The sequence below is a fragment of the Crotalus tigris genome, unplaced genomic scaffold, assembly GCF_016545835.1.
Source record: "Crotalus tigris isolate CLP2741 ecotype Arizona unplaced genomic scaffold, ASM1654583v1 scf7180000024286.1529876, whole genome shotgun sequence".
Taxonomy (NCBI): domain Eukaryota; kingdom Metazoa; phylum Chordata; class Lepidosauria; order Squamata; family Viperidae; genus Crotalus; species Crotalus tigris.
In genome coordinates, this window is record NW_024100459.1 from 991707 (window position 1) to 1045475 (window position 53769).

The 53769-nt window shown below is 38.7% G+C and overlaps 2 protein-coding genes across 3 annotated transcripts; one reads left to right on the forward strand and one right to left on the reverse strand.

Annotated features, from left to right (window-relative positions):
• Window positions 1-4058: 4058 nt before the first annotated feature.
• RTF1 (RTF1 homolog, Paf1/RNA polymerase II complex component) lies at window positions 4059-42248 on the reverse strand. The gene is made up of 18 exons (XM_039323894.1): window positions 42026-42248; window positions 32433-32543; window positions 31477-31624; window positions 29462-29663; window positions 27445-27565; window positions 22685-22796; window positions 17895-18030; window positions 17319-17496; window positions 14954-15036; window positions 14499-14586; window positions 14293-14400; window positions 12353-12430; window positions 10904-11025; window positions 10556-10613; window positions 9118-9195; window positions 8357-8452; window positions 7510-7621; window positions 4059-6727 (listed from the first exon to the last, which is right to left on the reverse strand). Exons 1-18 carry the CDS (start codon window positions 42101-42103, stop codon window positions 6621-6623), a joined length of 2016 nt encoding a protein of 671 aa, XP_039179828.1. The 5' UTR covers window positions 42104-42248; the 3' UTR covers window positions 4059-6620.
• Window positions 42249-42363: 115 nt separating this feature from the next.
• On the forward strand, window positions 42364-53393 carry NDUFAF1 (NADH:ubiquinone oxidoreductase complex assembly factor 1). Of its 2 annotated transcripts, XM_039323904.1 has the most exons (6): window positions 42408-42441; window positions 42772-42858; window positions 43885-44462; window positions 47274-47459; window positions 48081-48155; window positions 51280-53393. In XM_039323904.1, the coding sequence occupies exons 3-6, from the start codon at window positions 43965-43967 to the stop codon at window positions 51427-51429; spliced, it is 909 nt and encodes a 302-aa protein (XP_039179838.1). In that variant the 5' UTR covers window positions 42408-42441; window positions 42772-42858; window positions 43885-43964; the 3' UTR covers window positions 51430-53393. The 2 variants fall into 2 exon arrangements, with proteins under 2 accessions (XP_039179836.1, XP_039179838.1); XM_039323902.1 differs by having other exon boundaries at window positions 42364-42858.
• The last annotated feature ends 376 nt before the right edge of the window (window positions 53394-53769 follow it).

Consider the following 53769-nt stretch of genomic DNA (forward strand, 5'->3'; position numbering starts at 1 on the left):
GAAACTGCTTGGGTCGCACTGATGGATGATCTCTGGCGGGCCCGAGACAGAGGTTATTCCTCTGTCTTGGTGCTACTTGACCTCTCAGCGGCTTTCGATACCATCGATCATGGTATCCTTTTGCGACGACTCAAAGGGGTGGGAGTGGGAGGCACCGTTTTACGGTGATTCTCCTCCTACCTCTCTGGCCGGTCGCAATCGGTATTGGTGGGAGGGCAGAGGTCAACCCCGAGGCCCCTTGAATGCGGCGTGCCACAGGGGTCGGTCCTCTCTCCCCTCCTATTTAACATTTATATGAAGCCGCTGGGTGAGATCATCAGACAGCACGGGGTGAGGTTTCATCAGTATGCTGATGATACCCAGTTATATATCTCCTCCCCGAGCTCTCTCAGTGAAGCGGCCGATGTGATGGGCCGTTGCCTCGAAGCCGTGAGGGTCTGGATGGGGATTAACAGACTCAGGCTCAATCCTGACAAGACCGAGTGGCTTTGGATGTTGCCTCCCAAGGATCATGTCGACTGTCCAGTGTTGACTCTTGCGGGGGAAAATATACCCCCTTCGGAGCGGGTTCGCAACTTGGGTGTCCTCCTTGATCCACAGCTGAATTTGGAACATCAATTGACGGCTGTGGCTGGGAGGACCTTTGCACAAGTTCGCCTGTTGCACCAGTTGCGACCCTACCTGGACCGGGGGGTTCTCCTTACAGTCACTCACGCCCTTGTCACCTCACGTTTGGACTACTGCAACGCGCTCTATATGGGGCTACCCTTGAAAAGTATTCGGAGACTACAGTTGGTCCAGAATGCAGCCGCGAGAGTGATAGTGGGTGCTCCTCGATACACCCACGTTACACCTATCCTCCGTGAGCTGCACTGGTTGCCTATTGGTCTCCGGGTCCAATTCAAGGTGTTGGTCATTACCTTTAAAGCCCTATATGGCTCAGGGCCGTGTGCAAATGATGACTCACCTATAAAAGGACTCTCCCATAGACCAGCATGTGTTTGTATGTAGGTCTTTGGTTATTCGGGTTTTCTCCCATGTCAAATTGGAAGTGTCTTGGCGACGTTTCGGTGAAGTCTCATTCGTCATCTTCAGGCTGGTGTTTTCAGCTTCGTGCTTCTAGGAGCAATGTGTGATCATAGCTGTTTCTTCCTTTTAACTGCCAGTGGGGGTATGAACTGATTGGGTGAGAGCTTGGCTGTGTTCTGATTGGGTGGAGGTGTGTTCTGATTGGTTAGGAGCTTGGCTGTGCTCTGATTGGATGGGGGTTGGCTGTGCTCTGATTGGCTAGGGGAGTGTTCTGTTTGGGTGGGGGCTCTGTTCTCAGGTTAGTCTGAGTTGCAGGGGGATGTGAGATGCTGAGCTGCATTGCTATTGTTTGGCTTCGCATTCGTGGTCGTGCCTCATCTTCATGGTGGGTGTCAGTTTGCTTCATGTATGGACTGGAGGGGTTTAAAGTGGCTAATGATGCAGCTGTGGTTTGGCTTCTGGTTTGTGGACGTGCCTCATCATCACTTAGAAAATCAAGGAGTATATGAAATCCCATGCACCACTTGTCCCACCACATACATCGGACAAACCAACAGAAGAATAAGTGCACGCACTGAAGAACATAAGAACTCAGTCATAAAAGAGGAACCAACTTCTTCCCTGGTCTAACACCTTAAAGCCACAGGACATGAAATTGACTTTAAAAAGACCAGAACTATCGCCAAAACTGAACACTTTAATAACAGAATAATCAGAGAAGCCATCGAGATAGAAAAATACCCACACAGCATGAACAAACGAGATGATACCTCCCGCCTACCAGCCATTTGGAAACCTGCCCTTATTGACAAACGAGTCCCCAACACAAAGAATGACACCAGACCCACACTCACAAAAACCACACAGGATGTCACCACCACACATCCAGGCAAAAAGCAAACCCAAACCCACACCGATGATGAGGCACGTCCACAAACCAGAAGCCAGACCACAGCTGCATCATTAGCCACTTTAAAACCCTCCAATCCATACATGAAATAAACTGATACCCACCATGAAAATGAGGCATGACCACGAACACGAAGCCAAACAATAGCGATGCTCACCATCTCACATCCCCCTACAACTCAGATTAACCTGAGCACAACAAAGCCCCCACCCAAACAGAACACTCCCCCAACCAATCAGAGCACAGCCAACACCCCATCCAATCAGAGCACAGCCAAGCTCCTAACCAATCAGAACACACCTCCATCCAATCAGAACACAGCCAAGCTCTCATCCAATTAGTTCATACCCCCACAGGCAGTGAAAAGGAAGAAACAGCTACGATCACACATTGCTCCTAGAAGCACGAAGCCGAAAACACCAGCCTGAAGATAACGAATGAGACTTCGTCTAAACATCGCCAAGACACTTCCAATTTGACGCAGGAGAAAACCCGAATAACCAAAGACCTACATATATATATATATATATATATATATATATATATACATACATACATACATACATATACATATACATACATACATACATACATACATACATACATACATATATATATATATACATACATATATACATACACACACACACACATTGGAATTAATTTTCTACCTTTAATTTTGCAGTTATTTTTGAATTCAAGCATTCCTTGATTTGCTTCTTTATATTTTATATACTTATGGTTTTTTTTACATCAAAATCTGATCTGCAGTTTGCTTAATTCTTACCATTATTTGTTCTTCTCCGATGTCCCAGATTTACTGAATCACGCTATTGTTTCATTTGGCTTACTACCTTTTGAGAATAAACTTAGGAACATAATTTCAATATTGTGTGGCATAATCAGATACCCGATTATTTTCAGTACCATAGCCTAAATAATAGTTTTCGGTTTTGAGGACCATGATTATTATAGTCAAACCAAGAATTGGAATTATTTGGAGGAAGCTGTTAATAGTTCAATTCCTTATTCTATTTTTATAATAAATTGTTGTAGTTTGGGATCCTTAAGTAATGGCTAAATACCATTCAGCATTGGCCATTAATATGTATATTTATGATATCTAAACCTATTGTCATATAACATTCAAGGAATTATTTCTGTGGTACTGATTCCTCTTCTCAAACTTTATTCCGTATAATACATTATTTTCACTAGTATTATAATTCTCATAGCATATAGCAACCAATGTTGCTTGTTATTCTTTAATTATATATTTCTATCTTTATTTTGGAGTTTTAAATAGCAGCAGTTCATGACTAAACATAACATGTTAACCAAGGAGCTTTTCTCTTTTCTCTGCTATTTCCCACTTCAAAAGTAATTATTATTTATTGCTGAAATTGCTTAACATTTTTGCTTGCACCTGATTTTATATTCCGCTGCAGAGATGTGTAACTAATGGTATATGCGACTTGAAGAATCTATCTAAAAATGGAATGAAACTAACATTTTTTTTAATATGATAGAAGCAAAACACTGTCAATTACATGGAGAGTAATCATATTAAACATGTATAATTAATGTATTTCAATTAAGATAACTTTATTTATTTTTATCTACCCACTTCTGCCTAGTTTTTAGAGCAGAGGTCCCCAATATTTTGGGCCACAGGGACCGGTTCCGTGGAGGTTTTTCCGCGGACCGGAGGGCACATGGTTTTGGGTGCTGCCTGCATCCCGCATATGGTGCTTTGCTTGTTTGTGCGGCCTGGTACTGGCCATGGACTGGGGGTTGGGGACCCATTTTAGAGGACTACCACCTAATATGTCCTCAAAGCTGAAGACCATCTTTCAAACTCAGAAAAATTACATGTTTGTTCTCCTGATTTTAAGTGACTGCTGTTATTTCAAAATGTAAAGAGGTTCCTAACATATCTTCCAGCTAATTTTGATCTACCCAGAATTGCCACAGTCATAAAGCATTAGAAACAATAATGTCTGATAAGTTAACTGAAGAATAACTTTGAAACACTGGGCACAGTTAGATTTAACCTTTGAGAGTTGTACAAACATATGAATTGTGTTTTTGTGTATTCAAAGGATTGAACATGAGCATCTTTATTAAAACCAACCAGTTTATTTATAGAAGTCTATACATTGTAACGAATGCTGCCGAGACAACAGTGAATTAAAGCAAATAAACCCATCCCTCCAAATGAGACTGTGGTGTCATCACTCACTGTCACATGCACTTAAGAGGAGAAAACATTACACCTTCATACACAATTAGTTTCATAGCTATCTGAGAAAAAATACTCCCTCGATGTATTATTCTCACTGAAAAAGATAGTGTACAAGGACTCAACTATTACCTCTGTGAAAAACAGAAACTCATCTCTGAGTTTAGTACATAGGGGATACACTGGGACAGCTCCCTCATTCGTGTCTTTAAATTCCCCACTTATTTGAGTGCTTCATCTAATTCAGTATTTACAACCTCAGTGACATTAAGATGTTTGGATTTCAATTCCTAGAATTCCTCAGCCAGCATTCAATTCTGGAATTTGGTCCCTACATCTTACCATTGCTGAGGTTGAGAAATATTGCTCTAACCCAATTGGAGGGGAGGAAACCAATGCTTTATTTACAACTTAAAGAGAAAAAATCTTCTGCACTTTGATTATGAGGCCAATGTCATAAAGTCTACCTCTGGGTGCAAAAGTCTGTCATGGACTGCCATGATATAATTAGGTAGAAACATAAGAAGCTAAATCTTTGCTTGCTCTTTTCTCTCTCTCGTGTCACAGCTTTATAGAAATTGGTGGGCAATCAAAAAACCTGTAAAAGTATTGCAAATCTATTTTTCTACATCAGAAATATTAGTACTGGGGATTGGCTACTACGGATGATATTGGCAGGGGGAAAATAATCAAGTGATAATATTGCTTATTTACACAGTATATCATGATGACTCCCAGTTATACACTGGCATATTCCAAAAATCCATTTAAAAAAATAACAGCCCACAAAAGCTTGAGAAACATAGCTTGAAAAAAAGAAAAACAAAGCAAATCAGAATGATTACATATTTACACAACAGTCTGTAAAGCTGTGGACAATCTAGTAAATAAAGCCACACACTTCACACAATGTGACAAAACAATCTACGGAGGAGTTTCCCCTCCCCTTTCATTTCATAGGTTTTACACAGATATGTGTGCCTCTTGCATTAAATAAGCAATTAAAGAAAAATCAAATTAAAGCATCAAGAAGGATACTCACAGATCACGGCCACGAGATTCAAATCTCCACTTAGATGTAACCATAGATATTCTGGGCTTAAAAATGCTTCATGTAAGGTCTCCTTCTGATTCTTGAGCCAGGAAAGTATCCACTAGTGAAACCTCTCATCATTCATGTACTAAATTCAGTATAACCCACGGTAGTTCATTCTGAATTTTTTTGATAAAATGTCTTTTATTTACACATTGATCTTTACCCCTGAGTGATTATCAAGCAGTCGTGTTTCTTATTCAAGCACTTTGCATGAACAAACCTTTGTTAAGGTTCTCAACCTCACGGGTTGTACCTACCAATGTTATATAGGTCAAATAACTGCAGTTTAAAATAATCTCCCATTTCTACCATATCCTTCCCATTCAGCATTTCTCCCCAAAAAATATGCAAATGAAAAGATATCCAGCCTAGCCTAGAAAAGATGAGGCTGAGCAACAAACGGGATGACCACACATATTTCTGTTGGGGGGGGGGGAAATGAAGAGAAGATCCAAGTAGCAGTCAGAGAAGACATCGTGCTCTACCTTCCTATAACAGGTCATTCAAGAGCACATATATTACTGTACTATGAAACCTGATATGGGAGGGACAGATGAGAGGGATTTTTTACAAAAAGAAACAGAAAAGTGTGAACTTGCACAGTTATTGTTACCCAGGCCTTTTTTGTTTGTTTGTTTGTTTTTTTTAAAAAAATCACATTTACTAAATTGCCCCTGCTGTGTCAGATGCTCAAATGTAGCTGGTAGAAATTCCAGACATCTTTAAAGAACTGTGACAAATACAAATTTACTGCAGGTTAAAAATGATAAAAAAAACATCTGGAAAAAAGTTCACACAGCTCAGCCCAGCCCCACAAAAATGTACACTTTCACGCGAAATCTGTTTGTAAATATGCCCCTCTCCAAAGCTAGGAGCAAGGGGAAAGAAGAAGAGGGAAAAGTGCAGGCGACCTTCACAAGAGGTCTTGTGCCACTCGCGGGTAAATTCTCCTTGCCTGGGATGGTGGAAAAGCAAAGTGCTAACACTGCTCAGCCACCAACAGATTCCTGCAGAAATCCAGATTCCAAGTTAACACTGAATACATACAGCCAATTCCAAACAGCTGTACTTCCAAAAGGAAAAAAAAAAAATCCTTCCTCTCCCTAAAAATAGCACGGATCCATATTTGTGTATCGTAGGAGGAAAGAGCAATAAGGGAAGTCTATACAGCAAAAAGTCAATGATTTATATTACAGATGGCTGGCAATTGTAAAGAGTCTCTTCCTAGCTCTGTAGCTGCTGCTCCAACCCAAAAGGGTCAACTGAAGTAGAAGGGAAGAAAATAAAGGGCGAGAGGAGACCTTGTAGCATGCAGGATCAGAAGCAGCAGAGAGAGGGAATGCTCAAATCAGCCCCCGCCTTTTCTTGTAGTCCTCTAGGTTCAGTGATCGCCGAGGGGCACCATCTTTTGCTGGGGGAGCCTTGGAGGTGATGGCCAGTGTTTTGGACTCTGTGGGAAGACAAGGTGCACACAGACAAATAACTCAGCTGACTGAAGAAAGCAGATAGCTGCTGAGTTACAGGCAGCCAAGCCAACATACAAGTAGTCCTTGGCCTATAACAGTTCTATAGTGACCCAAGTTACCATGTCCCTGAAAAAAGTGAGTTATGGCCATTTTTCACACTTACAACCATTGCAGCAACCCCATGGTCACGTGACCAAAATTCAGACACTTGGCAACCGACTCATATTTACGATGGCTGCAGTGTCCTGAGGTCATGTCATCCCTTTTTGTGACCTTCTGACCAGCAAAGTTAATGGGACAGCCAGATTCACTTAACAACTGTGTTACTAACTTAAACACAGTGGCAAGAAAGGTAGTAAAATGGGGGCAAATTAACAAATCTTTCACTTAACAACATAAATTTTCGGCTTAACTGTGGTCATAACTGAAGGATTACCTGTAATTCTCTTTTCAAGTGCTTTAGAAAGCAGTTTTTCCTACCATAATGCCCCTAGATATGTTGGAGTATAATTCCCAGAGTTCCCCTTCCTGTGTCCTTCTTCATTACAATTATTAATTAGTGCGAAATAAGCAGCATGTAAGTTTGATAAATAAATAAATAAGCAAGCAAGCAAATAAATTACAAACAACTACTAATCGCATTAGCAGATGGTGGTTGCTACCCACAGCATTAGGTTTTTGCTCAAATACTGCAATTTTGCGAGAGCGTCAATTCCTCTTTTTCTCCCCGTTTACTTTTCATCCCTTCAGAAGCAGTAGTACCTACCTGAGCTAGGAACCTGAAGGTCAATTTTCACATCAAAATCATGCACTTTGAAAAGATCCTCTGAGAGATCACTGGCTGATTTTGAATTCATATCTTTGTCTTTTCCCTGGCTCTGAAAGAGAAATAAGTTTTTAATTTTATGACACAGAACTTAAATCAGGTAGAATTTATAATAAAGAACAGGTGATGTATCTAAATATTTCTGGAACGGAATCATCTTCTCGTGCTCCCAAAGAAATCTTGTTCTATTCCTACAGAGAAAATGCCATTTTCTTGCAGGGCTGGGGAATCTTTTTAAGTCAGAGACAGATATGGAATGCTGCAAGCACATCAGTATTCTCTCACAAAACAGCAGAAGACCAACAGGCAAACTGATGAACCTGTTCCAGCTGTCCCGTTTAGCCTTCCAATCAAAGCACTGGCTCATTTATCATCGTTATGTTCTAAGAAAACATAAGCGTACAAATTAAGGTGGTCCTAATGGCTGGGCATACTTTGTAGTATGCCAGCTTTTCATTTGGTATTTTAAATAGAAAGAATTTAAAAGCAATTAAAGCAGATGGGCCAGTAACCCTGGCAGTCTCCGGGAAAAGTACTGGTGGACAAATTTATGTTCATCAGTTCACATTTGCCCATTCTTGATCTAAGATCGAAACTGCTATTACCTTATATCCGGGGTGGGGAACTATGGCCCATGCTGGCTCAGGAATTCTGGGAGCTGGACCGTAAGTCATACAAGGGCCATAGTTCACCACTTCTGCCTTATATGATTAGAATTAATTAAGATTAATTAAGATTATTTCTTTAAAACTACAGGCAGGATATAATGAATACTTGGAGGACTTGCCTTGGTCATGTCCTTTGGAGCATCAGGCAACACACCAGATCCATATTTTGCATTTAGCTGAGCAAGTATAGCAGCCTGTACAGCAGGATCCCTGGACTGTGGAAAAGAAGATTTATTATTGGTTGGATTACCATTCCCCTTTAAAATGTTATCTTCATTTGGTGCATTCAATAGCTATGTATAATTAAAACATAATGTACTGTCTTTTCAAATACAATTAATTTTCAATAATTTTCAAAAGGTTGACCTACTCTAAAAACAGGAATTTGCATATTATTATAATCTCTACCACTTTACTGTCACTTAGAAAGATGGTAAAAACGGTGCTCTGCCTCAGTGACAGTAGTGAATGGGACTAAAGGACATTGGTATTTATATTGTGTTTTTCTGCTTTTATAATTTTAAGCCACCTAGAATATGACGTGTAAGCAATATACAAATAATTCTATATACTGTGCCGTAGTGGCACTGTTGTTAGAATGCAGTATTGCAAGCTAAATCTGAATTCCCACTTCCAGAAGTTCGATCCCTATACCCTATATAAGTCTAAGTGCTATTGCTATTACATGGAATTAATTCTGCTGAAAAATCTACGCTTTTTTGCATCTGATAATAGACCAAAACATTATATTAATCTTAATTCATATTAGCTTATGCTTAGTGTTATGTGTGGGATATCTGAATAGCGACTGATAACTAGCATCTCAGATATAAATACCTAATCATATTCTTCACTATATTCAACTTTGCTCTTTACTTACATTTGAGACTATTGTAGGTTTACATTGCCGTCTTGTAAAAGGATCCATTTGCTGGTTTTTCATACTGTGGCTTTCAGCCTTCAAAAACATAGTACAAAGACACATGTTTATGTTAAGCTTCCCTTTCTCAGCATTGCTTCAATAACATATAGAGAGCAGCACTAGCATTAGAATCAGGCAGCCTGCTTCATTCCAATTAAGTTCTTGCTTATGTTGGATTCTTAACTTCCTAGATGCCTCTAATAAGTCAATGTAGGAAAAAGAACCACCAAAGAAGCATTTGGACCATTTATCAAAGGTGAACTATGGTTCTTGGTGACAAAAAAAAATCATGTCTGCAAGGTATTAGAACGGGGGTCCCAACCCTCGGTCCATGAACCGGTACTGGGCCGCAGCATGCCAGCAACTCGGCCGCACAAACAAGCAAAGCCCCATCTGCAGGATGCAGGCAGCACACAAAACCACACCCTGTCCAGTCCACAGAAAAACCTCTCTCCACGTAACCAGTTCCTGGTGCCCAAAAGGTTGAGGACCTTTGTATTAGAAAGTTAACACTAATATCTTGTATTTCTTTCTTCTCAACTCAAAGAATAGGCTCTAGCCATTCTACATGTTAATTAGCATATCTTAAATGGTTGAAATGAATTCAACATAGATTCAATGAATTCTGAGAAAGTAGCCCTACTTTTGTTCTGCAAATTTTGTGGAACATGCAGTGCTGTAACAGATGGGACTGAGTACATTTCTTATGCTTCACACAATTAGTTTGCAAACAGATTTTTGTGCCTATATAAAAAGTAGTTTTGCCTCCTACTCCTGCATATATGAAGGCACTTTTTTAAATGCTTGCCCAAATTTTGTAAAAACTCACTTTTTTGCCCATCCCAATATTTATTTACAGCATTACCACTACTAATTAAATCGTCTAGTTGAGATTTAAACAGCTTTCTGTGCAAGATCATTTTAGATCTAACCACTACTATCCCCCATCATTTACTAAGTGTAATACTCAGAATTAGCAACCTCTAATTTCAGGGTTATTTTCTCTTCTAAAACAGTTTCTCAACCTCATCAACTTTAAATTGTATAGACTTCAACTCCCAAAGTTCCCCAAACAGCATGCTGGGTTCATTATCCACAAAAGCATATTTTACTTTTTAATCCTAATTTTATAATTGGACCAGGTATTTTTTTTTTTTTTGCAGACCGCCACTTTTTTTCAATACAAATAGTGTTGTCACTTTCTGTCACCAAACATGAGTACTTTTTAATCAGTTTATGGCTTAAAACTCAAAAAATATTTTGGTATGGCTGTCCAGAAAATCATATACAAATGAAAAAAGCAGTAGTTTCCCCATATATATTTGTTAAATTCAGAAAGCCACTTTTTCAATAAAAATGTGTTTTGTTTTTTCTTTGCTCCATGAACATTACTTACCACTAAAGCTTTTTCAGATTCCACAATATTCCATTCTCTATTTCTCTGGTTGATATAACTGAGAAAAGAAAGATAAATATTTATCCCTGCATTTTAATGATTAAACTTTCTCAATCTGCGGTCATAAAGAATCTTCTTCTAGAAGTCATATCTGAAGATGTATTCCTGTTTTCAATAATGGAAAGAAAGCATCGTTTCTAAACATGTAAAAAGTTGCTGCCTTATTAAAAACCATTAGCATGATTACTCTGAAATAATATCACCATCATCCTTACCCCAAGTTAAGAAGGGGAGCATAGAAATGGCGTATTGATTTAATTTTCTCTCCAGGTTCTGTTAGATACCAACCTGATGGCCGAAATGTTTTTTGTTCTCTGGCGATCTAAGGCTTCTGCTCTTTCTTCTAACTCATTAAGCTGGTCTTGAATCTGTTTTGCTCTGTCCTGATCTCCCAGGTCTTCTGCCATGGCCTTTAACAAAGAATTATTTATTAATATTGCACTCTCTCCATTTTACCAGCTGTACTGGTGAGAACTGATTACAAGTTATAATCATGTTTTATTATGTCAAGTAGACCTTGATTTAAGATATGTTTCAATCAACATATTCTTTGAATATGTTATGTCTACGAATCAACCTAAATCAGATCCATAGGAATCTAACTGAAACATTTTTGCATGTTATAGGTAATAATTTTAGCTATTCCCTCACAATGTAAGATGTAACATGATGAAGATTTACACATAGTCCTCAACCTACGACACAATTGGGACCAGAATTCTGGTCCCTAAGCAATAAGGTTGTTAAGGAAGTCATTGTGTGACTGAACCCAATTTCATGATCATTTTTACTGCAGTCATTAAGTGAATCATGAGGGTTGTTAAGTGAATCACACAGTTGTTAATCAACTGGCTTTCCCAATTGATTTTGCTTGGCAGAACCTGGCTCGGAAAGTCACAACCATGTTCCACAATTATCATATACTGTATGTGAGCAACATATACAACACAACACAACAACGCCAGTTGCCCGAATTGGGATCACATGGCGGTGTGATAATTGTAACTTTGTTGATGGGTCGTAAGCCATTTTTCTAAGGCTGTTCTATCTTTAAACCGTTGTTAAAGAAACAGTCGTGAGATGAGGACTATTTATATAGAAAAATGAAGGGAACTGTTTTCTTTCTTCATTTTCTGCAAAAATGAACCTCATAAAGTAGTAAATGTTAAGGAAAATGTTAATGTACAAGATTTTGAAGGCGAAAGCATAGAAGTTACTAGCGGTATACACATAATAAAAATATTTTGTTTTGAACAGTTTCTGATGACTCATAGTTTGGCAGAAACAAAACACGCCCCCTTTCTGTTGCCCCAAGGTTTCAGTTGCAATAAAGCCTGGAGCGATATTAAGAGTGATTTCATGGGGTGTGTAGAGAAAAGTTAATTAACATGCCCCCCCCCAATGACTTCCAGAAAGAAGAGGGCATTTATTCTCCAGAGTTCTAGGACTTAACCCTTTTGCATGGACCATGGACCTGTTTCTTATAGCAATCATGACAACAGCTCCCAGCATGGTATATCTGCTTGGAACAATTCTGTTTGGTTTGACACTGGAACAAAACAATCCAGTTTCATTCTGAACCCGAAGCAAAACATCCAAAACATGCATTTTGGTTTATGTATGAACCAGCTGAAAACAGCTATTCCATGCACAGTACTGTTTTAGATACAAGGCAATTTTCTCTCAAGAAGCCCAAGAATTTATTGAAAATCTAGTACTTTAAGCAATACTATTTACTTTTTCTTTTAGTAGCTGAGTTTTCTTCATGGCATAGTTTGGTGGTGCTTTTCGGAATCTTTCCTTCTCCTTTACTATCTAAAAATGGAAAATGAGAAACTCAATATTATATTTAACACAAATTTCTTGATGGTTGGCCAACAATCTCTGCAGACAACCCTTGTGGCAATTTTTATTTTATTAAACCCTTTACAAGACACATTATATTGCTAACTGCATGGTCCTCTTAACTCTGTATACCTTATTTATATTTATATAGTACAATAATAATAAAAAGATTTTAGAACATAATCCATTATATTACATAGTAGCTAAAAGTCTACTGATAGACAAAAACTATTAAGAGTAAGCTCAGTTTAGGAATAATAGAAAAAATTGGTTATATCAATTAGCATAATATATATGCTAACATATACACCTTTGTGTGAAGAATCTCATAGTTACAAAAAAATAAAAATGTATACTTTGGGAAATCTACATGAACATTTTACAAATTTTCATGCAGATCTTTCTTTAAAAAAAATCATAAATGAGACGAAACAAACTAAATATCCAAACAAGATCATTTTAAGCAATTTGGGATCTGACAAGAGTTGATAATCCTGACTGAGGAACATCCTTAATAAAGTTTTATTAAAATTGGAAATTAACTTATGCAGAAGTGATCACACAAATATCTCCTACTACTTCAAATCTCATCTATATTGTGTGTGTGTGTGTGTGTGTGTGTGAGAGAGAGAGAGAGAGAGAGAGAGAGAGAGAGAGAGAGAGAGGGAGGGAGGGAGGGAGGGAGGGGAGGGAGGGAGGGAGGGAGGGAGGGAGGGAGAGAGAGAGAGAGGGAGAGCGCCTTTGAGTGCCTTGACCCTTGTGACTGCCTGGACAAAGTTTTCTTGTTTTTTTCAAGTGGTTTGCTATTGCCTCCTTTGTTAGGCTGAGTGTGTGTGACTGGCCCAAGGTCATCCTGGTGGCTTTGTGTCTAAGATGGGAATAGAATTCATGATCTCCCATTTTCTAACCTGATGTCTTAATCCAGAGGTCCCCAAACCCTGGTCCGTGGACCAGCACCGGTCCATGACATGCAAGAAACCAGTCTGTACAAACAAGTAAACCCCCATCCATAAGGATGCAGGCAGCACACAAAACCATGCCTCCTCCGGTCCGTGGAACTGGTCCGAACCTCTGTCCACAGAACTGGTCCGATACCCAAAAGGTTGGGGGCCGCTGTCTTAATGAATACATCAAAAAGGCTCTCTAAATACAGAATCTTTTTTTATTGTGATGCTCAAATCTGAAAGGAAAAATAATATCCGGGGGAAAAACAGTGCAGCGGTGGCGAACCTATGGCACGGGTGCCAGAGGCGGCACTCAGAGCCCTCTCTGTGGGCACATGTGCCGTTGCCCCAGCCTCACCTCCCCCCGCAACCCCCTCCTCTCCAGCAGCCCCCCTGAAAGAGAGTCACCCCTGAGCGTGGCCCACTTGGAGCAGCGCAGCCAAGGACATGGCAGCCAGGCAGCGTAGACAAGACTCTGCTCTCACACCCCATCATGCACAGTTGATACTGCAGGGCGCGGGCACAGGGCATGACCACCATAGCGCTGCTGGGTGATCTGCAGCAGGCCCTGGAGGCGGTGAGTGGCCCTGTGGGCAGGTGGGACGGGAGATGGGGGGTGGAGTGGGGGCGGGGCAGGGGGTGGAGTGGGGGCGGTGCCAGTTTTTGGGCACTTGGTCTCTAAAAGGTTCGCCATCACTGGTCTAATCAAAAGTATTGACTATATCTTTTATAACATAGATATATGTTATAAATATGGCTTTTAAAATCATGTTATTTTTATAGAACCAAAACATGGCACCCGAGAACATCTCTTTTATAACCTCACCTACCTTTCCATTATGGACCAAATGAATGGTTCCAGCTCAAAAGTACATTTTCTTCATTTACCTCCTCAATGTCCTGGTCATTGAATTTATAGTTGAGAGCTTCTTTGATGGACACTTCTTTCTTGTTTATTTCATCAAGGGTGGGTAACTGCATCCCAGCAGAAAACATCTAATTGCAACAAAAGTAAATATATATATATATATTAAATTTTATTCACTACGCAGCCCTAAGTTATTGATAAAGTAATCGAAAAAGTAGAAACTTACGGCTTCCTTCCACTTCATGAACTCGCTCTCTGTGAATTCCTGATTGGAGACAAACTCTAAGCGGAACACACGCTGGTCATTACCATGCCTGTGAAAAGAAAAAGATTAACTGTAGCTTTTATTTATCATCCAAATTTTGGAGGAGGGAACAGTGATGAAAGTGATCAATGCACTCTTAGATTGATTACCTTTTATCTGTATTAAGTCAGTTTATTTCTACTTTTTCTACAAGAAAATATGTTCCAAATGAACTATTATTGGTGAAAGTAAACTATTAGTCCCAATAGGACAGACACTCTTCACTCCAGTATTTGCTGGAAATTCACATTACCCTAGAAACTTATCCTAAGATGAAATGTATTCATTTCCCCTTAATTCAGGATAATTACACATTTTTTATACAAGGATACCAACCCCCCCCCCCCCCAAGATGATAAGACTTTCAAATATCTCACCTTAACTGCAACCCTTTATTTGTTCTGGTAGCTCCAAGCTGATATACTTTTGCTGTCTCTACAACACCAGTTATTTCTGCCACCTGAAACAAATGACAACAAAACAAAAAAGATGGGACTTTATTATATATACATTTTCTCAGCAAAGTAGAAAAATCAAAGCAAATCTAGTGAGAAGTGAGAATAGAAGGATCTGAAGTAAAATGTAAAGCAGGGGTGTCAAACTCGCAACGTCACATGACGCGACGTATCGCACCTTTTTTGCCATTGCTGGCAGTGGGGTAGGAATGGTTTTGCTATGATGCATTCGGCCTGTGGGCCGGCAGTTTGACACTCCTGATTAAAGTATATTAGTTAATTTGCAATTATACTCTTAATTTATCAGACACAGGGTTACATAAGAGCTTCATTTAGTTTATCTAATAAGAACTTACAATTTCTTCATGAGTGGGACAGAAAGAATTTTAGGATTAAAAAAATATTAAGTAAAGCTCAACAAATATATATACTCTTCAATTAAAACAATACAACATTCCATGTTAAATAGTTAAACATGGTTTGCAAATGGAATGACTCCTTCCATCAGTTGAAGACCAATATCTGGCAGAATGACTATGCTGATGGTCTTTTTTGGTTAATTCTCCCATTCGTGTTTTAATTCCTTACTTCTTTTAAAAAGCTAATTTGAAGAACTTGTGTTCTCTCTGGAACAGATTTGATATAAATCAGGGATGTCAAACTGGCCTGTGGGCTGCTTGCATCATGTGGAGGCCGCAACGACCCTAGCTCCGTCAATGTGAAAGTCGCGATACATCGCGACACATTGTGTGATGCGGCAAGTTTGACACCCGTGATATAAATTATTTCTAGGGGAAGAAACCGTAAAGGTTTCTTTCCTTACCTTCCATTTTTGAGAATTTAGTCTGGACCTATCCTGAATTATTAAACTGAATTTGACTGCTCAAAAATATTTTATTTTGGTTTTTTTATTTTTTTTATAAACAAGTTTTATTGTTTTTTTTAACTTTTACATCAAAGTGCTTGAGAAACACCATGGTGATGGGGTAATCAATCATCCAAAGACAAAGTCATATATATATAACTCAAATTAATTCATTAAATGTCCCCCCTCTGTTTCTCTCAAATAGTATAACATATTTAGGTTAATCCATTTCTACATTACATCTATATAGATCCAAATCCTGTTTTTAAACTTTACTGATTTAGAATTACCATAATCCAACTTAATCTTGAATATATTATTAGCTGTTCGGGTACCCCTTCTAAAATACACATAATATTCCAACAATAACATTCTAATATTTCCAGATATATTCTATTTCTTAGTCTAATAAGTCATTGATTAGTACCAATTTTTCTCTTATCACAAATCTCTCTTATTTCTTCTTCCACTACAAAATAGTTATCCTAGTTAAGATAAAAAATATTATTCTACTCTATTTTGTATATATAATCTATCAGTCAATCTATTTCTATAATAAAACAAGACAAAAAAAAAATCATTTCGGTCCATTAGGTAAGATTTAAATCTCACCCGAATAAGTATCATATCTAAAACAAACATATTGTTACACAAAATATCATCTTGCTAACTTCACATACTCAGTTGATTGTTAAATCAGTCCAAATCTCTAAAGCCTCTATTATCACAATCCATTTTCTTATTCTCATTCCATTACAAGGTAATTTTCATACATAAAATACACATATTATTTCAAAAGATACATTCTTACTCTATTTCACGTATATATTCTACTAATCACGAGTTTTCCTCTCGCTTCTAGGTCTGAGTCTTAAGCCTTAAATACTCAAAAATATTTTAATTATTCAACAACAAAATCTATCTGTCTGTCTGTCTGTCCCTCCCTCCCTCCCAAATATATTAGTAGGACATAATAAAGGATGATTCACAACCAATTCTTTGTATTCCTCTCCTTGTTTAGACCTCTCAAATTGTTCCCTAATGAAATGAAATGGTCACAAAATGAACAAATGATGAGAGAAACTGACAGACACTGCAAAGATTATTGGTTGAAGCTGTCCTGTTTAGATAAAGTCCTCTCATGCAGTAATGCCAGTGTTACTCTCACTCTGACATGTGTTGTTGTCAGGCAAAGAAGTTTGGACATGGGTGCATACACTGGTTAGAAAATGATATTTTTTTAACAAAATATATTATTACCGTATTTGCAAACATTTATCACTAAATGAGGTAGCTGTTATACAAGGGGAGGCTGTACCAATAATTACCAGCTTTCACTTCATCATATTTTGAAAAAGCTCCATGAACAAAACTTGCTTTTTTTTATTACTAACATGGGAAAATACACAAGGGTATGCTTACTCTGTAAACTGGTTTGCTGTTGTGGTTTCCTATTCCAATGCGCACAAAGCAACCAGCGACCGTTTTGGCAAAGAAAGGCATGTGACACCATCGCTCCAGTTTGTGTCGGGATAATCGAACCCGATTCAGTTCTTCAGGTAGAGACACTGGTTGTGATTTAGGAGGAATTTCTTCTTTCCTGGTTTGATGGGAAAGCAAAAGCAACTGTAAGGAAATAATTCACATCTTTAAACAGTCTGAAATTACCATATTCATATACTAGAAAATAAAAATGACTAAATTCATAAACGTGCAGGCATTTTAATTAAATATATTTTGATTTTTTAAAATTAGGGGCTCGATGAGCAATCTCTAGAATGCTGTTAGTACCATCAGTTTTATTAAGTTACTTAACTAGATAAGGGAGCCATACATTCTATTATCTATTATATTTACAAATCACTTTTCTTTAAACAACAATTAACCGAACTATGAAGACAGAAACCATTAAAGTAGTAATGTAAATTTTAAGATCTAAAGGAATATTAAACGTTCAGTTGTATCTGCTACATATCAAAGTAGATATTGAATACTTACTCTTCTTCTTCATCAGAAGATGAAGATCTGGATGAATGATCAGTTTTCTCACTAGATTTATCATCTTCTTCCTCTTCTTCATCATCTGAGTATACTTCACTTGTTTTTAATGGTTGTTTCTTTGCAAGTAACTCAGCTACAATGGGGGGGGGGGAAAAACACATTTTGATGTATAAAGCTGTATCTGGCATAAGTCTGCTCCAATGCAATCTGCTCGTATTCTCAGGTCTTTAATTGAGCACGTTTGTGAATTCTGCCACATGTACATCCAGCACCGACAGTAAATTTGATGAGAGGAGGTGAGTGCTTCTACATGAAGTTGGACTACAGATATAAATGGAGGATCCTGTTCATATACCACCTGTCCTGCTGTTCTCCAGGATCATTTCTTGAGCTTGTTGCATAAAGTAGGCATGTGTTAGATCTCTTGGTTGTTTCAAGGAAAGTAAATATAATATTAAGATGGAAAATATTACTCTGAGTCGTCTGCTCAGAGATTGCTCCCTAGTTCAGATGAGAACTGTCACCACCCAGAATATCTAAAAACTGAGAGGTCCAATTAAAATGGTTTGCCCCAGGCCCTTTTAGATCCTGATGAGTACTTGTGATTTTTCACTAAGCTGACAATTTCACTGAGTACCAAAATAAGCTATGGAGTCTGAAAATTACCCCCTAGTAATCTTTCTCAGTCTGCCAATCCTTAGCTTTCTGAGAACTCTGAGAGATGAAGCCACACAAGCAATGCTTGGAGCATCCACATATGAGCACAGTAAGTAAACTTGATTGAGTAGGTGTTAGAACTCATGTTCGAGCCTACATGGAGACAACAAAGATGAAGAATCAATTTGTCACCATTGTTATATCAGTGGATTGTTATAAAATGGCACAATTGGTATAATTTAAAATTGGGGGAAAATTAAGCTGCTGTGACTGTTTGCACATTTTTGCAAGAGTTGCTTAAATTTGAATCTAGATGCTTTACAATGTGGTCTAAGATTCATCTTTTAATGAAGTGGATATGGAATCTCTAATATCTGCTCTATCATTTATGACTTGGATCCATGTCTTTTTTTTTGTGGCTCCTTTGGGTTGGCTGTGAAAGCTGTGCTTAGCTGCACTTTGGGGAATTATCATAATCTTTCCAGGAAAGGAAGCCATGCTAAATACCAGTGGGAGGCTTTGTAAAGAGGCTTTCCTTGGATCCAGGTATGGTGGGCAATTACTGCCATGTTCCTAAAATGATGGTTGAGTTTTTGTTGCAGAATGCCCTAAAGCAGGGGTCAGCAACCTGCAACAGTGAAAGAGCCACTTGGATCCATTTCCCTCACAAAAAAAAAAAATCCTGGGAGCCGCAAAATGTGCGCGCGCACACGCGCGCGCATGCGCACAGAACACAGGGCTTGATTGAAGAGAGGAGCTTAAGGCGAAACGTGCGCCTGCCCTGCCCCCCATCCAGCTCTGGTATGAACGGCTCTGCAGTCCTGGCTTCTCTTCCCTTTGGAAAAGACTGCTCTCCCCTCACCGCGCGCTCTCCCTCTCTGGGACTTTCTTCTTGCTGCCTTTTGGCATGAAGGTTCCCAGGGAGCGGAGGAGGAAGCCGACGGGGAGAAAGAGCTGCTGCAGTGAATGTTCTGAGGCAGCAGAAGACAGTCGCTCGGGCTCGCCTATCTCAGCCTGCTGCAGGAGGCTGGAGTTGAGGCTTCTGGTTTGCTCTGGGAGGGGTGCTTGGAAAAGGGAGGATGGGAAGCGGAAAGTGGAAGAAAGGACGCCTTCCAGCTCTCTGGGGTTCTTTCGCTGGGAGGTGAGGAAGCAGCAGTTCTGCTCCGTGGGAGGTGGGAGCAGGCAGCCTCTCCTTCAAACTTTGCCAAGTGACTCCAGGAGCGAAGCCAGCTACGAGTCCTCGGAATGTCAACTTTGCGAAAGAGGGAGGCGATGGTGGGATTAAAATAAAACGGTGGGGGGAGGTTGAGGAAACCCAGCAGATGCTTACATCAGAGGGCCAGCAAGAAAGGCAGGGAGAGGAAGAAAGCTTTCGGGGCTTGTGCACAGACATAGTGGACTCTTTCTCGTCTCCTGCCCTTGCTGCATCTCCTGTGGAGATCATTTGCAGCTCTCTGTGTCTCTGCTCTCTGTGTCTCTGCAGCTTGCTTCTTGAAGCGATTTCAATCAGCCCCATTCATTGCCAAGAATCCCCATGGAAGTCAATGGAGGTCTGCGGCGAATCAAAAAGCCAGCTGCAGTACCTCCACGTCCGTTGATTTGACCGGCTCAGCGGCCCGGGGACGAGCAGGAACCGATGCCCCCACTGCCCGCCGGGCTTGCTGCCTGGCCTGGGGAAACACAAGGCTGGCTCAGCGGCCCGGGGACGGCCAAAACCCAATGCTCCTGTCAGGCGCCACTGCCGCCCAGCCCGGGGAGACGCGAGGCAGGCTCAGCGCCCCGGGGACGGCCAAAATCCAATGCCCCTGCTGGCCGCCACTGCCGCCCAGCCCGGGGAGACGCGAGGCAGGCTCAGCGCCCCGGGGACGGCTACAAACAAATGTCCCCGCCACTTGCTGCCTGGCCCGGGAAAAAACAAGGCTGGCTCAGCGGCCCGGGGACGGCTACAAACCAATGCCCCCGCCGCCTGCCGCACGGCCCGGGAAGATGCAAGGCTGGCTCAGTGGCCCGGGGACGGCCAAAACCCAATGCCCCTGCCGGCCGCCACTGCCGCCCAGCCCGGGAAGATGCGAGGCTTGCTCAGCGGCCTGGGGATGGCTACAAACCAATGCCCCCGCCGCCTGCCGCACGGCCGGGGAAGATGCGAGGCTGGCTCAGCGCCCTGGGGACGGCCAAAAACCAATGCCCCTGCCGGCTGCCACTGCCGCCCAGCCCGGGGAGGCGCGAGGCAGGCTCAGCGCCCCGGGGACGGCCAGAAACCAATATCCCCTCCATCTGCCGCCCGGGGAGAAACGAGGCCGGCTCAGCGGCCCGGGGACGGCTACAAACCAATGCCCCCGCCGCCTGCCGCACGGCCCGGGAAGATGCGAGGCTGGCTCAGCGCCCCGGGGACGGCCAAAAACCAATGCCCCTGCCGGCCGCCACTGCCGCCCAGCCCGGGGAGATGCGAGGCAGGCTCAGCGCCCCGGGGACGGCCAGAAACCAATATCCCCGCCGTCTGCCGCCCGGGGAGACACGAGGCCGGCTCAGCGGCCCGGGGACAGCTACAAACCAATGCCCCTGCCGCCCAGCTCGGGAAGATGCGAGGTCAGCTCAGCGGCCCGGGGACGGCCAAAAACCAATGCCTCTGCCGGCCGCCACTGCCGCCCAGCCCGGGAAGACGCGAGGCTGGCTCAGCGGCCCGGGGAGGGGCAGGAACCGATGCCCCCGCCGGCTGCTGCCCCCGCTGGGCCTACCGTCTGGCCCGGGGAAGGGCAGGAACCAATGCCCCTGCCGGCCGCTGGCCCCGCCAGGCCTGCTGCCCAGCCCGGGGAGACACGAGGCCGGCTCGGCTGCCCCTCCGCCTGGTGCAGGTAAGCCCCCTCCCTCCTCCCCACTCACCCTCCATCTCCGGGTCTGCTCCTGCTTGGCCCACTAGGGCCGCAGCTTGCGGGAGGGCTGGCCCTTTCAACGGAGGCTCTGCTGGGCCGCTCCCAGCATCGATCCTGGGGCTTCCCCGCGCGGCTCTCTGGCCACATGCACCTCGGACTGGGCCAGCCCCGGAAAGGCCCTTCCTGGCCACCAGGGGGCAGGGCATCCGGCTGCAGGGCCAATCGGGAGCAAGGGGCAAATCTGCATGTGTGTGAGAGAGAGAGAGATAGAGAGAAGGGAAGCACAAGTGCCTCTCTGTCTCTGTCTGTCTCTCTCTCTATGAAAATGGCGGAGAAGGCTCCGGAGCCGCAGGAGGTGGCTCAAAGAGCCGCATGCGGCTCCGGAGCCGCGGGTTGCCGACCCGGGCCCTAAAGGAAGAAGATTATATGGAGTTTTTCTACTCTTAAGTTCAGGCCTAGGCATGGGACAGAAATGGCATTTGTTACTTGGAGGGTGACATTCAGGATCTGGATTGGGGAAACATTTTCCCCTTATTCTACTTGACCAAATATATTTCTATGCAATAGTTTTGGAACTTTCCAAAACAGAGTTCAGAAATAACAAGACACATCCAAAATAGCTCTTGGCTATTAAAAAATTTACAAGGAAAATTAGCTTCACTGTGAAATAATTACATTCACTGAAAGATAATTTAATTCAATTGTAAATATTATTGATGAAATCTAAAATATATTTATGAATGTTAAAAAAGCACCAGAGAAATGATAGCTACTGATTTGAAAATCTGGGAAGGAATTTGACAAATTAATGGGAGATCAAACTATCAATAATGGGCAGTCATTACAGTCATTGCACTATGTCCAAGACACTACAATGCCTCTGAATACTACCACTAGAGAAGGAATTGCTAATGAACATCTCAAAAGTATCTGGTGAGCCACCACAAGAAAGAGGATGATGGACCAGATTAAGTTGTGCTTTCCTTCAAAACAAGGAATATTCCAGAACAATCAAGGATGTCTTTCCATCTTATAAATAATATAGAAATAGTAGGGACTTCAGTGGAATCTACAGTGTATGGTTTATGTTCATCCTATCTTTTTTCTTCAACTAAACCAGGGGTCTTCAAACTTGGCCCTTTTATAACTTGTGGACTTCAACTGGCGATCTGCTGAGGAATTCTGGGAGTTGAAGTCCACAAGTCATAAAAGGGCCAAGTTTGAAGACCCCTGAACTAAACAATACATGTTTGAACTTACCTGTTCTGTTCTTCCTTTTCTCCCTTTCTGCTTTTAGCTCTTCCATGGCTTGGGATTTCTTATCCAACTTTTCATCTCGTTTTGACCGTCTCTCTTTATTATGTGACATCACCTATAGAAACATAATTCCAACTATCTTAAAAAATATTTGATTAGATTTTATCAAGAGATGAGCCTTTGCAGTGGTATGTTGCCTTAAGTCTACTCTTTAGTTCTGGTATTTCTGAGCAAAAACCTTTTTTTATTTTTCCATATTTTTGTCAATTCAATCAAGCTCATAATTCTTATGCTGTTTAATTGATCTTTTGATTTTATTTATTTCTCTGTACAGTATTAACAATTTTATTGAAGTTTAAAATGCAGCTTATTAGAAGGACAGGAAATAATATATATTTTTACTGTTGGTACAAAGTTTATTTTTATTTTATTAATCTGATAAATATCCTGCTTTTCCTCCAGGAATAAAAGGTGACATCTACATTTTTCTTAAAAAATAAAATAAAGTTTCTCTAAAAAAATCCTTAGTGGTTTATAGTATTATCTACAAACTGAACAGCAATATATTGCTATAAACTGCACTATATAGCTAAAAACATAAACCTAATCTGCTATACAAAAAAGTTGTATATCTTCATTAAAATCCTCCATTGGTTTGCATGAGTTAGTGTAATACAAATTCAGTAAATAATCAAATAAATAAGATATGTTTTTAAAATGATTGCATAATACACATTCAGATGAATAATAAACAGTGGTCAATTCAATCATTTTGATGTATAAATTCTTTAAAAAGAATATAAATAATCAAAAGGTTTTCAGCAACTGTTCTAGTCAAATATAGCCATAAAACTAAGATAACTTAGAAAAGGGGACGGGCATATTAAAAATAAAAGAGGCAGTTAATAATTGGATAACATTTTTTTAACAAAAGAAAAAAATTAAGACAAGTAACATTGGCATTATCTCAAGCAGGGGAAAAATTAATCCTTTGTGAGAAACTAATCAGACATTCTGAAATTAAGCACAGATATATTTTGTTGATATAACTCCTTAAACAACTTAGATTTTATCCACCCTCTTCATAACACTTTTCTTCTTTTAATAACTCTGTAATCCTTTGTATCGGGGTGGAGTCATGGCAACTGAATGGAGCTGAGCGTTTATTGGCTGGATGCCCTTCCTGACGCCTACACGGAGTTCACAGCAGATATTTTCTCTTTGCGTCCTGACAGAGAAACATCTGCCCCTGCCTAGGATTGAACTCCCAACTTCCAGAGTGTGAGGCGAGTGTCTTCACCTTTAGGCCACAGCACTGGTCCACACTCTTCATAATATTACATTGTTAAATAAATGTCTCTTTGTTGATTTTTTTTCAACTGAACCTCTGTATAAACAAGAAAGGTATAATAAATTCCAATACCTATCTCAATGTAAGGTGAAACTTCAATATTTATAAATATATAATATTAGTTTATTCTTTGGGATGGTCTTAAAGGATATTTATTCCTCATAAAATAAAACCAAACAAATTCCTTTCACCGCTGCCCCAGAAATGGTATTGATATTGAGCAGATTCTCCTGATGCTCTAGAGCAGGGCTTTTCAACCTTTTCACCCATTGTACCACTTTTAAGATACGGCAACATCCGAGTACCATTAGTCACCTAGAAAGGTGTCAAAAACTTGACCCCCCCCCAAAAAAGGAAAAAAGTGATAAAGTACGGGTAGTCCTCGATTTACAACAGTTCGCTTAGTGACTGTTCAAAGTTACAACGGCACTGAAAAAAGTGCTTCCCAAGCAACAGCCAAGCAAGACACCCGCCTGACCACCCGGCGGCACTCTTCCTCCTCCAAGGTTTTCATTGTTGTGAGCATTTCAGTTGAGAATTGGCAGTGGGAGTGGGGTGGTGTTTGGTTTTTTATTCCCCGTCTGCTGGGTGGTTGCAGCAGGTTTTGGTCACTTCACATAACCCTGGGACATTGTGACCGTCATAAATATGAATCAGTTGCCAAGCATCTGAATGTAAATCACAAGACCCTGGATATGCTGCAACATTCCAGCTGATCGGCGCTTCTTCTGGGCTCAGGAGAAGGGCCAGGATCAGTGCTGCTTTCCAGCTGATTGGTGCTTCTTCAAGGTTCAGCAGAAGCACCAGGATCAGCACCGAGCTCCAGCTGGAGCCTGGCACTGATCCTGGCACTTCCACTGAGCCCTGACAGCCCCGAAGAAACGCCAATCAGCTGGAAAGTGGCACTGATTCTGGCGCTTCCGCTGAGCCCTGACAGCCCTAAAGCTCCAGCCATCTCTTGCTCAGGCTTGTGCGGTGCTACCATTCCCCTCCCCTGCTACCACTTTTCTAGGATGGTCGCGTACCACCTGCCAGGTGTCAATGTATCACAGAAGGCACCCGTACCACTGGTTGAAAAGCCCTGCTCTAGAGGAGCATTCCTTAAACTGTTTTCTCTCAGGACCCTTTTCTATTTTTAAAACTTATGGAGAATCTCAAAACAGCTTTGGTTTGTATGACTTCTATGTTTATATGTTTACCACATTAAAAAAAAATGATACATTCATAGAATATGTAATTATTGAATCATGTAAAAATAACCATTAAGTCTATTAGATATTAACATATTTTTCATGATTTTTTAAATAAAAATGAGAAGAGAGATACTATTTTAAATTTTTGAAAATATTTTCCATAATCTGGCTTAAAAGAAAATAATTGAATTCTCATATTTGCTTCTGTATATTATGATATGTTTTAGTTGATGTATATGAAGAAAATCTGGCTTTGCACAAATGTTTATTTGGAAAAGGGAGTGGTATTTTGACAGCCTTTTTAGATAATTGTGAATATTTTTATTTAATACTACACCAAAACTCGATAAGAGGTAGTTTCTGAAATGTTAGGTGTGATGCTAAATCTGACATGAACTTTTCATATTTGGTTATATTACAATCTAGTGCAGGGCTTTTCAACCAGTGGTACGGGTACCACTTGTGGTACACTGGCACCTGGCAGGTGGTATGCGACCATCCTAGAAAAGTGATAGCAGGGGAGTGGACTGAAAGTGCCACCAGGAGGGCAGGAGGTGTCTTGCTCGGTTGTGCCTTGGGGGGCACTTTTTTCAGTGCCACTGTAACTTCAGTCACTAAGCGAACAGTTGTAAGTCGAGGACTACCTGTACTTTATCACTTTTTTCCTTTTTTGGGGGGGGTCATCAAGTTTTTGACACCTTGCTAGGCAACTGGTGGTACTTGGATATTGCCATATCCTAAAAGTGGTACAATGGGTGAAAAGTTTGAAAAGCCCTGATCTAGTGCACTTTAAATGGAATTCTTACCCATGCGTGATTTTCTAATATCATGCTTTGATCATCTAGAAAATATTGGTTATGTAGATTTTGCAAAAGTTGGCATATTTCATTTTGTTGGTCCCACTCCAACAAAACAGTCCCAAACCCACAATATCTTTGCCAGTACAGGTATTCGTTTTAGGGCGCAATGTACCACAACCTAAACAAAACAGCCCATTCAAGTCCTGAGTCCTATAAAAAAAAGGAAAAAGCAGCCAGTAAGATGGCTGCTGGACCAGGTGGCAGCCACAGGATGCACATCCATTCTTCTGCAGCACCATCACCTACCCACCAGCATTCACCTGGGTATCCCAGTCCTCCTCTCAAGCAGGACTCCTACACTCAGGGCTGCAGCCATAGCCACTATAATATAGAAAACAAGCCAACTTGCCAAACTTTTCCCAGAGTACACCACAAAATAGAGGATGGAAAACAGGCTGTGGCCCGCTGCATATTCAGGGACGGCCCAAATACCACCAGACAGCTTCAGCAAAAACATCTAATCCACAGCCCCGCCAGCAACACCACTAGCCTGCCATGCCATTCCACACCATTCAGTGCTCCTGATGCTGAGATGCCACTGTCTGCAGCCAGCTTGCCAATCCTGCTGCTTGGATAGGTCCAGGCAGGGCTGCTGCTGTTCCTCATTACAGCCATTTTTTTCTATTGCTTTTAGAGTTAGTTGATGCTGGGAGGGGGAATGTGGATGAGAGTTCAGCTAGTCATAACAATAATAACTCAGCCATGGGAACCCAAGGTCATTGGGCCCAGAGCTGATAGAGTTTGGGGGGGGGGCTGGAGAGCTGGGGAGAAAGCCCGCACTTCAAGCTAATTGGGGAATGTGATTTATGACTGTTTATTGGAGGAGGGAATTGTGATTTGTTACTTTGTATCCAGGGGAGGGGAATTTAGTTTTTGGTTTCGACTATGTAGTGCCAATACTTTGTTTCTCGAATAAAAGATTCTTTAAGATAAACAATGCCTCGAAGTTCTTTTGAAGAGTTTCATCTGTCAGAACCATGACATATTGTTGTAGATAAATTTCTGGCATTACAGGGGAACATAAAACAGAGAGGAGAAAGGACTTTACGCCCGATTTCACTCATGTAGCACTGGATATAATTCATTATGAAACATTTGCTTTTGCTGCAACAGGCAAAACACAGATATATTATCACAATTAGTTTTATGAAAGACTGCTATACAAATAAAAGACATTATATAAAAGCATCAGCTCAGAATATTTTATGATATTAAAATACTTGGTTACAGCATTAAGGACTAATTATTTATCCAGTGTAGCTAGATCTAGTTAGATAAATGATAATTTAAGCAATCTTACAAATACGTTGTAAGTAGTCTCAATTTTTTTTTATAAAGTGTGATTTCTATGTTTCTTACCTGGGATTCCTGGATCTGTGTGAGCTTTTTCTTTTCCTGTTCTTCTTCTTGCTTTTTCCTTTTCTTTTTCTCTTTCTTTTCTTTCTTTTTTGCCGTCTTTAATTTTTTCTTTATTTCAAATCTGGGTTCAATCAAAGGAAAAAATAAGTAGAAGTCTCCAATTAATTCAGGAAGAAGCAAATTGGTACACTGAATTCAAACTTAATGTAAGATATTATTTTTAATTTTTTTTTGTTTTCTACAAGGCATAAAATGATTAAATGTTTTGTAACAGTAACAGTTACACAACTGTGATATGGGTGGCATACAAATTTAATCAATCAATAAATAACAGTAAATGAGATTTTTCAAATCTAAACTATGCAAATTACTGGCACTATTAAATATTTATTTAATTCCAAAGCAGAATATGTAGACTTATGAGACATAAAACTTTTTTTAGAAGGAAAATAATTTTTGTTATAAATAATGTTCATATATTTTATTTAAGAAATTTATTTTCAGCTCAATAGCAACTCTGGGCAGTGTACAGTAAAAACATTTGAAACAAAAAACTCCCAAAAGAAAAACAACATTTAAAAGAGAAACACACAAGACCTGCCACCCACTTTAGCTCAAGGCCTGGGGAAACAGCTACATTTTCAGCGCTTCAGAGACTTTTTCATATGTATCTTGAAAAAGTCAGACACAGAGCTATGGAAAATCTGCCCACTCTTCCTGACTAGCCAGTTTAATGGGAAGAAACCAAAGCAGCCTATCAGCTGTATGGAATAGACTGGATTTCTGGTTTCCTGCCCACTCTTCCTTACTAGTTGAATCCTAGTAAGTTGCTGTGAGTTGTTGTATGCATATGTATTTCTTACAACAAAGGGATATAGAATTGTAAATGCTTTTACACTTGGAGGTTTGGCCAGGTTTTTTTTTTTTTTTGAGAAACAGTCAACGTTATATTTATTTATATTTCTTCTGTATGTATTTGGGCTGCACTGTGATGCATTGTTATTTCTACAACATTTATTAACCTCTCAATTGTTATCAGTGTTCTGCAAAATGACTATCATTATATAAGGTGTTTTGATTATGGAGATGGCCATGAACAGATTGTGCAGAATTGAGAAGTGCTTTTGTCTATGCACAACCCTGGAAAACATATGTTCCAAAAGGTGCTCCAAGATGGAGATAGTGGAGGAAAGGGTGGCAGCACCCAGCAGCAGAGAGAAAGGGGGCACACAGCAGCACAGAATTCAGATGAACGTGAGGTAGTGATGGGGGGGGGGGAAAACATAAAGAAGACTAGGTAGGTCGCACAGGCTGATCAGACCTGTGAATTCAATTGTGAATGGCTAAGGCATGGGTGTCAAACTTGCCATGTCATGGGCATGTCGCGACATATCGCAACTTTTTTTGTATTGCTGGACTGGGGTGGATGCAGCCTCTGCATGATGCAACTGGCCTGCGGGCTGGCAATTTGACACTCCCGGGCTAAGGGAAAGCAAAAGAAAGATGGATACTGGGAAAATTATTAGGTGGACTAGAACACACAGACCATAAAGAGGAGTAGGGGAAAAGGGACTACATGGTCCAGCCTTGCCCTCCTTTATACTCATCCATATTTGGCTGAAACCTCATCTACTTTGATGGAACATGACAGACTTAGAACGGTGTGACCGAACGTTAGTCCATGCATGGAGCAAAACCACATTTCTCATTTTATGAAAACTTCTAATTGTATCCCATTATTTCTGTCATGATCAAGCAACTGTGTTTCCTTTGTGGAGGGCTTAACCATGGATTAATACAAGTGAAATGAAAAAGCAAAAGATACAGGTACCATTTTACATTTTAATGATAATTATTTATGCATATACATTTCTTCTATAGCTATGCTTGTTTTTCACAGGAAAAAAACCAAACACTAGCCAGAAACCAATTTGCTGGCATTTTGTTCAGAAACCTGAACAATGATACGCAGCAAAAAGAAAGAAAATATTTATGAAACCGCTGCCCAAAAACTCACCTTTTCTTCAAAACTTCTCTCTTCTCTATCCGATTAAATAATTCCTGCTCTCTTTCTTTTTCTGTCATCTGTTCTAGGCGAGCTCTATCTTCTTCGTCACCCATAAAATCCTCCCCATAGCCATCAGTAAATTCATCTTCAGATGAAGTTTCAGAATCTGAGCTACTGCAAGAACCATTGCTTTCAGAGTCAGATACTTCCCCTGAAAGAAAACGGAGAGAATCGTCTACTGGGAGGCAATCAAGGAACTCATAATTAGGAAAGGCTCATAACCATTTTTTCTTACTCATGCACCTCCATTCTGCCTCTGCATACCCAGTGACGTTTGGATTCTAAGCTTTGCAGGCAGATGCCTACCATTTAAGCTAGAAAGCTATGGTTAGAGAACAATACATAGAATAATAATAATAGAATGCCTCACATGCTTGTGAGAAGTCAGCATGTGTCACTCACAAACCTTGAAACTGTTAAAGATAATAAACTTAATAGATCCTTATTAGCCCTTGCCGAACTGAGATTACTTGATTAACTAGACCAATTCCATATAAAATTAACTTGTAGGGCTGAACAGAAATTACTTTAAAGCAAAATCTATAGGTCCAAGAAACTCAAGAATTCAGAATATTCCCAAATGCAAATTAGGTTACCAGCAATACCACATTTCAAGAGCACTCTGAAAAGTAAACCAAAGCTCCAAAAATTATTAAAAATAAAAATAGCTGAGAACTCTTCTTCTTTATAATTTTCCTCATCCAAACTGAATCCTCTTCTTTACAGCTATATTTTTCCTACACTGAATCCAAATTCTCTATATTAACAGTAGGCTTCTCCCCCCAGAAATATTTTTCAGGTGTTTTATTGGAATGTGATTTATATTTAAGTATACAGTTACTAACAAGCTTTTAGAATGCTAGGCACTGGCATTCCATACATACTTATTATTATACAGTCTTGGTATCAATCCTGAAACCTGTACTGCTTGACAAGAAAGACTACAGCAATAGCAGGGAGTGCATTTTCTATAGACTTATTGGTAGCATTTGTTCACCATTAATATTTGTTACTATTGAGTAAATATCAGAATCCAAAAGTTCTGAATATGCCTCGGTGCTTTTGAGTAGTCACCAGTACATTGGCTTGCAAGATAGTCTCTAGAAGCACATTTATGACCACTGCAGCAACTCCGTGGTGATGTGATTGTCATTTGGACCTTTCACAGTTGGCAGGCATTTACAGCTGTTGCATCCCATGATCATGTCATAGCCATTTGCAACTTTCACGGCCAACAAGCAGAGTCAGATTCAGTCAAGTTGTGGCCATATGAGGTTTCATTTAATGACTGTGGGTGATTCATTTAATAGCCTTGTCAGAAATGAGGTTATAATCCTATTACATCACATTTCATTTAACGACCACATTGCTCAGAAATAGAGCTATCAGTCCCAATTGTGGTTATTAAGCAAGAGCTACCCATATGAATAGGAAATACTCAGAATTGACTTTGAAATAAAGCTATCTTTTGAATAAAGACATAAAGCATTTTTCCTGTTTCCTTTATATCCAAATACGAAGAGCCTGAAATGAACTTCTATTAACTTTTGGTATATCAACTTGGCCTACTGTTAATAAATTATCTAGAACTATAGTATTCAAACTATGCTCTCTGGAACCCAAGGGTTATTAAAACGTATGACATGAAATAATTTTTTAATGGGTTTTTCACTGATTTTTCATATTGAGAAGGATTCCTTGGGCAACTGAAGTTTGAAGATCACTGAACTAGAGAAAAAAAAATCTATGGTCTAATCTCTAAAGAATGTGGCTATGTTCTTATGATACCCTGAATCCCAAACTAACTTACCACACTTTAACCAAACTTATTTGAATCCGACCTGTACAGTTATGGATCAGTGGACTGTACAAACCAAGAAAATTGGGCTGGGTAAATATGCTATGTAAATTCAGCCCATATATAAATTCTTCCCATCACTAATACATGCATCCTTTTTTGTTACCTTCTTCTGGTGCTGAACTCTCTGCAGACGTATCTTTGTCAGAGCTGCCTGATGAAGCTGCTTTGTTCATTTGTTTCTTCATGGCTCCCTTCTTCTCTACTTTTGCAGCTTTTCCTTTCTTTTTGTTTTTAGAACCCCCTACTGTCCACTATAGCATAAAAGGAAAGATAGGAGTTATTTATGAGACAAGGCTGAAGTATCTTCAAAGATTTCATGAAGCTAAATGTACAGACGTTCGGATTTTAATGTACATGCTTACACAATTGAACAAAATTTAATTTGATGAGTTAAGAAAATCACAGTTATAAAACAAAAATAATATTGTATTATAACTATATGCAAACAAAATAGCAAAAATTCATTTTTTAGAAAAGGGATTGAAGAACTGAACAAGTATTTTATAAACTGGAAAACAGCTTCATTTAGATACAACACTAAACCACTGTTTACTACTGTTTATTACTACAAGAGCAAAAGCAATTGCCTCCCTGTAATTAGAAAACTCCACTTGAACTCGGACTGTTACCAATTTAGCATGTCATTCAAAACTTTTAGCTCCAGGTAACTACATAGTGAAAACAAGCCAACTTTATTGCCAAAAACATTGCACGCTTTCCTTAATCATTTCCCGTCAATAAATAAAATTCAGATGAAAATTATCTTTACATTAGAGATGAAAGGAGTGAACGTCCTGATAAGTAAGAAAATCACTCTTTGGAGTTTTCCTTTAAGATTTGTTTTAAGAGCAATCATTTTGAGATAATTTTTCCACAGGAATCAAGGGAATATTAGCTACTTTCCAACTCATAATATACACTATCACAAAGTCATGCAGTGACAAGTGTATCTAGCCTTCACAAATTTCTTTCATATTTAATGTGAATAATCTCAGCACCAGACCTGAACTAATTCACATTACTTTGTTTTATTCAATTTACAGTTAAATACAGACTAACCTCAATATCACTATCTGAAGTCTCAGAGTCTGAAGATGCTGTAGGCTTGCTAACAGGTGTTTCCTTTTCTTCAGAATCACCACGTTTCCGCTTGGCCAATGACAGGAGCTCCTGGTAAAACACAAATACAGAGTTCCTTAAGCATGAACTCTCTCCAAAGTTGAAGAGAAGTAATTTCCACTCAAATATTCCACTCAAATCTCCCATCTGAATCCTAACAGAATGTTAAATAGGATGCTTAAAGAAATGCTTAAAATTCTTTAAAATAATATGTCGTGATAAGGTCTGCCATACAAACCAAAATGAAAAATGTATATTGGAAGTGTTCTTCCTATTACTCTTGCTCCTTTGAACCTCTATCTGAATAAAATTCTTGGGAGCCTGACTTTTCTTAGTTAATAGGGGGATTCTTATTATTTGAAGTATTCTATTTTTACTGTTTTGATTCTTATTAAGTAGGATTGCTCGCCAATTTTACACAATGTTGGAACGAAGAAAGACAGACCTGAAGAAGCACTAACATTATGTCATATGTAATTCCACAACTTGGCCATAAAAACCATTGATTTTTCCTTTAAAAATCTGAACTGAAAACTGTTATTAGCAAAGCATTTTCAGATATTCAAAAATTCATTATGGCAATAGCACTTAGACTTATATACCACTCCATAGTACTTAACAGTACATTCTGAGCGGTTTATAATGTCAGCATGTTGGCCCCAACAATCTGGGTCCTCATTTTACCAACCTCAGAAGGATGGAAGGCTGAATCAACCTTGAGCTGGTCAGCAGCGAACTCCTGGCTTTGGGCAAAGTTAGCCTGCAATACTGCATTCTAACTAGTGTGCCACCATGGCTCTTATATTATTTAACTGAGTATTTGGTATTGGTATCATAATCACTAAAGATTAATTCACATATTTTGTCAAAATAAAGAGCAAATTCCAAGATTACACAAGGAATAGGAATTCCCTTTTTTTACCCATGCAATTCTTTAAAATACTTTGGAAAAGTCACTAAGCGTCTGTATAGGAGAAGGAGGCATATGTAGAAAAACATACTTTAACATACAGATGTTTGATCTTCATTTCAGCAATATAGATAAAGGCACATAACAAATGTTATATCTTCGTTTATATTTTGTGGTCCATTGTGTAATTTAAATAAACAGAAATGCAAGTTTCATATTTGGAAAAAATGAGTCAATCCCTATGTTTATCACTACCTCAAATAACTAAACTTAGAATCAGGTGCCCCAGATCAGATGCAAACGATTTGCAACTTCATATGGGAGGAAGCAATTTAGTTTGATTTGCTCTTTATGGTATGAAGTACTACCAGGACATCCTAGCAAGTCCAGCCTGAGATCAGAATGCAAATAGCTGAAAGAAGTCTGATAGCCCCTACTCGTCACCATAGTATCAAAGTGTATGAGTCTACCATTAAAAAAAAGCTGCACAGATTCAATCTGCTTGAGAAGTTCTGCCGGGAGAAAACCTATGCTATCCAGAACAAACATCAGCACATGAGTAAAGTTTGCTCATGAACACTTAGACCAGTGGTTCTCAACCTATGGGGTCGGGACCCCATTTGGGGTCGAACGACCATTTCACGGGGGTCGCCAAACAACGCAGTCTGCCATTTTTTCCCCCTTTCCCTTAGCTGTGCTACTCCCTTTTATTCTATTGGTTTTTGAAAGCCAATAGAATAGACTCTCTTGAATAGAGTCTAATTCTATTGGCTTTCAAAAGCCAATAGGAATTGTCCAGGCTGTCTCTGCCCTGCTGAGCCCGCCAAAAGTCCCATTCTGCAAACGGTGCTGCACCAGTTGAGTAGTCCTCGACTTACAACCGGTTGAGTAGTCCTCGACTTACGACCGGTTGGGGGTCGCGGCATTAAAAAGGCTGAGAACCACTGACTTAGACAAAGACTAAGACTTCTGGAACAATGTGCTCTGGACAGACAAGGCAAAGACAGAGCAATTTGGCCATAGTACCAGAAAGCATGTTTGGCAAAAATCAAAGATAACATTTCACTAGAAGAACCTGATACCAATTGTAAAGCACGGTACTGGAAAATATGTTTTGGGCTTTGGGGTACTTGAGGTTGCTTTTCATTTTAAAACATCTTGCTCATAATTTAAATTCTTTTGTATGAATTTATAAGCATTTCACAATAAACTGAACTACATTAATTTGAGATGATTTAGAACCTGGATTCTTTGAATAAGATTGTGGTACAATTCTTACTAAAACTTTTGTTACTGAAAGACAAACACGAAAAAAAATCACTCAACTTTAAAATTCTGTTAAACAACAAACCACAGGTGCAGTAACAGTGTTGAAAGGAAATAAAATTGTTCAAGGTGAAATGGCCTGTATATAGTTTCTGGTTTGCAGAAATAATGTATGGTATTTAAACATCTGTCACAAAACTGAGCAAGAACACTCCATATGAGCCCATGGAAAAAATCATACATGAAGTATCTCAATGCAGATAGAATATAAATTGAAGAGTAAAATTGCTTATTTTCTGGGTTTCTGCTTTCATTCCGTACAGAAACCCTGTCCTGTTGTGGAACTATATTTTGCATTTATCTTAGCAACTGGGATTTTTAGTATGGAATGCTAAGATGATTAGCATTTTCTCCAGAATGGTTTCCACACATAATTGATAAATACAAATTATTTAATGGAGTTCCTCTTACAGTAGGAGAAAAGAGTATTAAACATTTTTTCCTTTCTTTAACAGTTTCTTCCAAGGTTGAAGACATTTTTCAACTTGGACTCTACAAATAGACTGGGACTAGATGAAGCTTAGAAAGTAGCAGTCTTTTATTATATAAGACATGATTTTAAGGGACGTGTCTGCCTTTGCCTCGAGTTGGTGGAGGTGAGGAATTTCTGCATTGAGCCTTTAGTACATTCCTACTGGTGTATTTTTCTCAATTTATATATAGTCCTCAACTTACAACAGTTCATTTAGTAACTGTTCAAAGTTACAATGGCCCTGAAAAAAGTGACTTATGACCAGTTTTCACAGTTACAACTTTTGCAGCATCCCCATGGTCACGTGATAAAAATTCAGGTGCTTGACAACTGGGTCATATTTATGACCGTTATTGTTGTCCCAAAAATCATGTGATTACCTTATAAGATCTTTTGACAAGCAAAGTCAATGGGGAAGCCAGATTTACTTAACAACCGAGTTACTAACTTAACTGCAGTGATTCACTTAGCAACTGAAACAAGGCTAGTCATAAAATAGGGCAATACTTACTTAACAAATATCTCACTTAACAACAGAAATTTTTGGTTCAATTGTAGTCGTAAGTCGAGAACTACCTGTATATAGTAATTGCACAGAATGATCAAAGTTTTAATTTCCATTCTAAGAGAATTACAGTCTATACAACTTGTCCTGAAATTTGTTTTGTTTTTTTACAAGAAATGCATGTTCTGTCATGTGACAAAGATTCTATTTAGTATATGGCTTGTGCAAATATTTATTGGGGAACACTCAAACTTTGCTGAGAGGGTCTCTTTCCACAGCCATTAGCTGTCTTTTCTGATAAAAGCATTATTCAGCTAGGCTTTCTCACTTACAAATGAATGCAAAGTACCCCCAAAATATTCAAAACGTACGACTTCAGGTGAGGATTTATGGCAAAATAGATATCCCTGAAGGAGTGGGCATGGAATGGCAGCAAAGATGGTGGTCAGATGGTGATCTGTTACCTGCACAGTCTTTTCTGGGTAAAAGACAGATTGTGAGATTGCAACATTGAGTAGACCGCAGAATTTAAGATTCTTGTGGCTGACTTCTGAGTCAAGCAACTGGGAGTCAACAGGATTCAATGAAGCTCACAGCCATAATGTAACGTACAAGGACAGAAGGTTCCCAGAGTCTCATTGCTTAATCATTTTTGGAAACTACTTAACCACTTCTCAATTATTAAAAACTTTTACTTCAACAAACTTTATAACATTCACTGAGTAAATAAGCATCAAACCTTAAAGAAATTTTAAACACAAATTTAAGGACATTTTTAAAAAGGTTTTTTTTTTTAATAAACAGCAAAAAAATTAGAAAGCTGATTTTGGAAAGTTACAAATAGACTAAGGGCCCAGGTGAATTTGAAATAAGATTCTGAAATTAATTATAAGAATCTTTCCCATGAGAAAATACTATTCTTGTTTATTCTCAAAGAAAAATAGGATGGGACTTTGAAGGCTGCACACTACTAAAAGGAACCAGAAAGAAGTAAACATTACAATTAAAGGAGAACATATTTAAATTCAAATTACTATTACAAAATGGAGCAAAATACTTTATCATTGGATGTACAGGTAGTCCTCATCTTATGACCACAACTGAGACCAAAATTTCTGTTGCTAACCAAGATAGTTGTTAAATGAGTTTTTTTGACCCATTTTACGATCTATCTTGCCACAGTTGTTAAGTGAATCACTGCAGTTGTTAAGTTAGTAATGGTTGTTAAGTGAATCTGGCTTCCCCATTGACTCTGCCTGTCAGGTCATAAAAGGTATCATATGATCACTCTGGGACACTGCAACCGTCATAAATATGAGTCAGTTGCTAAACAACCAAATTTTGATCAAATTTTGACCGTAGGGTTGCTGCAACAGTTGTAAGTGTGAAAATGGTCATAAATCACTTTTTTCAATGATGTTACATCATTGAATGATCACTAAAAGAACTGATGTAAGTTGAGGACTACCTGTATCAAAGAATATTTGTGAACAATGTCTGAGAAGTTAATTTTAAGAATGCCGGCCATTATAAATAGATTGTTTGAAAGGGAAACAAGTTTTACGAGATAAGACTGACACTGATTTGAATGTGGATTTAAAAATGATAGGCTATAAGAATATGGATTATACAAATGAAACTGGCTAATGCCTTATATAATTAAAAGCGACATATATTACAAAGAAAAACCAAAAGTGTAACTTGGACAATATTCCTATATGGATTTACAAAAGAGAAAGATTTTGTGAAAAGGACAAAGAAAAAAATGAAAACAAATTAAATTCTAAGGCATTATTTGAAAGAATTAAAGAGCAAGATTGTTAAAGGTAAAAGGAAGAATATAAGGTTGGTTTATCTGATCAAGGTTAAAATAGATGTTGTTATCTCTGGTAACCCATAATGGAATTTTGCTGACCAGAACTGAATGACAAGGCTTTAAAGATTTGTTTCCAGATAAGAGATGAGATATGGAAAGAAGAGATCATGTGTTGTATATTAAGAGAAGGTGATAAGTTACTAACAATTTTATTCTTGAAGTGAAGAGGGAAGTCATTGTTTCATATATTTCTTTTTCTCATCTTTTCTTTTCCTTTTTTCCTGCACTTTGTATTTTTTATTGTTTTTAGTTTGTATTAATTTTGATTGAAAAAAATTATTAAACAAAATTTACCAATTAATTTTTATAATCTGCATGACTGATAGAATACTTGGGATTTTTATTTGTATCCTTATGCTGTAAAACCTAATATTAATGTTAAAGAAAATTCAAAGTAACTCTCTCATCAAGAATTCCCACTTGTACAATTTCCTACATAACCTACCATAATATCAAAACAATGCATACAGATCAAAACTGATCAGAGAAAATTGGATTGTACCCAGTAGTATCATTCTATGGCAGAATAGGTTTTTCTTTCCCACTCTATCCCTGGTACATAAGTGTAGTTCACAAGTATAGTTCCAAAGGACTGGAAGATTCACTATAGACCAGGCATGTCAAACTGCCGGCCCATGGACCGGATGCATCACACCAAAACTGTGCCCACCCAATTGCTGGCAAAGGGGAAAAAGTTGCGATACGTCATGTGACGTCGCTAGTTTGACATGCCTGCTATAGACTATCTGAAGGATATCTCAATAAATAAAGAGTAAAAGGAAGTGCCAACACATAGCACTTGATGCAGGCTAGTCATTTTATGAATAGAATTACTTCCATTGAATTCAGTAAAATTGAATTAGCAGCAATGTAAACTATGAACTGTTGTTACCTTGTACAAGACATAACTTTGTCTTTAATAAAAGATTGGATTAAGCATTACAAAAATGTAATAGTATTTCCCAAAATGACCCTTGCATTCAAACTGAAGATAGCACAGCATTAGCCATTAGAAAAGCACTTAAAAATAAATATAATCAGAAGAAAAAGGAAGAAAAAAATATGGTGACAAGAGGAAAACATAATTTCAATCATGGAAATCTGTGGGAACCCATTCCTTAAAGAGTTGCTCAATGCAGATTTAATATGGATGAGCCCACCTACTAATGACCAGAAGTACAAATATTCTCTATTCTTGTTGAAAAGGAGTTGGAACAGGAAGTAAATTTATATAGTAAAGCAATAATGTCAGATATGAACACATATAATGCATCTTGTTGTAGGAGAATATTTGCAACAACTGAAAGTAGTGGTCCCACATACAAAATGGGCTCCAATATCTGGAGCACAACTTAAATGAAAGCAACATATGATCTGAAACCATCTACTAATAGTAGTTTTAGATATTACCTTTCTGTTGCATCGTTTTGATAATCCATACACTATCAGATGACTTGAACGCCTCATACTGGTAGTATGGCTGAAATATCCTAAGAGACCACCCACACACCAACCTCATGCCCCTGCACACATGCTGGTGAAATGAGAACATAACAGTCCAAATTCTATAGAATAAATTTTATGTTAGAGATGAAACCATGAACAATCTTGTGGCACTTGGATTTACCATAATGTATCGTTCTGTTTATATAAGAAATGTTAATTCCTAGGAGATATCGGACTTCATACACTAATCAAGTTTGCTATAGATTCCATAAATTTTTATATGCAGTATGAGGTTCTATAGTATAGAACCTCATACTGCATATAAAAATTTATGGAATTTCCAGACTGACAAGGCATTGCAGACACTATCATGAAACCCTGAGAAGGAATTGGGCATTTTGGTACTGCAGTTACTTGTGAACAGATGAATATAAAGGCTTTTTCAGTAATTAGTTAATATTTGAAACTATGTCTGGTGGAGAGTCTAGTTTCCTTCACCAATTTTCAATTCCTTATATTAACCAATAACATAGCAATAGATCTTCACCCAATCTAAAAGGAGGAAACAGCTGGAACAAGTGAATCCTTATAAGTAAGGTGGCTACATTAGCTATCCAAATGAGCACATAAAAAAACAAAACATAGGAATTGTTCATAATTATGATAAATTGAACAGAGATGCAAGCTTCCATAGATATCCAGTAGCTGGCGTCTTGTCACATCATTCCAACAGTACATCTCCCATGCCAAATACTTGAAAAACAGATAAAATAGGCATCTTCCTGTTGAAGCAAGTTCAGCTTAGTTATTCCCTGAAAAAGTGTCATAAGTTATGAATATTAATATTGAGCATATTTTGTATCATGCCACAAAATACGTGATACTGACTTACTATAAGAAACAATTCTAACTTTGAAGATGAAATGAAACAATGAAAACTTGTAATTGAGTTAAAGATACACATAATACCTTAACATATGATCAATACTTCTTCAAGAAAAAAAAGAATTGAAATCTTTGTTTGTTATCCTGTTCCCTATTCCCTACTGAATATTTTCTACAAGAAACTGCTTTTTGTATGCTCAACTTCTCCACTATAAACTTCCTTTTCTTGATAGAAAGTTAATGAGTCAAGATTAAGAAAAGTTCATCAGTAACTATGTCTCTATCACAGCCTTTTCCGATTTAGTATACTTCAAGTATGTTAAGACTGCACTGCTATTATCTGCAGTTTATAATGTACAGCCATACTGATGCCAACTAGTAGCGATAAGAGTTTGTTAAATTTAGAAAGCCCTAGGCTCTGGAAAACTGTTTTAGGATACCACAAAGGAGAGAGAGAAGATATCAGGGGACTTTTCACGTGATTCAATCAGGTCTGATTCTATGGTTTCCTTGTTGAATATATATTACTCTCAACAATTTATACACTTCAGGAGTGGCAATCAAATCCTGCTTTTCAACCCAAGAGCAACACAAAAGATAATTTCTTTGCTGATTATCATGCTTTCCACCCATCCCTAATATCAGGAGGAAACTCTATTGGGATAAAATATGTTATCCCTATTGCCAAACCCACTGTCCCTCTCTTCCCAGTCATCTGAATTCCCTCCTAGATTTTATGAACCTTGAGGCAGTCCTTGGATGGTGTCAAAATAAAAAGGGAAACAGTTTGATAGCACTGGTACAGCCAAGGATGACTTAAGCCATCATGGGGATTCAGTACAAAAAACTATGGGCATGTTTGTACTATGGTTAGATACAAGAAACTTCTCGACAGTTAGAACAATTAACCAGTGGAACAACCTGCCTCCAGAAGCGGTGAATGCGCCAACACTGGAAGTTTTTAAGAAGAAACTGGACAGCCATTTATCTGAAATGGTATAGCGTTTACTGCCTGAGCAGAGGGTTGGACTAGATGACCTCCAAGGTCCCTTCCAACTTTATCATTATTATTATTTTAAGTGGAGACATGGACAAAAACTGTGATATTCCTATCCAAAATGTATATTATCATTTACTGATTTTGGCCTAGTTTCTACAATAGTTGCTCACTGTTCTATGATTATATGGTTTTCATACACAAAGAACAACCCAGAAAAATATGCATATTAATGGAGAATATGAAATAGCCTTCCGCAAAATATGAAGCAGCCTTCCACAAAAAAATCTATTTAAGTCGTAATGACTGGAATTTAGAATCTTCTCATGCAATGATAGAATACGCAACCCACATTGGTGCCTCCTTGAAAAAGGCAAGATCAGAGACAAAATTAATCTCAGTACATAAAATTCAGCAACAGCAAGCACACTGTAACAATCTACACGAGGGGAATCTTCTTTGGTACAAACAGCAATATAGTCGCTGAACTCTAGAAATGCTGCAAAGACATTGACAAACTGGGTAAGTTCAAACAAGGGTTGCAAATCAAGAGATAGGTACAAAACCTAGGAGAAAATTGAAATAAATGATACAGAGTTTATCGGAAGAGAAAGAAGCGACACACAGAGAAAGGGGTTGAAAAAGATTCCCATCGCCCATCATTCCCACAACTATCTGGGGAATAACTCAATGTTCAAATAGATCTCACCCTCACGGCTCTCCAAGTCACAACACAGCCTCTCCATCCTGCCACCTGCCAGACTGGATCCTTTTCGCCTAACTCCAAGCTCTTATTATTCGTCTTCACTGCATCGACACCCCCGCGTTTCAAAAGCCCATTTGCTCCATCTCCTCAACCACGTTTGCTGCGAGAGTCCTCTCTTCGCGACCCTCATGTACATAAAACCACACGCTTTCCCCTCTCCCTCTGGAGTCGCCTGATTCCTGCACCATTCCGGGCGGAGAGAGAGAGAGAGACAGAGAGAGAGAGAGAGAGAGACGAAAGCCGCTTGGATGCGAGGGGGTATCCTACGGCACCCATCAAAACCAACCCAAGCAAAAGCGAGGATGGAGCCCTGGGGCCCAGTTCGGCGGCGGTAGCGCCACTACTCTCACCTGGTCCAGATTCTCCTCGCTGCCGCTGTCCTCGGTATCGGAGTCAATGAGGACCCGGCCTTTCCGCTTCTTCACCATGGCGGAACTCGCGCCGCCGCTCCCGTCCCCTCCTCACAGCGGGCCCAGCGGACGGTGCGGCACTTCGAGCGGCAGGCCTTTGCCAAGCCTGCGAGCCGCTCGCCCGCCCGCCCGCCAGCCAGCCCGGGACACAAAGGGCACCGAGCATGCGCCATGCAACGCGTCGGATGTAGGCGTGGCCGGCGTAGAAAGCGCTACTGGCCGTTAGGCGCTGAGCCGGGGGGGGGGTGTTAAGGGGCGTTCCCGCGTCAGTTGGTGGTGGGGGGTGGGTAGTCCCGAGGGAGACGCTGTCGGAAGAGAGAGAGAGAGAGGGAGAGATGATGGGGTGGTTGCCTTAGGTGGGTGCACGTAGTTCTTCTTTTTGTAACTAGTGAAAGCTTAAGATCTCATTACAGGCAGTATAAAACCTTGGCCAGGCCCATCGTTGAAGGAGAGGGCCTATTAGAATATTGGAAGCCCCTTGTGTCCTGTTGCCATTTACGTCAGTTCTCTTCCGTTGGAGAGCTTTTCGACCAGGCTAAAAAAAAACAATCAGTAAATGAAACGTCCTTCTTTCTCCACTTTTTAAAAAGCACTAAAAGCCACCGATTTTCTAATCGGAGCAGAAAATGTTCTTGTTCCGCGGTCCTGATCTACTCGAGGTAAACAAAACGGAACCTTTGTTCTAGGCTGTCTTTCCTTGAGGAGTCCGGACGACTTTCAGAGTTGGACTTGCCGGCGGAGAACTGGGGCCAAAAGACGGCGGCGAATGCAAGGTGAGCGAAGGGGATCGCACTTTGCAAAGGTTAAGTCCCCGCTGAACCACAGTACCCATCATTCCCAGTCAGCATTAGTAGAATGGGTACACATTGTCTGGGAAAGACAATAATCTACTGTATTGGGAATGAGAATTAAGTGAAACTTGGTTGCACGTTAGGGATGAACTTACTACTTTTTCAAGGAAGCAGAAAGCCAAGACAACGGAGGATAGAAACAGAGCGAACTGAGTGCATTGTCCCGCTCAATGGGTTTACTGGTTTACAGCTATCTGGTCTTCCCTATCTAATGATGTTCCTTAAGAGTGAATAAATGTTGAAAAAGTTATTTTAAGCCAGCCAGGAAACTCTTCTTAAGAGTTTCTGAGAGAAGAGAAATTTCTCAAAGTTTCTCTCTCAGCCTCCATGGAAACTCTTTTGAATCAGACCCCCTAATTATAGAGTAGATAAAGGTTTTTAAAAGGCACAGCAAGACTTAGTGAATCTTAGGTGATACCCCAGAAAGTCAAGCAGAATTCAACTTGGTTAATAGTTGGATGGGGGATCAGCAGAAAATCCCAGGATTGCAGACTAGGCTGCAAAACCAAATGCATAGAAGAAGGCAGTGGCAAACTTGCATGTGGCTCTGACCATATAGTCATCAAAATTGATCTTGATTCAATAAAGTCTTTACCTAACAAACAGAAGTTTGATGAATGCTTGTTTAAATAACTGGTATTTTCCAGATTGTGTTCACATTGCTGAGTTTATGTGTGCAGTTCTAGTAAAACAGAGAGATTTTTTTTTCATTTCCTTTTGCAGTAAAGGTGTCACAAATGAAAAGACTGACTTTATTTTTTTGTTTTAAGAACATTGTATATATCATATGGTATCGGTTTTGTTTATGCAGTTTAGGTTATTGATAGTGTTACTTATGATAATACAGTTAACAAGGTATTTAAATCTTGGTATATTTGGGAAAGTAAATGGAACTAAAAATATTAAACAAATATTTTGTTTAAAAATATTTTTATTTTTTTATAACAGGTAAAGGTAACCTGCATTAATCAGAAATAGATACCGGAATCTTTGTTTGGTTAAGGGAAACTACTCATCAAAATTCGCTTATGGCTTCATTTCTCAAGATGCTGGATTGTCTCTCTTTGGTAAACAAAAACCACTGCCAAAGTAGTTTGTGTAGGACTCTTGTAGATGGTCACCACGCAAGATGGTTTAGTCGCTATCAAAGACCCGGAACATCTGTTGAGAAAATTTCACCACGGAAGGCAATTGGTAACTTTAAGAATGTAGTGGAAGAACTCAAAATGCAATATGGGCTTGTAAAGAAAGAGGTAGCTGATTTTATGAAAGAGTTTGACCAAAAACCAATGGAAGATTATTTATTGAATCAGACAAAAGTGATATGGGAATTTCGTAGTGAAGAAGATTTAAATAAATGGGTGCTCGGTTCTGACACAGCGATTGGAGGAAAAAGTGAAATTTCTCTAAAGCTAGATAAGAACAAACAGTATGCTGTCCTGTCTGGGAACCTCAATACTACTGTACCTCGTGATGGAGTGACAAAATATAGTGGATATTGTGCCATGGTATCAAAACCAGAAATGGTGAGTACAATCATATTAACATTTTAAAAAGAGGTTTATTCTTTTAGCCAAAAATGGCTTCCATTTGAAAAACTCCAAAATTCTCTTCTAAAAAGTACTATTCCCATTTTAATACTATTTTTTAAAGTGGGGAATAATAGTAAAGCTGCATTCTTAAATATATTGGCCTGTAACTCTCTATTGTTAACTCTTACTCCTCTTTGAGTGTTATTCAACAGCATAGCAGCCAAGAGATAATCTGTACCTCTAGCCTGCAGGACTGTGAAATTACCAGCATGGGATTTGGGACATTACAGGGATTGCAGGAGATGAGAGGATGGGAAAGGATAAATATAAGTATGCTTATACTCAATGAGATTTTGGCCACTTACTTGGAATTAAAGTAAAAATCTATGGATTGTGGTTTTACGTAGACTTGTAAAGTAGATCCTTGATTCACAAATAAGCAATTACAAATTGCTCCATTACCCTCAGAATATGCTCAAATTACTCCCTTGTTTAATAAAAAGTATTACTTTAACACCACTGATTTAGCTGGAGAAAACGTGCCATATTTCCTATCTAAGTGTCCTTGTATATGCTAAGACAGTGAAATACCTCTGTGAAATAATGTTTAAAATAAAATTTCACCTGTTAATAAATGCTATAACATGCATTTTGTTATATCTATATTATATCAGGCTAAAATTCTCAAAATGGCTAAATCATAATTGCATTAGATTTTATTTTTGGTCAACAAGCATTTAAAAAGCCATTGTTGATTTATCGTAATGTAGTTTGTTAGTTTTGGCTTGAACCCATTCAAACAAATTATTGTTTTTATCATTTTGTATGAACCTAGCCAAGTTCATTAATTAATTAGGTGTAATTGAATGATGTGATTTAAAATAAAGTGCAGTTGGTCACTAGGTTAAGAATTTAAATCTCAGATGAAGTTTAAAAAATTAGTTATAATTTCCCACAAGATAGATTTCTTTAGAAAAATTGCCAAACATATTATTTTTGTAATATAGAATGCGATTTGCTGTTCAGTGTTGTCAGTGATTGCTCAGAAATAAAACTGCTGCATTTAATGGAGGCTAATCATAAGTAAATTAGCTGACTTGAACAATTTTGAAAAACTAAAGAGGACTAGTAATCAACAGAGATTGCAAAGAATCCCAAGGACTTGGACAAAATCAAAAGTTTAAAAAATTTCCATAAGAAGGCAGCCCACTTTCCTATTGTTGCAAAAAACAAAAATCAAAAACCCTGCAAATATGCCCAAATAATCACCAGGATTCAGGTTTGTCTTGAGATAAATTTTGCCTTTATTATTTTTAATCTTAAGAAATAGTTCATTCAGCAGCATAATATAAACTTTGTTCCTTTTCACCAAAAAAGTGATTTTTAAACGTTTTTTCAAGCTTCTATCATATTTTTAAAGCCCACTTCACAGCTATTTTATCTATCCTTCCATTGCACTGGAGTGTGCAGATTATTTATTTGCTTTTTCATTGATAGTGGTAATAAGCAAATTGATGAGACTTGTAACATTAGACTGTCAGTTATAATCTGTTGTGAAGCCGTGGTACAGTGTAACATGTCAAACGTTGCTGTTGATCTTGTTTGAAGAAAAGATGTCTCTAGAATTTTTCTGTTTATTGCACTTACGTTGCATTCTGCTACCCTCAAGTGTCACCTTCAAGCAAAGGCATTTTGGTCTAAGTGTGTGTGGAAATTGGCAGTATAAATATAATTTTATTAGCCTGGAAATTTGGATAGTTTCTGGTATCTTGTCCAAGAATAATTGAAAAGTTTTCTCAACTACGGTGGGGTAGATACAAATGGTCTCAGTGCAATGGGGTTTTTATGTGTATGTGTGTGTGGTTGTGTTCAGTTGCTTATTACGTGATAAATTTCTGATGAGAAAGTAATGTTTGTGACAGAATCCACTTGTCATGACAGTTATGTGAAAAGGATAGAGCAGAATAATAGAAGAAAAAAACCATCTCAGCAGTGAACAAAATAATATTAAGAAAGGGAGAAGCAATATACAGCCCAAATGTTGGAGATGTGGCAATAATGATGCGACATATTTTCATATTTGGTGGAATTGTAAAAAAGTAAAGGCTTTTTGGATTATGATTTGGTGGAACATTCAAAAGATTTTTAGAAAAAAGATAAAGTTTACTCCTCAACTATTTTTACTTGGTATTTTTGTTGACTTAAATGAAAAAGAAACTATTTTGATGTTGAATTTATTAACTGCAGCAAGGTTACTAGTAGGTTTATATTGGAAGAAAGATTCTTTGCCTACTTTAGAAGAATGGATATTTAAAGTATCTAGTTTTGCAGAAATGGCAAAAATTTCTGCTTATTTAAAGGATCATACACAAGAAAGATATATTATTGTATGGGGAAGGTGGACAGATTATATTCAGAAAAAGTATGGAATTAAAAAGTTTCATTTATTTTATGAATGAATTTTAAATATTATAGAGAATTGTTTTATAGGTTATGGAGTTAAAGGTTAATTATGATATTTTTTTCTCTTTTTTTTCTTTTTTCTTAATTATTATAATTTTTTTATTATTAACCCTGTATTCTGCTCTGGGAAGTGAAGGGAGGAGGGTTGGGGGTGGGAGGGAGGGTAAGGGTTTTTTTTTTTCTACTTTAAAATTTTATTGTATTTTTATAAATGATTGTATGTTTAAAAAATAAAAAAATTCAATAAAAAAGAGTAATTAAAAAAAAAAGAAAGGGAGAAGGAAACTTTGCCAAATGTAACAATTGGTGAAATACTAAAAGTAATATTATATATTTTGGCAGCTTGCTTTTCATCGTACAAAATTACATGATTGGTCAAATTTTAATAGCCTATGTCTGCGTGTCCGTGGTGATGGTAGGCCGTGGATGTTAAACATCAATCCAAGCAAATACGACCCTACTTCAGTGAAGGATGCTTATAATTACTTCATATTCCCCCGAGGGGGGCCATATTGGGAGGAAATCGAGGTAACAATTATGACTTTTTTGATACTATTATAGAAAGTATGGATTCTGATATTTGAAAAAAATAAGCAAACAAGAATCTTTGGTTTCAAATAGTTGAAACATAAGAAAAGGATTATTTTCTTATGTGATTTTTTTCCCTCTCTAGTTTGGATTTTTTGTAAGAGTTTGAGAATGGCAAATTGCCACCTACCCATGGTAGGTAACTGGAGTTCTACTACTCCAGTTGCTATAGTACTTTTGTATTGAAAATATTTTTCTTTATTAAGAAAACTAGCATGCAATTGCCTATCCAATTATAGTCAATTGAGACAATTTACTATGCAAAAAGTAGTGAAAATCTTTGTATGTAACAAAGTGAGAATTGGTTATATCAGTAGAAACTAAAAAAAATGGGTTGAATGTTACAGATATGGGTCTCTTAAGAAATATGTGCAGTAAAATAGTCAAAAAAAGGATGTTAATGAATGTATATTGAAGAAAAATGTCAGTATTCGTAACAAGATATATGGTATGTTGTTGTTTTGTGAAAAAACAATGTATGAAAGAAAAATGAATATGTTGAAAGAAATGTTCAAATACTCACATACATTTTTTAACTGATCTGTAAATTCTTTACAACAGGTTCCATTTTCTAAGTTCTTTTTTACAAGCCACGGGAGAATCCAGGATGGCCAGTATGAAATGTGGTCAGATAGGGTAAGTGGTTTTTAAACTTGCTATTTGAAAATGCATATAAGATCTGTGATCAAAATCCTTAATCATTTATTCACTGAATTTGATTTATATCATGTCTTTTTGCTCTGGTAGGGATCAAGGTAGCTAACTAAACTAAACTAGACTAACTAAACTAAACTAACTAGAATAAAAAAGCAGTGTTAAAAATTAAGTAAAATAATATATATATGAATGATTATATTCACTATCAATTCCAGGAAGATTATCCACTTGGGAAGAAATGTATGTTTATACATTTCCTAAAAACTTTCAGGAGGGTGTATTCCACCCAATATTTTGTTTTCAGGGAATGTAATAAGCATTTTCTTCTCATCCATCTCATTGCAAAAAACACTGAAGAGTATATTATCCAGGAATAATCCATGTGGCACTCCATTTGATATTTCTCTCGAGTTTGATGAGGAACCAGTATTTGAGTAGACTTCTTGAGTCAGCAGTGCACACAATTATACCGTTCAGACCACACTTAACAAGCTTGTTAATCAACGCCATGTGGATTTTTATATATTTTCCTGAAGCCAGATATATCCGTAGCATTCCCAATTTATTAAAAAGATTTCTCAGAGAACAAGATAAGTGAGGCCAGGTTGGTTCTTGACAATTTCATCTAACTTAGTAAGTACCAAAGTGCTTACAAATAAAAGTCTTTATAAGTTTTTCTGGAATATTCCCAGGTGTCAGACGGTTCAAACTACACATCTTCAGAACTACAGATCAAATGCTAGATCAAGTGCAAAGAGAGGAGCAACCTAGAACTAAGGAGAAATTTCCTGACAATTAGAACAATTAATCAGTGGAACAACCTGCCTCCAGAAGTTGTAAATACTCCAACACTGGAAGTTTTTAAGAAGAGACTGAACAGCCATTTGTTTGAAATGGTATAGGGTTTCCTGCCTAAGCAGGAGGTTGGAATGATAGAAGATCTCAAAGGTCCCTTTCAATCATCATCATCATCATCATCATCATCATCTTTTCTTCTATTTTGTGAGGGACATTTGTATCCTGGTCATTTGGAACTTTACTAATTCTTTATAATTTGTTGAATACGATATATGTGAAACATAGTTTGTATCAGTCAGCTAGTTTCTTCAGCACCCTAATATGAAATTAAACTGGTTCTAGATCAGTGGTTCTCAATCTTTTTAATGCCGCAACCCCCAACTGGTCGTAAGTCGAGGACTACTCAACCGGTCGTAAGTTGAGGACTACTCAACTGGTGCAGCACCGTTTGCAGAATGGGACTTTTGGCAGGCTCAGCAGGGCAGAGACAGCCTGGACAATTCTATTGGCTTTTGAAAGCCAATAGAATTAGACTCTATTCAAGAGAGTCTATTCTATTGGCTTTCAAAAGCCAATAGAATAAAAGGGAGTAGCACAGCTAAGGAAAAGGGGAAAAAAATGGCGGACTGTGTTGTTTGGCGACCCCCATGAAATGGTCGCTCGACCCCAAATGGGGTCCCGACCCACAGGTTGAGAACCACTGTTCTAGATATTAAAACACATTCAAAGTGAAAAGATATTCCCCGATTGTCATATTTCTGATAATCTCAGGCTTCATTCATACCTGGTGTAACATAGGGACAGAAAATGAATTAATTTCTTCATTGTTTTCCTCCTTGAATCCCAACTCTAGTCACTGTTACTTTCTATGTAACTAGGACAGCTAGAACATTAAAAGCAAGTATGATAGTTGGATTCTTGATGTTCTCTGAACTTGGTGGTTTTCCTGAAGATATTCCATTATTAAATTAGGCTAAAATCAGTGTGGTGTGGGAAAATAAGCTCAGCAAACACTAAGAATCCATCCCTGAACTACATAATATTCTTTACTGTAACAGTTATGACAGATCTTCTATACAATGAATAAAGTGTAATTGATTATTTAAAGGTACCGTGGGGCAAAAAAGTATTTAGTCAGCCACCAATTGTGCAAGTTTTCCCACTTAAAAAGATGAGAGAGGCCTGTAATTGTCATCATAGGTAGACCTCAACTATGAGAGACAAAATGAGAAAACAAATCCAGACACACACATTGTCTGATTTGGAAAGAATTTATTTGCAAATTATGGTGGAAAATAAGTATTTGGTCATCTACAAACAAGCAAGATTTCTGGCTCTCACAGACCTGTAACTTCTTCTTTAAGAGGCTCCTCTGTCCTCCATTCATTTCCTGTATTAATGGCACTGTTTGAACTTGTTATCAGTATAAAAGACACCTGTCCACAAACTCAAGACAGTCACACTCCAAACTCCACTATGGTAAAGACCAAAGAGCTGTCGAAGGACACCAGAAACAGAATTGTAGATCTGCACCAGGCTGGGAAGACTGAATCTGCAATAGGCAAGCAGCTTGGTGTGACAAAATCAACTGTGAGAGCAATAATTAGAAAATGGAAGACATACAAGACCACTGATAATCTCCCTCGATCTGGGGCTCCACGCAAGGCTCTTACAGGCAAAAAAACAAAATCAAGTAGAGAGAGTAACAAAGAAAAATCTCACCTGGATTCACCACCGGGGCTCTTACAGCTTAGATATTCTTCACTTGCAGTTTGAAGCAGCAGGATGATCAGCCATTTTACCGGCCGATCTTCTTCTCCTTCGGCCCTCAGAGATCGCCCGGACAGCTGGAGGAGCCGCTGCTCCTCTGCAGCCGAGCTGAAGCCTCTTTGACGGAAGTCACACCTTTCAGGGCGACTTTCGACCCGCATAAGAGTCGACCGGCGGAGGGAAGGCTAGCTGCCAAGGAGACAAGTCTGTCCGTGTGACTAGAGTCGCCACGAACCGAAACCAGAAGTCAAGGTGTATAGATTTTTGACAGGGGAAAGACTGCTGAATCTGTGTACTAGAGGAGGAGGAGGAGGTTTGGAACATTTTTGAGTTCTCTGGAAATTGTGTTCTTGAATTAAATAAGTTTTGAATGTTGCTAATCAAGAACTATGTAGTTAATGTTTCATCTTTTTAATGAAAATAGTTGCAAAAACATCAATTTAGGCTTAATAGACACAACATAAATAAAGGCTGCCTGACTTTATACAATATTTTTGTGAAAATAATACAAAGTGTTTTTTCTCTTTTTTAACAGATCAGCACATTGGGACTTACTCTGGCTGATAAAGTAGATGGTCCATTCCAGCTGGATATAGACTTCATTGGATTGTTGAGTGACAAATCACATACAGAAACATTTGCCTATGAGCTCTATGAAAGAAATCCCCAGAAACAGAACAAGTAGAGGACAGTTGTTCGTATCTGTTTAAAATATTTCTGCAATTGCATAGCATTCAATAGTAATCTACAGTTGAGTAGGCGACTTATCAATGAATACAAGTTACATAAGCAATTAGTCATGGGAAAATGACAAAAATCAAAATAGTAAAGTAAGAATTCTATGATAGTACCATCTAGCATGCAGCCATTTAGCCATCACTTGCATGGTGATGATGGTGGGAAGTGAAACTAATGTGCACATGCTCCCCAGTCCCCAATTAGTAAAGAACATCTGTATAAGAAACAGAACTGAACTTATCCTACTTTTTACATGTAGTTTACATGTACTTACATTGGTCAAAAGAAAATTACTGCATTTATTTTAGCTGAAGGAGAAATGAACGTATGAATATTTAAATTTTGTACATGATTGCCATCAAGTTGTTTTTGACGCCTAGCAACCTCAGATATTCTCCATATTCTCCATGGTCTATCCCTAAGTTGCTTTAGATCTTCCAAAATTGTATCCATTGCTATTGTAAGTCTATCTGCCTTCCTGTTCATTCTCCTTATAACTTCCACTTTCCCCAGCATTAGAGCCTTTTCCAGAAAGCTAGGTTTTCACATATGTCTGAAGCAGAATAATTTAAACCTCATCATTTGTGACTCTGGTAAGAACTCAGGGATGATTTGTTTTGTGATCCATTTTTATTTTTTTGGCTATCCACATTCTCTGCAGTCTTCAACACCAAAGTTAAAAAGTGTGACTTCATGTAACCGCATCACTTTGCAACAGCAATTCCAACAGCTGCCATTGGTAACCAAATCCCACTGGTACTTGGACAAGGAGTCAAGTTGATCCAACCCATTCCTGACGTGGTTCCCTTTCCCAGCCCCAAGCCCCGTAAAGAAAGGGATTGCCTCATTTTCAATTCCCCATACCCACCTATGGCTGCCCTGCACAGTAGCACTCCTCAGTGGCAGTGGTGGCAAAAGTAAATGCCTGGAGCCTTCAGTCCCGGCCTACTGCCCCCGTTTTAGTTCCAGTGTCGTTAGACCCAAGAATTGCCACCTCAAATCCTACACTGGCCAGCCACCTTACTGCCACAGTGCGAAGCCCCAGCAACCCTATAGGCCCTGTCATACCCAGTTGACTTCCAGTATCTTTCACTACTAGTGAAGCATGCCCAGCCTTATCTAAGGCAGTGGCTCGCCACACCAGGCCTTTCCCCCAAGGCTGCTGTTCCCATTCTCCAATGATGTGTTATTTTCAGATTTCTGAGGTCTTCTGAAACATTGTGATAATGCTATACCTATCATCTCCAAATTGTACATGCTGTTCTCACAGTGCTTTAGAAAGCTTCTAAGGCCTTCATAGCTCCTTTTCTCCAAATCATTCATGCCATTCTTAAGATCATTTGGAAGCCTGGGTAGCCAAATGGGCAGAGATGTAGAGGGAGTGGAAATAGACAGATGAAGTTGAAGCGCCCCTGCAGTCTTAGTGCAGGCAGGCTTGTAAGTGCTCAAATTATGATCACGACTGCTGCATTGGCATTAACTTCAAGCATCAGACGTAAATACTATTTGTTCAAACAATCACTGAACAAATGGCTGTTACACAAGGAATACCTGTAATTTGTCTTCCTTAATTTTAGTCCTACTTTTCTCCACTATTATTACTGGAGCTTGCAGATCCTTTGCATTTTTGGCTATTACAATTGTATCAACATAGCGCAGGTTATTTATGTTTGTTCCTCAGACAAGAGTATAGCATTTCTGAAGTTGTAACTACAACCAGCACCCTTGGAATTCAAATACCAAAATCATTTATTCTGGTTAAATTAACATTTAAATAAAACACACTTTTATATTTGAGTGATAACTGAAAGCATTTTTGTAACAAAGAGGCGAGATAATTATATTTCAAAAGATTTCCACAAATGTTTGAAAAAACCTGCTATAAATTGCTATAAAGGCAATTCTTTTTCATCAAGTTTGTTGATGTCAGTTATTTTCTAATGGAAGAATTTAATGTGAGCAGGAACTTTTAGATAATGCCATTGAAGAAACTGGGTATGAGCAATCAATTAAAAGATTTAACTACTGCTTGATACATCTCTCCAGATTTCACCTTAACCTCGGTTGTATAAGTGACTTCGGCTCCTTTCCTAATGATTTGCCCCAGATGTGTACTAGAATACAAGGGATTAGAAAAAGCATTATTGAGTAAGCTACATAATCCATTATCCCAAGCGCCAGTAATGTGGATAAATTACTGTTTGAAAAGTATTATTTTATGATTATGGTACAAGAACTTAACAGGATTTAATCTACAGTGGTGCTTCTTCAATACATAAATGAATAG

Coding starts and splice junctions, on each gene's coding strand:
- RTF1 (XM_039323894.1), bottom strand. CDS start 42,103: ATGGTGAAGAAGCGGAAAGGCCGGGTCCTCATTGACTCCGATACCGAG. Junction 31,625..32,432: donor CTTCAGATAGTGATATTGAG/GTTAGTCTGTAT, acceptor TTTATGCTATAG/TGGACAGTAGGGGGTTCTAA. Junction 18,031..22,684: donor GAAAAGGAAGAACAGAACAG/GTAAGTTCAAAC, acceptor CCCCCATTGTAG/CTGAGTTACTTGCAAAGAAA.
- NDUFAF1 (XM_039323902.1), top strand. CDS start 43,965: ATGGCTTCATTTCTCAAGATGCTGGATTGTCTCTCTTTGGTAAACAAA. Junction 47,460..48,080: donor CATATTGGGAGGAAATCGAG/GTAACAATTATG, acceptor TCTTTACAACAG/GTTCCATTTTCTAAGTTCTT. Junction 48,156..51,279: donor ATGAAATGTGGTCAGATAGG/GTAAGTGGTTTT, acceptor CTTTTTTAACAG/ATCAGCACATTGGGACTTAC.